The 72,089-nt window shown below is 42.7% G+C and overlaps 1 protein-coding gene and 1 long non-coding RNA gene across 4 annotated transcripts; one reads left to right on the top strand and one right to left on the bottom strand.

Annotated features, from left to right (window-relative positions):
* Positions 1-19,505: 19,505 nt before the first annotated feature.
* Positions 19,506-48,599, bottom strand: RAD23B (RAD23 nucleotide excision repair protein B). Of its 3 annotated transcripts, XM_083185047.1 has the most exons (11): positions 48,223-48,599; positions 36,487-36,568; positions 35,944-36,023; positions 34,070-34,341; positions 33,366-33,421; positions 27,773-27,832; positions 26,879-27,000; positions 24,464-24,602; positions 23,539-23,666; positions 21,368-21,562; positions 19,506-20,933 (listed from the first exon to the last, which is right to left on the bottom strand). In XM_083185047.1, the coding sequence occupies exons 1-11, from the start codon at positions 48,286-48,288 to the stop codon at positions 20,820-20,822; spliced, it is 1,314 nt and encodes a 437-aa protein (XP_083041173.1). In that variant the 5' UTR covers positions 48,289-48,599; the 3' UTR covers positions 19,506-20,819. The 3 variants fall into 3 exon arrangements, with proteins under 3 accessions (XP_083041173.1, XP_083041189.1, XP_083041180.1); XM_083185063.1 differs by lacking the exon at positions 27,773-27,832 and having other exon boundaries at positions 48,223-48,598; XM_083185054.1 differs by lacking the exon at positions 27,773-27,832 and having other exon boundaries at positions 26,879-27,006; positions 48,223-48,597.
* Positions 48,137-62,354, top strand: LOC146075644 (uncharacterized). The gene is made up of 4 exons (XR_014473607.1): positions 48,137-48,172; positions 50,990-51,074; positions 58,788-58,937; positions 62,181-62,354. It is a non-coding gene; the product is annotated as an uncharacterized LOC146075644 (long non-coding RNA).
* Positions 62,355-72,089: the final 9,735 nt, after the last annotated feature.

Raw genomic sequence — 72,089 nt, 5'->3', positions numbered from 1 at the left:
CAGTATCATCCCATCTTTTCCTATAATAATCAGGAGAGCACTTAGCATATATATCACACAGGCTATATAGTAGAAGCAGAGCAATATTCCCACCCCAGAGCACAACAGGATAGATACGGTATTGTCTGACCTCCACATATAATTGGTAGAGAGATTCAATGTCAGGCAGGAGAGATCCGTGCAGCTGCAGAGAGGAAAGATGAAGGAAGTTTTCATTGGATTGCAGAGGCATCCAAGCATATAGGTATATGGTTCCCCGGACACTCAAAGTCAGTTAAATCCATCGGTGAAAGCTCATCCAGGAATTTAGCATCCATAAGCGTCCCAGAGGTCAAAAGATTATTGTATAGAGGCGTAATCATCTCCTGTCCAGGAGTATATTTATCAGGAGCATAAGACGTGGGGCAAATATACCCCTTCACATCATCAGCAATGGTGATTTTTTCAAATGCAGTAAGGATCCGCTGTATGGAAGCAGTAATCGCTTCAAGTATTATAAAAAAAGAGTCCGGCATCTTTAAGTATGTCTAGTACACACTCCAGAAGAGCAACAAGAGCAAGTTAGTGATGGCTAGCACACCACAATCAGCTATAATGTACAAGACTGAATGCAGACCAGTGTCTTAAGTGTCCCAAAATATATTATTGAAATACTGAACTATATAAACTACTGCAGCAATTATCAATTAAAGTGTTAATAGTTTCCAGATACTGGGTGCTCAAATTAGTCAGGTAACTGCCTAGAGTCCCCTGAGATTAGATAGGCACAGCACAGACAGAGCAGGGTCTTTATAATGGCGGCCAGGCGTCCACCCGGATAACTCGGGAAAGGCGCCGCAGCCCGTGTCAGGCACCGCCGCTCACACGGAACTCAGGCAGAAGGATGTTAGCCTCAGCAGCAGGGGAGCACCCAGAAATGAACCCCGCTCAAGGCTCAGTCGGTCGGCAGGCAATAGTTCCACCGGGTTAGTCAGCCCTCTATATGGTGTGCCACAGGGACCGCTCACCAAGATGGCGCCCACGCGCAGTTAGAATGGAGCCACGGAGGGGAGCCAAGCGGCACGGAGCGTGACTAACTAGATGTCCCAGGAGGGTCACTCAGTGGGGGGGATGTCTGCCTCAGCAGCGCGTCCAGCCACAGGTGCCGCCGGCGGTCAGGACTACTCACGGAGCCGCCGGAGGTGAAGAAGGCAAGATGGCGCCCGGCATCACAAGGATGAAAGGGCCCAAGCAGCAGCAGAAGGTCACTTGGATCACGCAGAAGAACCACGGAGGGCACAAAAGAAGCAGGGAAGGCTCCGGAGGGTAAGTGGAAGGGAATGGGAGATCCACCACCCCTAAAGCAGGATAATTACCAGGATATTAGCGGAGCACTTGGTCAAGTCACGCCCCCCATCTTCACAAGTTTTTTTATTATAAAACTATACACTGATTAAAATTAAAACATCTGTTGTGCATGTGCAATATACAGTATTTTGATTTTAATCAGTGTACAGTTTTATAGTAAAAACTTTTTTGAAGATACAGTAATTCAATCCATTTAATGGTTTTTAGCACTGCTCTCCACTTCTTGTTGCTTTCACAGTATCAGCTTGAAACATTGCTGCAGAAGCTGAGGGAGGCTGGCTGAGACACCTAGGTTCATTCACGAGGCTGAAGTTGGCTTCTTATTCGGCCAGCTTCTTATTTGTGATCCAGTTTCTTATTCAGAAAATGTTAACATGAAAACAATTGAATTAAGCAGGATCATTAAATTATAATTGTACAAACAAAAAAATATCCATGACCAAATCTAAATTGCATTTTGCCTGTGACAATGCGATTTTAGTCAAGAAAAAGGCTGGCAGAGGGGCATAAGATCTGTCGCAGCAATGCGTTGCAATCACATGAAAACAAGCCATATCGCTCTAGTGGATGTGGACCTTTAGATTTGGCCGGGGTGTGTTCAAACTGAAACCTAAATTGCAGTGTAAAAATAAAGCAGACAGTATTTACCCTGCACTGAAACAAAATAGCTCACCCAAATCTAACTCTCTCTGCACATGTAGCACCCCACCACTGCAGTGCACATGGTTTTGCCCATCAGAGAAGGATTTTGCTTTGAGATCCATACTGTATAACCTCCATAATTTTTAGAGTCCAATGGGGCTGGGCAGTGGCGTAACTACTATAAGGTAGCCCCAGCTGCCGCTTGGGGGAGTAAGCGGCAGCGGGGTCTGTGTGGGTGCTGGCACCCGCTCGATGCACTGACATGTTGCTGCCCACTGGCTGAGAACCGGAGGTGAGTCAGCCGCAGCACAGGTGCACCCATGGCAGAGATGACAACTCCCCCCACTGATTCAATTGACTGTACACAGAGCCGGCTATTGGCTACTGTGTACAGGATTGGCTGGCGGATGGGCGTGCTAGGGCAGCTTGAAGGGAAGCAGCAGTGTCTGCTGGTCTCTCTTCCTCTTTCCTGCTTCAGCTTCTCCGTTATGCGTGTGACATCTTAACGTCACACGCTGGGGAAACACGCTGAAGAGGAGCCCAGGGAGGGCTCCTTTTTGGCAGGGGGGAGCAAAATTTTTAGTTACGCCACTGGGCCTGGGAGTGATGTGAGTACACACAAGCACAAATTTACTGTTCCTACACAGATAGGTGAGCTCATATCTTGATAACAATTCTGTCCTGAAGATAAAAGGTTATTAGACAGGAATTTAGACAAAGTAACCAGTAAGCATATCCAATAATGCCACAAACATTCCCTGACCTTTAAAAAGGGTTAGGCTTTTAAGCTACAAACTTGCTAACACCTCAAGATAAAGGTAAACAGTATTTAACTTGTGGCAAACACACGCATACACACACACACACACACACACACACACCTCAGCGAAACATCTGTCTCATAATAGCTGATCTACAAGATGCTTCCAATGTAAGGGAACATGAATGGTAACATTTGATATTTTCTGCATTTTGAACATTTTTCATAAAACAACGAAGTAATTTAACTAATATTGATTATAACCTTTTGATGCACAGTTCAAAGTCTTTATTATTCCTTTTGTGGTGCTAGAAAGAAAATGCTTTGCAGAAGTGTGAAGCTAAGCTCTATGTAGATAAATCGAAAGATAGATATTTAAGAAACACACTGACATAAGTAGGAATATTTGCACTAGGAAGCTTCTGGTTCCGGCTGCAATGTCAGCGGCCGCGCCTGAGCACCCAAACACTTTACTAAGCTTTTAGCCTCCATATCGACTTCCTGCTGTTCTCCTGTCTACACATGGTGTCCTCCATTATATGGACCATATTCTGTCCCCAATGCTTTCTCAGAGCCAGTGTCAGAAGCAGGAGAGGAGAAGCGGCGCACAGAATGCAAAATGGCGCTGGACGCTGGAGCTCCAGACAGCCCCACACGTGCCCTCCAAGGTCAGCATCTCAGAGTGGGTGAGTAATTCCCTGTGCCCCATGGATGATGACCAAACTCAGCAGGTACTGTTTACAACAGACTCTCCTTTCATTTATAGGGGTGTGGTTAACGCAATACACAAGGCCATGGGCCCATTACTAGCAGTCAAACTGTGGATAATAACAAATGGATCGAACGAGTCACGAGCAAGATGCTTACTTACAAGAAGCTGCTGAGGAAGTTTTGGAGGTTGGGGACTTATTTATATCACTGTGATCCTGAAATCACTGTCATTGTAGGGTTGACAGCCTGTCAGTGCAGCACCATCCTGGACTCGGCACTCCCGAGAGACCACGCTGGTGTATTCTCCCCCCAAGCCGCAGCACGTCTGTGGGCCCATTGGTTTTTTTTTTTTTTTTATTCAATCTTTATTTATTCATTTTTCATAAAAGATAAATACAAAAAAGTATTGCACATATAAATATTTCTGTTACTTTTAAGAACACAGATTTGCCATTTTATGTCATCATTTCTTTCAGTTTATAGTTATCCTTAAGGATTTAGATGCTGCGAGGTTCAATCCTCCGGCCATATTTATTTATTTTTACCCTTTTTTATAGTGGGAGAACTTTAAAACTATGAGTTAGATAGAGTGAAATAAGTGTTTTACATTTAATTATTGTTTTAAATATATTTGGCTAGATTTTAACCATTTTTTTTGTATTATTTTGTGACTAATCTTCATAATGTGTTTAAATGGTGTGCTCTTAATAAATTTTAATAAGGCGGATAGTGAAACTGTCCGCTTAATTCCAGTTGTGACGCCTTTTACTGTGTTATAAGTGATTAACAATTTTAATATGGGCGTATAAAGAAATACTGCATTTTTAAATTTTATCAATTTAATATCTCCTTCTAAACCATATGGCTGAGGAAGAGTTTCCCTCCGCAGCATCGTTCCTCCATATTCCAGCAAGATGCTTACTTACAAGAAGCTGCTGAGGAAGTTTTGGAGGTTGGGGACTTATTTATATCACTGTGATCCTGAAATCACTGTCATTGTAGGGTTGACAGCCTGTCAGTGCAGCACCATCCTGGACTCGGCACTCCCGAGAGACCACGCTGGTGTATTCTCCCCCCAAGCCGCAGCACGTCTGTGGGCCCATTGGTTTTTTTTTTTTTTTTATTCAATCTTTATTTATTCATTTTTCATAAAAGATAAATACAAAAAAGTATTGCACATATAAATATTTCTGTTACTTTTAAGAACACAGATTTGCCATTTTATGTCATCATTTCTTTCAGTTTATAGTTATCCTTAAGGATTTAGATGCTGCGAGGTTCAATCCTCCGGCCATATTTATTTATTTTTACCCTTTTTTATAGTGGGAGAACTTTAAAACTATGAGTTAGATAGAGTGAAATAAGTGTTTTACATTTAATTATTGTTTTAAATATATTTGGCTAGATTTTAACCATTTTTTTTTTTTTGTATTATTTTGTGACTAATCTTCATAATGTGTTTAAATGGTGTGCTCTTAATAAATTTTAATAAGGCGGATAGTGAAACTGTCCGCTTAATTCCAGTTGTGACGCCTTTTACTGTGTTATAAGTGATTAACAATTTTAATATGGGCGTATAAAGAAATACTGCATTTTTAAATTTTATCAATTTAATATCTCCTTCTAAACCATATGGCTGAGGAAGAGTTTCCCTCCGCAGCATCGTTCCTCCATATAAAAAAAAAAAAAAAAAAAAACAGAAAAAAAAATGTAAGTCTTCTAGCATATCTGTGTCCTACCCCCTCCCCCCCCCCCTCCCCCTCCCTAGGTTAACATTTATTCTATTGTTTTTAACTATTGGGGGGTTAATCCCCATAGAGTTAGTAGCTCCATTTATCCCATATGAGATGATATTTTTTCTCTGTTCCCCTGGTAATATGCAAATGTCTTTCGTGTGACATAGTATCCCTAACCATTGCCTTCCATGTGGCTATATCTGGGCTTTCTTTTGCCATCCATTTCCGGGCAATGCCCACCTTTGCCAGCGTACATAGATTAATAAAAAATTGCTTCAGGGGTTTGCCGAGTTGTCCCTCTTCCATTATGGCCAGGGTACATGCTCTAGGTGTACAGCTTTCACGAGGTATTCCCATTGTCACCAGAGTGTTTATAACCCCCACCCAGAACCCATTGACACCGGGACAGGCCCATAACAAATGCCAGAAAGTCCCCAGCGGGTCCTGGCATTTAGGGCATTTGGTATTAGTTCTGCCTCCGAATTTGTACATACGTTCCGGCGTCAAATAGGTCCTGTGTAGCAGAAATAGTTGGACCTGTTGGAACCGTATTTGGTTGGTAGCAAATTTAGCGTTGGTCAGTGCTTCCCCCCATTCTTCCTCTGTTATAGGGCCCAAGTCCCTTTCCCATTTGATTTTTATATTTCCTAGTCCCTCTTTCTGTTTAGCATTTACCAGTGCTTTATAACTGAATGCGATCTCATGTCTCGCGGGGATTCTTTTTATAAGTTTTTTAACTCGGGATTCGCATAGGTCTGGCTTACTTTGCTGGAATTGTTTCTCCAGGCCATGTCGCAGTTGAATATATCGGAAGAAGTGGGAGTTGGGTAGCGAAAATTCCAGTTTCAATGTTTGGAATGGTCGCAACCCTTCCTCGCTATATATCTGCCCTATCTCCTTTATACCCCATTTCCCCCAGGTACTTTGTAGTTCCTTTAATTCTCTAAATGTGTGGGCGTCGAATAGGGGTGTTTCTGGGTCCATTCCTCGTTTCTCAAGTAGTGTTTCTACCTGCCTCCATATCCTAACTCCCTGCTTAATTATTGGGGGCCATTTAGATTTTAAATTACCACTTAACAAGAGTTGTAAAGGGGTGTGGCCCGGAGAAATTAGGCCCACTAGTTTGTATATCAGTTCATGCTCACCCCCTTTCTGAACCCATTTTTTAAGATAGGTTAAATGGGCCGAGAGATAACATATCCAGAAGTCTGGCAAAGCCAGACCCCTGTCTCCCTTTGGCCTGGTGAGAACATCTTTTCTAAGTCAGGCTCTTTTACTGCCCCAGACTAGGGAAGATATTAATCCGTCCAATAATTGGAATGTGCTCCGAGGAAGATATTGTGGAGAGTGTGCTAGGACATATGAAATCTTAGGCTGGATAATCATCTTAACTAAGTTTACCCTTCCAGTCATGGTCAAAGGTAATTTATTCCATGTCTTGACCCTAGTTTTTATATATTCAATTTGTGGGTTTAAGTTAAGTGGCACATATCTTTCTATCTTCCTCGAAACCCAAATCCCCAAGTATTGGAATTCGTCTACCCATTTCAAAGGGAAGTTTGCTATGTGGCCTGGGTGGGAGTTATCCCCTCGGGTAAGTGCGCAAGATTTTGCCCAGTTAATCTTAAGTCCCGCATAGTCTCCGAATTTATCAATCATATCTAAAATTATTGGCAGCACCCTGTGACCCCTGTGGGCCCATTGTTACACCACTCTTCTGGACAACAAACTTGTGGGGTCCTCTATCAATAGAGAGATGCATAGTCATCATATCAGTCAGTGACAGAACAGTAGCACTTATTTACATGATAAAGTAGTCAAGTGCTGCATGTGTAAGCCTTGGCCGTCACCCATGCAGTTCCCCATAAGCCCGGAGCCAGCCGCACACTCACAGTGCTGCAGGAGTGCAGGAACTTGGAAACACAAGTGTGCATTGATCAATACATGAACTAAATCTCCACTGTTTATTATTATAATTATTATTAGTTTAGTGAGTGCAGAGCCCCTGCAATTTATATTTAAAAAATGTGGTCACAAGCCATAGGGCACTCCAAAACTAGGAACGGTGCACCCTGTTTTAACTTATTTTTCATAGCTTATGGTAACTATTTCACTAGATACTTTGCAGCAGGTGTGTTGGTAATTGCTTCACCTTTAAAAGCATAGTCTGATGTGAGCTCTAGACCAGATTGCATTACTGAAGAACAATTAAGGCACATATACCTTACTGTGTTATGCTGGCCACATATCAGACCAACTTTCCTCCAACCTTCCAACTAGTTGGTTGGATGGAAAAAAAACCTGGTACTGGAGAAGAGCAAATGGAATTTGTAACTAAGTCATTTGTTTCCCAAATCTGAAAATGGACAACAACTGTCACTCAGACAATGTATCTGTTTGATTTAAACAATTTCACTGAATGTTTTGGTCCATTCTCCTGAGTTTGTGAGCAAATTGCTTATTGGCACTTGCCCCCATACAGTACCAGATTTTAAGTCCAACCAACCAACTAGTTGGATGGTTGGAGGAAAGTTGGTCTGATGTGTGGCCATCATTAGACATTACTCACAGTAGATGATGATACATAGAGATGAGAACATTTCCAAAGATTCACAGCAGAATGATATGATTGTCTTTGTCCTGGTTTTTGTATAAATATTTGAGGTGTGTTTGGGTGAAAGTTCACCGCAACGTTAGGTACTGTCCTCTTACAAATGTTGCTGAAATTCTTAGCACTTTTTATCTGATATACATGACAGATATGAGATGGGCATCAGGGATGGAAGCATTGTAAGGTTTGGAAAAAAATGGAAGCACAGCTACTGCTGTAGTATTTATTGTAATAAAAAATGAGGTAATTATAGAACAGACAACAATTGGTGCAGTTACAATAGCGTGCATTAAGTAATTTGAACACCTTTTGCAGTATTTATTTATTTAAGCAAAAAAAGTGTAAGATAAGCCGTTTTCTGGTTGTGAGTGGCACATAAGAGTTTTTATTTTAGATTCTTAAATGGTTTGCCTTAAGGGGCCCATACATCTGTATATGATTGCTGCAATTCACCAATCTATTAGAATTCCCCACATTAGTAATTCCAGCCAAAAAGTAATTGGGATTGGCAAATCAAGGGTTTTTAACATGCAGAATATGCCCCATTCCCCTACAGATTGCTATCATTAATGCTTGAGCTTTGTGACGGATTGGGGAATCAGGGACTTGTACTGTTGATGTATCGCCGATGCTGATTTTTCGTTTTCTTGTTTTGCTATCATTAATCCAGTTGGTGAAAGTAACACCTCATTTGAAAAAAAATCTGTTTAATTGAAATCTATTTGCATTGTGATTTCTTGCCATCCCTTGCACAGTTATTGAATATGACTTCATCTTCCGAGGTATTGTCCTCATCATCTGCAAGAATAGAATGCGTGTCTGTTTGAAACTGAGGCATGTTCTCCCTCTGTACTGGTTTATTGAATTGTGATGTAGATGACTCATACGTTTTACATTATTATCGTTTGAATTCACATTTGTCCCAAATATGGTTTCTGTTTTGGGGAAATTAATTTTGTGATGCTGGGAAATGTAAGCATGGTTTCCTTATGTAACTTATGTTCATTTTTTTGTCCTCGTCTCCCTGCAGTTGGGTATCGCATGACAGTAAACTTTCATTTTCTTTACATAAATGATAATGTGTAACACATTATCGTAATATCTCATGAGCCTCACCTGCCAGCTGTTGCAAATTTGTATGCTTAAATGAAACTAAATGAAAAGCATAGCTAAATAAAGTGTTATGTTAAAGGTGAGGATAAACATTTGGTTGCTGCATTTTCACCAGAACGGCCTGGATGAGCTCGCTAGTTCAAGATTTCACGTTGCATTCATATCTATGAAAGACCAGAAAGAAACTTGCCTATGTATTTTGTTTGTTGAATTTTATTTTGTTATTGCCGCTTGTTGGCATTCCAGTTCAGACATATTGCTGTCACAGGCAGTATACACCTATTCGGGTAACTATTTTAGCGAAATCAGAAGTTTCCAATACATTTTTCAACCTCCATAACAGTAGTGATAGACATGCAATCCTCAGAAGCGGAGGCCTAATAAGAATGTGAGGGGCCTGTGAAGAGATCTGAGTAGCAAGTGAGAAGTTTTGAGTAGTATGTGAGGTGGTGTCAGAAGTATTCTGACTAATGGAATAGTCTCAGGAATCGGGCAGTTGACTTGACCCAAGACAGAGGCAAGTCAACAAATCAGGGGGTGTTCACCATGGAATAATGCAAGGGAATATGGGTAGGTCTTTCATTTCAGCGGTATGCAGTGATTATCACCGATATCTGCTACAGACTACTTTGATACATATTGCGGTTTGCAGTTTTCTGAAGGTTATAATAGTTTTTGTTATTGATCCACAGTGTGGACTGGCCTTTGCATGGCAAAGCAATAGATAAGGCATGTCCAAACTATGGTTCTCCAGCTGTTGTGAAACTGCAAGTGCCATCATGCCTTGCCACAGTTTTGCTATTAGGGGATGCTAAAACTATGGCAAGGCATGCTGGGATGTGTAGTTTCACAACATATGGAGGGCCACAGTTTGGCCATGCCAGCAACAGATATTGTGACTAGAACTACACCTTCTTCAAAATGACCCGTACCACTGAAAGACTAATCAATCTCCTCTGTTATGAAACAAACTGTTCCAATGGATCAGGTTTTATAAAATACACCTATTGATCATAAATGTTACTCACTTTGTAAAATCCTTTTTTATTATGCACATAGTGCATAGTATGCATTCTAATGGGTTTGTATGTATATGGTTAACATCTGTTTGCAAATCCCATAACTAAAAATCACCTGAGTTAATTTGAAATTGGCTAAATTTCGCTATTGTCCTTTATCAGAAGTTTGTGGTATGTTAATAAAACACATCCACTTGTACTTCACTGTCATATATCAGCAGGAACCTCTCAGGCCATGCTGTAAACTATGTTTGGAAACAAAATCCTATTGTTTATTGCTCCACATACATTATCCTTTATCTTCTCCATGTGGTTTTACTTATAGCTATCCCATGTGTAATTCTGTATGCGCAGTGTGCCAAAGTAAATATAGTACTGCATTACTTTACACATTTGCACATTTTCCTACTTCTATAAAGAAAAGTAAAGGAACAAAAAAACAAGGCATCCCCTTTTCCTTTATTTCCTAACAATTGGAACTAATGTAGCCATCATTTATAAAGTGGCTGCTCTGAATATTCATATTACAATTTGCGCAATAAAACAATATATGCATTAATCATGATAACACATCTTGCTGAATTGATATTGTCGGAAATGGTTTCCATGGAGAATCACATTACAAACATGCACCAACATATGTTATGTATTTATAAAAAAATTAAAAGATAAGTAAGAGCCAACACAAATGTTTTAGTTTATTGATAAGTGTTATCTTATGCTGGGCTGGAGTTTTTAATATGATAGCAATAAAGACGTCAACTATGGTGGACAGGAGATAATGGGACAGTTCAAAATCAACTCTTTCACATATGGAAGAAATAGCATAGCGACCGCCCATTCTTTAATTACAATCATGCACTGAAAAAGGGTTAAAGAACTGAAGTAGATAGAAAAAAAAAAAAATCACTTTTTATGTTTGGAAATGTCCAACATTTATAGCATTATTTGATATGTTGGCTTCGGATATGTCCTGTCACATTTCATCATTCAGAACTTAAATACTGCTTGCCTGTTTTATGACCTAGAGAAAAAGGCTAATAGTTTTCTGGATCGCAGTTTAAAAGTTTTGGCTTCATTTTTGGATGGAAAATCATAAGACCTGCACCTACTCATTCCTTTACAAGCAACAATCATTATTTCAAAGCTGTCAGATGGTGGGTATTGTATAACTAAACAAACCTGTTAGTTGTATGACATTAAAGGGCCTATTTAACAAAAAGTGTTAGATACAGTTTCAGCGATAAAAAGTTATTTTAGGTGTGTACAGTATTTAACAATATTCTCTTGCTGGAACTGGAACTCCGATAGAGCTTCTCACGGCAAAGAGACTTGCAGTAAAGTGATAACTATTGCTTTTCAGAGCTATGTACAGTACATTAGCCAAGTCGGGGCAAACGCAGGATTTTCAAAAGGCGGTTTCCAGAGGGGCGGAGCAAAGCACAGAGATGGACACTTAGGTGACCCAGTATATACGGGGCAGTTAAAGTATTATAGATAGACCAAATGTATATAAATATAATAAAATATATATATATATATATATATATATATACATACCTCCAATCCCTTAGCAGGGAAAAACAGCATTCACAAGACGTGTTTAACTGATATACAGCATAAGTTTATCTTTGGTGGGAGAACGTTTCAGGGTATGAGCCCCGTCCTCAGCTCCAAACCTACAGCAATATACATACAGGTAGGGTTGGGGGAAGCTTTGATGTCCCGCAGGTGGTAGGGGGTATTATATCAACCGCTCAGCATGTAGGGTCTGGATCAGCAATTTCCACTAATTACCCCTTTACTGCACAGATGGTGGGAGATGAGGTGGGAGTAGGGGGCATTGGACTGAATGAAGGGGTCCTGATACATAACGTCCAGGGTAGTAGAGGATGTTTAATATGCAGAGGAGGGGTGTATAGTGGAGTGGGCTTATTATTCATAATTTTCTGGTGGGAGGACAGCTTGATTGACTGCAGATATATCCAGTTCCCGAAAATAGATTTCTTAGATTTTAATGGAATTAAGAACTAGAGGATCCCACCTACCAAAATGTATTGGGGACTAGGGGATCAGAGTTCAGGAGGCAGAGCAATCTGCCAACAAGCATATAAAACTACATACCAGGTTTATGGAGCTGGAGCAGTAACCAGCTGCTGGAAGGCTAATATCTCTGGTTCTGGGAACAGTAGAGACACGCTACTAGTGTCCATCAAAGGGGGAGCGTCCCAGCTTTTGGAATATACCCTCAGAAAAACTCTACGTCTGACAGAACCTGAAATATCTGACTGGGAAAGCAATTAACAGGCTTGGATGGGGACCACTGCTTTGAAGTCAGATATCTCCGGTTCACAAGGGCCGATTTTAAAAATTCTTGTACCCATGGAAAGAGGGAACCCTCAGCTTTCAGCCTAGGACCCTTAGACTTATTTTTTTATTCTAAGTGGCAGCATCAATTTGCAACAATTGAGATTGTTTCTAGTCTGATATCAAGGGGAGAACTACATTTTTAGCAGAGGCTCCAGCCAGCAGATGGTGACCAAGGAATCTACTCAATTGTTGCTTCTGTCAGGCGCAACCAGCTGCCGGCACCAGCAGAGCTTGCACCGCCCAGTGTTGGTGAGCTGAAATGGGACTTTTTGCACCATTCCCATTAGTTTATTGGTGTTTAGCTGCATTACACGGCTAAACCCAACCACAATGAGCATGATCAGAAGCATCACTTGAACCCCGCAATCTCTTGTCACTTTAAACGGAAGATCAGGACATGATAAACAATTGAATCCCCCCCCCCCCCCCAAGAATGTATTCAGCCATATGGGTATATTCAATGCTCTGACGGCGAGCAGTGCAGATAGCTCACCCTCAGTATTCGACTGCCCCCTTCACTCCGTTTTCACCTCGCTGGTTCTTTTCAGCGAGGTGGAAACAGCAGAGCTTTCCACAAAATGCATTGGGCTCACTGCATTTGCAGCGTACCATTTTAGGCAATCCTCACCATCCTCTGACGGCATGGATTTGACCGGAACATTGAATACGACGAGGGGTTTGGACAGCAAAAGCCATCCTCCCTGTACAAACCCCCTTGCCCCCACGTCTCCGCATTGAATATACCCCATTGGTTTTATTCATTTTAATAATAATGCAAACTGCATTCTCAAATTTAATGTTTGAATGCCACAAAAAACTATTATTGAGAGATGAAGGCTCTGTTGGAGATGAAGGCTATAGTTTTAGAAAATGTTACAGTAGGATGGTAGAACTTTGGTCAATTTCCTCCAAAGCTGGTGATTTCAAATATGTTTTTATTCTTACTAGTACCTTAGCTGTATTAATTCAATAATATTAATAAATAATAATAAAGCTACAGTACCACAAGTGTTCAGTCTCTGTCAAATGAAATCACATTCCTATTGTAACAATTTCAGTATGCATTAATTAACTCTCAATGCTCTGATGAAATGAGTAGTTAATTGCATTAACTTCAAGTGAAGCATTAAAACTATGGCACTGAGCTAGTTTTACAGCTTTAACTCCACAGCAATAACCTGGCTTATTGCCAGTACAACCTGGGTGGCAACTCTTTGTAAAAGGGTCCCCAGAAAAATAACACCCCAGTGACTGTTAGGGGCAAATTCAGAAGCATATCACCTTGTCAGAAAATAATTTAAATGATATGGATTTAATGTTCAAAAATATCCATGGCTGAACACAGATGGGTATTTAACAAAATGATTTGGGTTCAGATTTTAATCAAAAACCAACTTCACACAATTTGAAATGGGTATGACATATCATGTTACCCGTACAATTCCAGAGGTTGGTGGTGCTCCCAGAGTCAGAAAGAAAAATATATGCAAGTAGAACCCCCCCCCCCCCCCCCCCCAGTACCTGTCATTTGTATTATACAGGTGCCGGGACCATGATTCCCTTCTATGGGCTGTTGCCAAGGTAGCCCATAGAAGCTGGCCACATGCGCAGTACAGAGGTTTGCAAGACTCTACAGAGGCATTCCCAACCACAGCACAGTCCTCAAGGCACACCAACAGTGCATGTTTTAGTGATATCCAGGCTTCAGCACAGATGGTTTAATCAGAATCACTCAGGTACTAATTAAGTCACCTGTGCTGAAGCCTGGATATCACTAAAACCTGCACTGTTGGTGTGCCTTGAGGACCGTGGTTGGGAATGCCTGTTCTACAGGGACTGGGAGGAGTCGGCGATAGGGGTGGGGGTATGTGCCTGCATCACGGTACCCCCATGGCAGCTGCGGCCAGAGGCAACCCCCTCCTCTCAAAAGGTACAAGCCGCCACTGGTTGTGATGGTACCCCAATATACCCTAGGGTCAACTTATGAGTGCACCACCCAAAAAAAAAAGAGTCTTCTGTTCTACTTGCATATACACTATATAACATTGTCACCAGGTGCTCACCCCACCCTCCTACCTCAGTTCCCTGAGGACTGGAGTTAGGAAATGCTTAACTAATGGGAGAAGCAACTTTTCTTTTCCTTCTTCTGCTTTGTTCAAATTTCTTAAACTGAACTCTAATACCCCTTTCAGACAGAAAAAAAGACCCGGGAATTTCCCTGCTCTTGCTGTGTCGACCCGGGTTTTTCTTCTGTCTGAAAGGGTCAACACGGGTCTAAAGATCCGGGACTTCGGCCAAGGTATTTACCTGGGTTTTTCCCGTTTCAGACACGTGTTTGCGGCTGTGTGAAAGGGTCCGACCCATGTTTTTCTCCCGACTATTAAAAAAATCATGCTGATTGGCTGTGCAGCATGGCGCTGCGCGATTGGCTGATCTTTTCAGCTTCCCTGATTGGCTGAGCAGGCGTGGCAGTGGCGTGCAGCGCAACACTGGACAAAATCAGGGCTCTCCTCCAGTGCAAATACCTGCGTCGAGTGGAAGCCCTCTTCAACAAAAATTGTGCCTTCCTCCTTCATAACACTGTGCCATGTAGCACAGTGTAAGAATCTGCATAATGCTCTGATTTGCTGTAAGCAGCAAAACACACAGAGCACTCATGACCTCCAGGTTCTGCAACTTGTCAGCCATGTTTAATGCAATGCAGTGAGCAGACACCTCCCACTTTTCATGATCTCATCTCTGTGTGCCTTTAAAACTGTCCTTTTCTTATGACACACAGAGTTTTGCAGGAAAAATCTGGCTTCTGTGTGAAAGGGGTCGACACGGGAAATACCCGAGTTTTTGCTCCTGTGTGAAAGGGGGTCTTGCTGCCTAGTTGTACCCGGGTTTTTGTATCCGGGAAATACCTGGGTTTTGGGGATTTTTTCTGTCTGAAAGGGGTATTAATTTGGCACTTCATTATTACATTGTTTTTATAAGGGGCATGAAATAGGTGACCTTCCCAACAATATATCTATTGTTCCCCCTGCAAGGGTGAGCTTCCACATTTATCGCTTTCTTTTAGGAATGTTGCGGAAATCCTTGTCCTATACTGTAGGTCTGGGGTAGCCAACTCCAGTCCTCGAGCGCTACCAACAGCTAATGTTTTCCAGATCTCCTCACAGAACAAGTGAAGTAATTAGCTCCACCTGTGGATCTTTTAATATGTGTTAGTCAGTAATGAGTGCACCTTTGCAGCAGCTAGGTTGTTTGGAAAATGTGAACTATTGGTAGCTCTCGAGGACTGGAGTTGGCTACCACTGCTGTAGGTCATACTGGGACGACTATGTTAGATAGGCCCTTAATAGATTACCTTTATGCTAAATAGCCATATTTTAAAACATTGACATTGTATTTCATTTATCACATTGTCACACTAGGACTTCTCTGCATGGATCTACCATGGGCAATTTGATAGCCTCTTGTATAAACTAACATACCTGAATATCTCACATATGATGTACCTTTGAGAATCAAAACAGCAGTATCATACCTCCCAACATGACCCACTCCAGGAGGGACACAATGCTGTGTTCCTGGACTTTCCCCGTAATGTATGATTACCTTCATCTGTGTTGAACAGGTAAATTGCTAAAAAAGGTGATTTAACACAGGTGATGGCAATTATAAATTAAGAGGGATGTGCAGGAGCAGAGCAATGTGTCCCTCCTGGAGGTCATGTTGGGAGGCATGCAATGTCCAATATTCAATTAGCTGCAGTAAATAAATGCAGCTAATGGAATCACCTGGCACTAGCCAATTAACCCCATTAATCCACCACTTATTGTGACCTAAGAACACATTGGTCCTGGAAGTTATCCTGGCTACCATGTGTTATTGTCCAAACACAGGACTATTTTCATCTGGAAAAAAGGGTTCTACTTGGAGAGCCCAATAATGACCATTGGTGTCACACCCTTAAAACAAAGAGGGGGAAATTTACTAAGATGTGAGATGTATTTCACATGGGATGTTGGTATGGGTAACCAATTAGAAACTACTTAGCCCATAGCAACATCCCATGTGAAATACAACTCACATCTTCGCAAATTTCCCAGAGTGTGCTTTCCTAAGTTTCTTGGGCTAGACTTTGATGCGAGGCCTACATGTTCTGCAAGAACAGTTTTAATATGAAAGACAAATAAGGGCCACTTTCATGCTGTGAAATATTTAAACTCTTTATTATAAAGCTTAAGAAAGCATGCCAGAAGTAGCATAGAACCATAGTAGACACACATTGTATTGCAGCCTTGTATTATGCACTGTAGCCACTGTCATATTGAGCCTTTGGTGTCAATGTGTTATAACTTTTAAGACCCCCATACATTAGTCCAGCTTGTCCTAAGGACAAGTTGGACCAATATGCTATGATTTGGCACTTAAAGTGCCTTTAAAAAAAAAAACTCCCGGACAGAAGGCAGCACCAGCTAGGAAGCTAGAAGGGGCAATTGCTGGGCGATAAGCACCTGTTGAATTTGAAACATTTTTAAAAGACTGCCAGTCGACCATTGGCAGAGAGATTTCTCTCAACCAATCAGTCTGCATCCAATCTTTTCAAAACCGGTTTTTAAATTTACTAGCCACTTCCCGCTGGCAAATGCTGCTACTAGCTCCCAGTCACCGCACCAACCCTGCTGCCCGCCGTTGCACATAGGTGTGCCAGCTGTGCTTCACCTGTGATGTGCCACTGATTAGTCTAATCTGATCAATTTAATGTGCAGCCCCTCTGACCTACCCACTTAGATCCGATGTGCATGGGACCGCACATCGGGTCGGAGGGGATGTCAAACATCCAATTTGGGCCGATTTCTTGGAATGGGGCGAAATCAGCTCAAATCGAATACGTTTATGGGCATTTCAAAGTAATGGTGAGGGCTATTCTAACAAAATTTGAAAGCGTGACTACAGGGGGTTATGTAAGTGAATATTGGGTACTTGTTTCCTAGCACGGCCACAACGATTTAGATCGTTGTGGTCGTAAGATAAAAAATCGGATCGATCGCATCGCATGCGATTTGGTCGCATACGATGCGACCGATCCGACCGACCGATTTTTCACCCGATTTTTTTATTTTTTTCACCAGATTATTTTTAATTGCCCCCCCAAATGTTACTAAGTGGGCTAGACCCCACGATAGACGTCAACCCGAAGCGTGGCGAGCGCAGCGAGCCCGCGAGGGGCGGCGGTGCGCGTCCTCCGACCTTTTCATTCCCCTACTATCCACTAGGGCGTGGAGTGAGAATAGAATAGTGTGGCGAGCGCAGCGAGCCCGAAGCGTGGCGAGCGCAGCGAGCCCCGCGAGGGGACGCGTATAACTTCACCGGTATACGCGTCCCCTCGCGGGGCTCGCTGCGCTCGCCACGCTTCGGGCTCGGTGGCTCGCTGCGCTCGCCACACTATTCTATTCTCACTCCACGCCCTAGTGGATAGTAGGGGAATGAAAAGGTCGTAGGACGCGCACCGCCGCCCCTCGCGGGCTCGCTGCGCTCGCCACGCTTCGGGTTGACGTCTATCGTGGGGTCATGGCGGGCACATAAAAAATGTAAAATGGGTCATATTGGCCCATTTCACCTTTTTTATCATTTTTCCCTATGTGAGATGGACTTAATCAAGTCCATCTCATCTTGTGCCATTATAATGGCACAAGACCGACAAGATCCTCCCGATTTCAATGTTAAAAGATTTTTTAACATTGAAGTCTATGGAAAAATCGGGTCAATCGGTCGGTCGCATCGCGGCCGATTTTAATTGGTCGCGACCGACCGATTGACCCGATTTCTGTCAATCAAAGTCAAAAAAGTGTAAAAAATCGGCCACATCGTGAGGATCGTGTCCCTTAATTAAGAGCCACGATCACTCACGATTGTGGCCGTTCTAGGAAACAAGTACCGAATATTGTAATGTATTGTTCAAGACTGTAAACAATTTAACTTAAAATGAATGTATGAATGGTACTAAACATTTTTATACATTTAAAATCTGTTTATTTAAGCATAACCTGCATATAATAGGCTGATAGATGGGAAAATGTTCTTTTGAACATTATCGTTTAAGCCATTGTCAAGAGACTTAAAAGTGTGACCTTGCATATTTGTTAATCCCTGCAGCACTATTATAAACCTAGGAATATTACATAACCCAAAACATTGAGAGATGAAAACACTAACCAAACAACTTCGCATTTAACAAGCGATTTGAATAATGACAGGAGCTGATTGGTTAGTAAATTTGGTTAGTAAATTTTGCTGCAACACTCCAATGGCGTCTACACAGAGCGATTTAAGGGCATTTTCTAAGCGATCTCACTAGATCGCTTAGAAAATTTCCCTACAACACTCCTCATGTAGGGGCCATAGCGATGCGCAGAACCACAATTAAGATCCAGCATGCTGGATAAATCTAGTTAAATCGGTATTCAGGGCCAGCGTTTTCGCCAGAGAACACTGGCCCTCACAGACCACATCGCTGTGCGCCGAGTGATCCGGTTGAGCAATCCTGAGTAATCTACATTGCTCATCAACAACTCCCCGAGTGTAGGCCCCTTTAGCTAGTTGCTCACAACCTCAACCCTCAAGTTTATCCATTCTGTAAAAGCAGATGGCATGATTACAGACCCAACAAAATACATCAACTCACCTGTGCATGAATGCAGAAAACATGAACTAATGGCAACACTTGAGGATTGAAGTTGAGAACCTGTTAGAAAATACCTTTCCAGAGTGATTCATGTAATGAAACAGGTTGTACTCATGGCCTTGAACAAATACTGCTTTTTGATGCACATTTCTCATGTTCATTGCTTGCACCCAGCTCCTGCTATGCTATACCAGTTTATGAAACATTTGGACTTTAAAACTTTGTTAAATAAACTTTTCACAATATGGAAGCATCCATTTTCTGTGTATGTATATGTGTTTATTATATACATGCCCCAGATGGTTAAAATGTAGCCTAGTATTAAATCAAAATCATTAATTTACAAAGTTGTAATGTGTTGAGATCCTCAACATCAAAATGGCGTAGTATGGTAGTAGAGGCAAAGGATGCTTTAACGTATCAGTCCGGACTGCCAGATATTATTCCACTCATCATACAAAACACACAACAACCACCACAGATCATTATATCTACAGCAAATAAATGTAAACAAACACTATACAAGGAGAACTTTTAATGTTGTGTATAACTTGTTGGGTTTTTTTTTTCTCTGATTGTTCAACTGTCCAATTAACCGATGTATAAGTAGTACATACACAAATAGTTCTTACAATTCATTTATATGTCATGCCCTCTCTGAAAATAACAGAGGATGTGATGACCTTTCAAGCCCTGTCATGCCAGCTTCAGAGCAGAAAGACTTACTAAATATTTTTTTATGGGGACGGGATGTTGAAATAAAGTTTATACAGTACAAATAAAAAAACCTCTTTTAATTTATCTTTCAATATGTCACTTGCATTGATACTGGACTGGTTTACATAGATGTGATTTAGGAAAAGCATGGATTAAATAGGTTGGACAGGTTGAAGAGGTTGCACATTCTCGGCTGACATGGAAAAGTAGTAATCACCGAAAAAGGTTACTTAACACACCAAGTGGATTTCATCAAAACCAAAATCATGCAACAACTGTTTTAAAAACCTTTTACTGCAATGTAAAAATTGAAGTAATTGAGCAATTAGAAAGCTATGGATTTCAATTCTCTAAACGGCAAGGAAAAAACAAACAAAATCAAACTTGTGAATACTGTTTTCTAAGTCAGAACAGAAGGTGGCCACTTCACACGCAATAAGGGTTTATTTAAATATCAGTAAAGATTATTTATTTATTGGAAAGAAAGATCTTCCGAATTTACTTTCACAGCATTTACCATGTAAAAAAAAAAAAAAAAGGTTTCTGTGCACTAATTTCAGACTTTAATTATTTGTTGAAGCAGCAAATAATCACCTATCTTTATTTTGGCATTTGCGTCTTATAAGCTTCCTCAAAGCCCTAGAGTTCACACGGCCATAACAGTGTTACCAGGAAAAAAAACAGACCCTCTCTGGTACCACAGGCTATATTCAATACCAAATGTTTATGTCAGAAAGAAAACAGGAAGCAGGGCATTACACTAAATTTCTGGATCTAAGTATACTAGTGAAAAGGTAAAGTGATAACTAGAGAAGTTAGCAGATGGTATCTCAGAAGGGAATAAATGCCTGCTGAAGCTGTATTTTGGTTGCAAATATATATTTTTCTTTTTTTTTTTTGCTCTTTTCCATAATACACGCTGATCGCTGTAACTGCTCAATAAATTGCAGATGTATGCATTGTCCTAGCTTTTCCAATAATTCCCTAACCCACCCACCCTTGACTACCGTACACCAAATATTGTGGATATGAGCCCAAATCATCCCAGTAAATCCAGTGAGCAAAGTTAGTGTAATGCACTGGTGTGAAGTAAGATAAAAAATACAGTCTCTTCTTTTCAATCATCATCAAAGTTTTGCTGTAGGAGAAAATTGGCAGCCAAATTTTCATTCTTCTCGCATGCAAAATAAGCTTGAATCACGAGTCCTTCAGGGAATCCTAGTGCTTTTAGCTGTAGAAATAAATATATATACGTCAATAGCATGTAGTCTAATAGGATAAAAAAAAAAAAAAAAAAAAACTTTTTATCCGAAGCCGTCCTCAAAGCCGCTCATCTGCTGGTATTACCATCAGTTGCAGGAGCGTGCAGTAGCGCTCATCGCTGGGGCATACACACTGGGTGGCTTTGAGCTGAAAGCCACTCAAACATGCTGTTTTGAGCGTCTTTCAGCTCAAAGTCGCCAAGTGTGTATGGGCCTTAAGTTACAGAAAATTTCAACCAGTGGAGCAACAACCAATTTTTGGATTGTGTTGTAACTATTTTTGCAATGCATCCCATAAGAACTTCTCCCTACCATCTTTGCAGTCTCCCATAACAGAAAATTGAGATCTTGGATAGTGCATATTTATTAAACAAAGCAGTATAGCAGGTGGCAAATTACTTACCCTTTCTATAGCTTCTTTTTCCTGAGGTGTAACTTGAATGTAGTTCATATGACCACTTCCAGCCTCCGCAGCTACTCCACCTCCTCTACCTCCACCTCCACCTCCACCTCCTCCTCCTCCACCACCCTGACCACCAGATTCAGAGACTGGATCATTTAACATCTGAATAAACTGTTCCTGGTGTTGACTAATTTGCTGTTACAACAAAAGCAACAAAACAATTGTGTCATTATTTAAGATAACTATGGAAAAAAAACTGGGGAAATTAAAATCTTAAGATATCTAATACCATGCACCTATAACAATTTACAGAAGTTCAGAGACAACAGCACAGGTGTTATGTCTCGCCATTCCTCATTAAGCACAGTGACCAACTGTGATACTGAAGGAGGTCAAGTTGGTCTAGAACACACCCATCACTGCAGAGGTTCTCAATGGGGTTACGATATGGACGGAGCTCCCTAGTCCTTATGGGTTACCAAACTTTCTGTAAAATTAGCTGATACAGCCCCACAGAATAACGCAGCCCAGAATAATGCAGCCAACACCACAGCATAATGCAGCCAACACCTACAATATACTCTGGCATCAGATGTTCTCCTTGTCAATTGGCAAACCCAAACATGTCCATCTGATCTGAAAAGTTGTATTCCTTCACTAAACACATCTTCCGCAGAACCCCATTTCGCTCACTTTTGTCAACATAGGGTAAGGTGAACTGAAAAGACTTATGCATTAACATTTATACTAAAATAATGTGAAAGGGTGTTTTCCCACCCGTTTTGCATTATTTGAGTTAACCTGAATGCATTAAACACATGTGGGAGCAGTTTACGTGAAAAACTGCTCTAATGCAGGGTACACACCTGAACGACAAGGGCCCAATCCCATCAATCTAGATCCAATCCCGACCAATTGGATGTAGATTGTAGGTAGATTGGGCCCTATTTTGCCTGTTCTGATCCGATCCTGATCCAGGGCCCCGCGGGTCAGTCGTTATTCAGATCCTACCTGCAGCAGGTAGGATCTGAAAATGACCATACACCCGGGTGCGGGTCGCGATCGGATCCGAACCCGCTCACTTGTGCATCGTGAGCGTGTTTCAATCCGATCGCGACCGGGTGTATGGTCGTTTTCAGATACTACCTGCTGCAGGTAGGATCTGAATAACGACCGACCCGCGGGGCCCTGGCTCCGCGGGATTGTGAGCGGGTCGCCCTGGTGTGTACCGGGCATAACCCCTTTAATTCACAATTTTCAAGTAACCGGATTGCATTTCCCATTGTTCATATGAGAAATGTGATCTGGACAAATTTACTTAAAACAAATTGTGGAAAAAACATAAGCCCCAGCTTTAACTGGAAAATTCACTGGTCTATAAAACCTGGCTTCTGCACAGAAATTTCTGCCACTAGTAATTAGAAGATGCAGGGACCAAGCCAGCTTGATCAGATAAGTGTCTGGCGCAATGAAGGGGTCGTCTCGATGGGGAGGGAGGTGACAGGTGATGTTACCCGTGTTTGCGCAGCATTTAACTGGGGTATATTTTATGGGGAAAAAAAATGCTACAGAGTGGCATCATAAGGACAGAGCACTCGCAAGGTCTGTCCCTTCATCCATGCAATCAATTATCACATTGCGGATTGGGAAGATATTTACATCTGAGGATGCGGATAGTGATAAATTGGCACATAGATGGATAGGAGGAAGCGAGAGAAAATAAGATTGAAAAAAAGGTGTTAAGTTTAATGCAAGGATAGTGGGAGAAAGTCAGATTTGCAAGGGATGTGTTTCCAGTGGATGGGAAGGCATGGTCCTAAAGATTACATTTTTTAATCCCATCTAGTGGGAATGTAGACTCACTAATTAAACTATGTTGACGGGTGAATAAATAACTCAATCATTTTCATACATACTTTGTATGTCTATATTTGCAGAGTTTAACTTAACCCTTTGAGTGCCTGTCTTCCAAGTTTGTCACCTCAACTTGATCTCTACCGTACCTGCCCCCACCCCAACCGAAATAAAATAAATTATTATTAATAGTCGAGACTTACAATTGAAAAGGAATGCTTATCCATTAAACTTTTAAAAATTAAACCTCCCCCCAAAAGAATCTCTACCTGAATATTTAGACAGATTGTGAATTACTATCATATGAAGGAAATTACCTGCAATAATGAGGGATTTTCCCGTCCTATCTGCTGCAGAAGTGCGGGCAACAAAGAAGGATTTTGTTGTATAATTTGCCTCATCTGTTCAAACTGAGGCTGATTCTGCAAGAAATCAAGGGGATTTCCTAGAAATAAAATAAATGAATAATGTACATTTATCGCACACAAAAATAAAACGCAATTGCATAATCAAGAATTAAAAGTGTGTTGCTGTATTAATCCAAAGTTTTTGCAATCAATTTTGTCCCCGATTAACTCACTAATTTGTCATGATGGCAGAAAACATGCTGCACTTTACTGTGTGTGTGTGTGTGTGTGTGTGTGTGTGTGTGTGTGTGTGATATATATACACACACACATATCTATATACATATACACACACACATATAGAGAGATATAGATAGAGAGAGATATAGAGAATATATATATATATATATATATATATATATATATATATATATATATATATATATATATATATATATAGAGAGAGAGAGATAGAGAGAGATAGAGATATAGGTAGGGAGAGAGATATAGGTAGAGAGAGATATAGGTAGAGAGAGAGATATAGGTAGAGAGAGAGATATAGGTAGAGAGAGAGATATAGGTAGAGAGAGAGATATAGGTAGAGAGAGAGATATAGGTAGAGAGAGAGATATAGGTAGATACACACTGAGGGATTTATTAAGCTTGGAGAAGAGATAAACTGGAGATAAAGCGGAGAAAAAGGTATAAGGAGATAAAGCACCAGCCAATCAGCTGTGTTTGAAAGAGACAGTTGGGAGTTGATTGGCTGGTGCTTTATCTCCTTATACCTTTTTCTCCGCTTTATCTCCAGTTTATCTCTTCTCCAAGCTTAATAAATCTGCCTGACAGTATCTATGAGCCCAAAATGATAAAACCACATATAGCACAATCTTACCTCCTGTTGATGGGGTAGTAGGTGTAGTAGTTGTTGCGACAGCTCCAGCTGCCATTGGCAGAGGCTGTACTGTAGGAGCTGTACTAACTGCCTGGGGAGGCTCAGCAACTGCCTGACCCTCTCGATCCCCTGGGATTCCCTGAAATCAAAAGATAGATCCCAGTAAATCTCAGACTACTGAAAAAGAAGAATGAAGTGTCCCTGGCTTACTCACATATGGATGGGTGATCTCAATGACTGCTCCACTTCCGATGCCTAACGCATTTATACTAGCTCATGATCACCACAGTTAAAAATCTGTATGTTATAGAACCCACAATCTTACATTGTATTTTACACTAAAGAATGTTACATAGTTACATAGTAGGTAAGGCTGAAAAAAGACTTGCGTCCATCTAGTTCAACCTGGTATAGATATCCATTGCTGATTTGGTAGGTTCTGGTATTTTACAGACAAATTATATTTCTTATTTGTACCCATGGATGTTTTTCTCCAGTAAATGTTTGTCCAACTTTGCCTTGAACGCATTTAATGAGCCAGCCGTTACCACCTCTCTGGGAATAGAGTTCCAGAGTTTGACTGTTCTGACCGTAAAGAAATTCTTTCAACTAGCTGAATGAAATCTTTTTTCTTCTAATCTATACTCATGCCCTCGTGTCCTAGATTCCTTTCTAGTAGAAAAGAGGGTGTGTGACAGTTCCTTATATTGGCCCTTGATATACTTGTACATGTTGAGCATGTTCATGGATAATGAATTTGCTTTTTTTTTCTATCATAAATAAATATTGTTAGATTGATGTAGTGGCTTCTCTGTCAATGAAGATATATCATTGACCAATAAACAGTTAATTAAGTCTTTATAATGTTACTGTTAACTAGACATAGCTTTTAAGCTGAATGTAAAACGGATTTTGGTACTTATGTTAGTTGGGCGTCCACTATAGTTAGTACGCTCATACCCCCACTATCCATGTCAGCATGGAGCTGATCTTGTATAGTGTGGCGAGCGCAGCGAGCCACCGAACCGTGGGATGCGGAAAACTAAGCAAATGGCTTAGTGGGCGCCCAACTAACATATAAGTACCCTTATTCCTAACTGAGATCCACTCTAGGTTTTCAACACCCATAAAGACAAAAAGTAAAAAAAAAAAAAGTGCATATAGTCAGCTGCAGTAAAACTTACGGCAAATAATTCAGACTGGTCTATTCAGCATATATCAAAGATAACATTCTGGATGATGGTCTCCTCTCTCCCCTTTAACACTGTGCAATGTGAACACTTTCACTACACTATCAACTAGTGGCCTCCTAATTCATTAGGTTGCTTTCGCAAACATGATAGTTTTGTGGTGGTGTAAATGAGACTGGCGGACCCAAAGTACCATCAGGTCAGTGGAAACAGGATCTCGGTTACTAGGTGCCTTGAGTTGTTTTCCACTAACAAGCACACTTTGCAGCCTGAAGGTGACCTAAAACCACCATGCATAGAGCTGGATTCAGGTTAGATTTCTGATAAATATCCACTTGCAATTTTGCCTGATGCAAGTTCAATAAATCACAGCCATTCCCCTTCTTTGGAACCGGTCTATCAGTCATAGCAGTAAAGATACAGTAACATCCCTTTCACTATAGGTTTTAATTGTTTGTAAGGCAGGGGATACACATTGTTCCCAATTATGCCTGTGGCCCAAGAGTTCAGCTGTCATAATTCCATGGGAGCCTGTTGGATTCCATCAAATATAAACTGCCCATAACAGTAACTGAGTTGGCGCACCCTCCCTGATCAGTACAGGAGGACTGTGCTCCACCTAGTTGCTCTAACATACTAAATCATTGCTACACAGAAGTTAAAAATGGGTGAGCTGCTGGTGTGGTGCTACAGAGGGGAGGATCTTCTGATGTTGTGTAGCCAACTCCTAAGGAGATTGTAGCTGATCATTAATTTAAACCACAGATAGCCCATATACTGACTAAACATATAGAACAAAAAGGTTAAACATGAAACTTACTAATCACTAACCAGTGATAATAAAAAACGAATGTACCTAATGTAAACATTTGAAGCATTAATAAAAAAAATAAAAAAAGTGATAAAAAAATATTTGGGTGGTCGGATATGAGTTTCGGGGAAGTAAGGTAAGACAGCCAAAAGAGGAGGGGGAGGGTTAGACTGCAGAGTATGAAAATTAGGCATCAACAGGGAAGGATGGATGGTAGAGGGGGAGAGGAGTATATTTACTGGACCGTCAGGTTTCCCTCTATTGGGATGCTGGCGTCTGTATTCTGACCACCATCGTCCTATACAACGGTCACCCATATGTATCCCATGTATACATATTGATTTACATTACAAATAAAACAAGTTTTATTTTTCTAAAGGGACAAAAATAGCTTGTGGGAAGAGTATTGCTTACCATAAGGAGGTACTCCACAGCCCTATCTGGGTTGTTGAAACTGGCTCGAAGGGCTGCAATAACTTGCTCTCGCTCATAACCCATAGACATGATCTCTGTTACCATATTCTCATAAGATTGACCTGTTACTTAGGAAACACAGCAAATATAAATGGAGTTTAACATCTAGTATAAGCATCTATAATAGTATATTCAATAAATTCGCTTAAGCTGGAATCTAAATTTTGTTGAATAATAAATCTCAGCTAAAACTATTAAAAAACCCTTTTGTGACAAACAGGTTTAAATCGGTAAGACATAACACTCAGGGATCCTCATGTTTGGGTTTATGATTGTACATTGACAATAATACACAAATATGGAACTTCATTTGTACAGGATGCAGTGCAATACAATATTTTTCTCCTCAGCTGGAGACCAGACATGTTTGGTATGTGCTACTATCATAAAACAGAACACACACACACACACACCAGGGAATGGAATCATTGGATAGACAAGCATTAGGTCAACACAGGGTTTTTCCCGTTTTTTTTTGTCCCGAACGTCGACATGGACACTAAAAAAAAAGTGCACCTCTACGCTCGCCATGCTTTCGCTACACTCGGCACACTATTTTATTCTCCCTCCATGCCCTAGTGGATGGTATGGCATGAAATACCGCCTGTTGGCACATGTCGGCTCAGAAAAAAAAAAAGTGAAAACCCCATGTCGACCTTGTGGTGTCGACCTAATGCTTTCCTATCTAGTGACCGTATCCCACAACAGAAATATGAATTGCTCATCTTCAAGTCAGACTATGTACCAACTAGAATATGGAGTTTAGTAAAAACAAGACAAAAAAATGACAACCTATCAAAAAAGACATTTTGGAGAACCAGGACAGGTACTAACCTCCGGAAACGTGTTGATGCAGCACATTTGAGAGGTAATCCAACCCGCCTACTGTACATTCTATCAGACACAGACATATCAAAATTTTATGATAACCTCTACTCTTCAAAAGCATAGCCTGTAAGTACCATCGCCTAGGTATATTGTTTTCCCTAATTTATCACTTCTAAACAGAATCTATAATATTATAAACCTACGAAATATAATGCATTCACTACTTTAAAATGGCAGAACATGCAAAGTAACACTCATAAGACAATACATTATATTGCAGCTTGCATTGGTGCTCCTGAGGACAACTGCTTACATAGACTGCAAGAGGAATGGTAGCAGCCCCAGGAACATGCCTTGGGTATGTATGTATTTTTATAAGTAATTGGTTTAATTTTAGATGTTTACACCTTGTTTTAGTAATACTGTTCTCACTTAAAAAAAAAATTTATGTAACAAATTAACACCGTAATAGAATACACACTAAACTGTTGCAAAGTACAGTAATAGTGTGTACACACGGGGCGATATGGCTTCCGATGCTGCCGATATAGTGAAGATCGGAAGCCATATCGGCAGTGAAATAGAGAGGGCAGCCAAGACTATACAGTGCAGATCTGCACTATAGTCTAAATTGTCCCTCTGCATGCATGCCGTGAGATGCGAGTCCCGATACGATCTGATCGTATCGGGACTTGCATCTCACAGTATATCCTGCCATGTGTACACACCTTAAGGCTCTGAATTTCACTCAGTTGTTTGTACATGTCTTGTCCAGGTCTTCTATAGAAATGGCTCTGTAGAATGCAACCAGCTTAGCGGCTTTTTCATTTGGCAACATGTTGCGTGTTTTGGATTGTACAAAATCATACATTGAAAAAAATCCTTTCAATTCCTGCACTTGATGAAACTGCAGTGAACATCTGTTTCAGACGACTTACTAAGTGTCTAACTGAAGTGGAACTGCGTTGGGCATCCACCAGACTAGAGTAGATAGTTGGCGTAAAGTGTCTACTTCAAACATGTATGGTGCAAATGGTTTCATTGATACACAAAAGTTGATGGCTCACATAATTTGATGATTGGCGTGAACAAACCATATAGCAGTCTCAATTTCAGCAGGACTAAGCCCCCCCCAGATCAAGTAGATCAGCTAGCAGGGGGGCATCTGAGTGCAATTTTAGATATTGCCTTTGCCACTTACTACACTGCTGTGATGACCAATCTCTTCAAGATCATCTTCTTTCACACTTGTATGACCTAACTGATATCGTACCTATACGTCTGTCGCTTTCTAAAGCAAACGTTGTAGTTAATCATTTGATGTAAAATGGTGCGATTTTCATCATGCAACCCTACAACTGGGTGGTCCAGCAGCATCTAGCAGCTGCCAGTTGTTGAAGGGTGTGTACCTTCAAATCTACAAGACTGATTAGCACATATTTTCACATCCTAACAGTGCAGTAATCTTACCTCAAAGACAAGTATGGACCTTTAACAAATGTATGGAAATAGCTTCTGCGGTACATGGGAGACAGACAGTAATGGTAAAACCACTACTTGAGCAGGGGACAGAATTGAAGAGAAGAGATTCTCTGGATAGATAGAGAGATATAGAGAGAGAGATATAGAGAGAGAGAGATAAAGAGAGAGAGAGAGAGAGAGAGAGAGAGAGAGAGAGAGAGAGAGAGAGAGAGAGAGAGAGAGAGAGAGAGAGAGAGAGAGAGAGAGAGAGAGAGAGAGAGAGAGAGAGAGAGATTTTTTTTCTTCATTTATTTTAAAACCAACTTCCTGCCACTGACAATCTATTTTTTTAGATTAAAATGTTATGTAACCTCACTCGGACCACCTTAAACCTTTTATTTTCGGCATAGAAAACCTAGGTACAGAAAAAGGTCTTAATTATTTTATATATTATTTTCTAGTGCCATGGTTTGGCAAATACATTTAGCACTGGGGTAGCCAAATCCAGTCCTCGAGAGCTACCAACAGTTAATGTTTTCCAGATCTCCTCACAGAATCACAAGTTAAGTAATTAGCTCCACCTCTGGATCTTTTAAAATGTGTTCGCGAGTATTGAGTGCACCTGTGCAGCAGCTAGGTTGTCTGGAAAATGGACTGTTGGTAGCTCTCAAGGACTGGAGATGGCTACCCCTGATTTAGCACATTCAATTAACTTAATTTTTTTCACAAACTAAATGACCAGTACAATGAAGATATAACGTTGCTTTACATATTTAATAAGAAATCAGAATAACCGGATTTGGATCCTCATGACGCTACTGACCATGGAACAGCCATGTTTTCAAGCAGCAATTTATGTTAAAAATGGTTGGTAATATTTCCCTTAGCAGTTCTGCTGCAGTAATACGAAGGAAATACAACATTTTCTACTTTTTTGCATACTAAATACAAAGCTGTGGTTTTTTTTTTTTAAATACAATGTATCCAGAGAGCAACAGCCATGCAATCTTCATTATGTGCACAACAAAGATTCTTATGCCATATATACTCTGTTTATCTAGCTTTCCAAGATAAAGGGAAGAAAGAAAGCAATACCAACTTTACTTTTTACATAAATCCTTTTAAATCACATTTATTGAAACACTGGGGGAATTTTCTTCCTAACTGGGTATAATAGCATTGTGACCAAAAGTTTGACTATGTTTCTTACATATGCACAACATTCCTTAATGTTCTATAGCAAATACAAATGCAAAGCCTATTACTAGGTTTATGGCAGGTCCCCAACCACTGTGTTTGAGTGGTTTGCAGAATTTCGACACAGGAGATGAGAAGTACTGTGGCTAACAAAGTCAAAAGGAGGTGACTTGGTGACACCCCGTGCTGGCCAGGTCTGATGGTCAAAAACCGTCTGGGAGATTATCAGTGGTGAGGAATCATGTATCTAGTTTCGACCAGTGATCAAACCATCAGCCCAGTTGACCCCAGATGTAGGTGCGCCACCACAGACATCCTGACATGAGCACAGCGTGACCAAGCAGATGTCTGTTTTTGTGGCCAAGACTAGTCTTTTAGCGACTGTTGCACTCATGCAAAAGTGCATTATCACTGCTAATGCCTGCTTAAAATGCTGGAAGCTATTTCCATGTGCCATTTAAGAACTCATGCTCTGTGCCCTTCTCCATCACAATGCACCTGTCAAAAAGTCCAGGAAAGTGGTTGATTTTCTGGCCCATGAATGCATCCAGGAGCTTAGTCATCCTCCCTACAGTCCTGACCTGGAACCCTGCGATGACTTCTTGTTCTAATAAATCAAGATGTCTGGAACTGGTAGTTGCAGTAGATAGCCTTCATTCAGCAAGCCTTCATTCAGCATATAAAAATATATACATATGCTTCAGACTGGTCTAGCTGCTTTACCAAGTTGTTTGAACTTTGTACAGACTCAAAAATGTTAAAAAAGTTTAATGCTTACGATTTTTGAATAGTTACATTTCTGGATGCACAAAAAGTATTGTGTGCTATGCCATTTTGAATAAATGATAACACTTTCGGTACTGACAGTACATGTAGTCTCCTACCTTACCTCAACATATGTAAGCATTGCAACAAATGAGAAGCAAATGCATTAAATAATGCAAAAAAAGTTTGGTACTTGTTACCTAGCACGGCGCCCCCCGATTTTGATCGTAGTACATCTTATACAATCGCATGCAATGCGATTTTTAATTGTACAAGCACCCTGGATGGGTGCTTACAATGTTAAATGCATATCAACACCAACCCGAAGCGTGGCGAGTGCAGCGAGCCCGCAAGGGGCAGCGGTACGTGGCCTCCGACCTTTTCATACCCCCACTATCCACATCGGCGTGGAGTTTATTTTAGATAGTGTGGCGAGCGCAGCAAGCCCGAAGCATGATGAGCGCATCGAGGGGACACTGATTACTTTACATTTACATTATATTCTGTGCGCGCCACGCTTCGGGCTCGTATTCCGCGTGCACTCGCCACGCTTCCAGCTCGGTGGCTCGCCACGCTATCTAAAGTCAACTCCACACCAACGTGGATAGTGGGGGTATGAAAAGGTCGGAGGACGCATACCGCTGCCCCTCGCGGGCTCACTGCGCTCGCCAGACTTTGGATTGGCGTTGACAATGGGGGTGCATTTAACACTGTAAGAACCCATCAGGGTGCTTGTACAATTAAAAATCGCATTGCATGCCATTTGCTGGCACTCAATGCTATGCGATATTTCATTGTACAAGCACTCCTGTTAATTTAACGGGAATATCGCATCGCACACCACTAAGTACGGTATGCGATGGGCGCCATGCTAGGAAACAAGTACCAGCAAAAGCATAAATAAGTAAACATTCCTGACATGAATGGCTTGTGGCGACATTTATAGTACATATTCATGCAAGTGTTTAAGATGTAAAACAATTAGCATGCAAAGAAAACAAATTACAAGCAAATGTCATTGTCATGTACAAATCATGCTAATGTATTACTACATTAAATACTGATGCCTTGAGTTTCTAAAAAGTAAGGTTTAGAGCAGCTTCCTTAAAATCATCCCAAACTTATCAGAAGCCCTTTGCAGATGGAATACACTTATAAAGGAAATGTCAGTTACCAAGACATATGTACAGCTTTAAGTCTAAACGCAAAGTTTAGCTGGTTTATTGTCAGATCTCCTCTAAAGAGGCTGCCATGCTCTATGCGGCAGTACGGATGTTGTAATGGTTAGCATTACTGCCTCACAGCACTGAGGTCATGGATTCTATTCCCACCATGGCTCTAACTGTGCAGAGTTTGTATATTCTCCCCGTACTTGCGTGGGGGTACTCCGGTTTCCTCCCACAATCCAAAAATATACTGGTAGGCTAATTAACCCTAGAATGTCTGTGTGCGTGTACATGTGGAATGGAATATAGATTGTAAGCTCCACTGGGGCAGGGACTGATGTGAATGTTCAAATATACTCTGTAAAGCAATGCGGAATATGCGCTATATAAGAAACTGTTAATAATAATAATATGCCAAACATAAAACAAATGTTGAGTAAAGATGGCATAACGGAATTGTGAGTGCAGCAAGGTAACATTTATTAATAAATGTTAAAAACCCACTAGGGCAGTGGTTCTCAAACTGTAGGTCCTGACCACAAAGTGGTTACCGACCTTCTCAGCATGGGGTCGCGACTCCATGTTGCTGACCATCAGACTGATGACTTTTCTACTCTGTCAGTGATTAGAGGAGTATGAAAAATCTTTTTGAATTGTCTGTTATTTTAGACTCCTCCCATCATTTTCTACCTCCACAATGCTGCCATGTATGTGCTGTCTGCTTCCTACACATGTGATGTGATGACTTTCTGCAGTAACTTGCTGGGGTCCTGTAAATATTTTTTATTATCTGATGGGGTCCCGAAGCAAAATAGTTTAAAGGACCCCTGCACTAGGGCATGGTCAGAATTTTGAGCGGTAATTCATCAAGCTACAGATTACAGTGCACCTAAATGAATCCGAAAGTCTCATTCAAGTTCTCATCTCTTTTGCATACATATATATTTGTGATAACTAAAGAACAATACATCCAAACTGTGTTCATAGCACGTTGCCCATGTGAAACTTACCAAGAGCGCTTGTGGCATCCTCGAAAAGTGATGGTCTAGAAGAATCACTGGGTATGCTATAGTAATGAAATAATGTATGATTTAATTTGTGTTACTGTTCTAGTATTAGGAAAACATGAACTGTACACAAACAAATTCCCCATCCCCAAATCCAATATGAAAAGAAAATTGTTAAAAAAAAAAAAAATTAATGGAATTGCCCTTCAGCTGGAATACCTAAAGCATAGCACTATTCCTTCACCTGGCCATCCCCCCCAGAGATAAGAGAAAAGGCACCTAACAAGTTTAATGCAGCACCCCATAAAGAGAGGGGGGGCAATGTGGGGACTGTAATTAAACAATTCAACTACCTTCAGCATCAGTGTGTGGCCGATTATGTAAAATTACAGTAAAGCCACATTAATCCTTTAACTTTATGAAGTAGAGAGGTAAAAGGGAACACTGATGTAGCTGTCTATGCTTTTAGCTGACTTTCCCCCTAGTAGTCTTTAAAGACCTAGCAAACATGGCTAATAAAAGGAAAGTAAGACACCAGATATAGTTTAGTCCTACCCACCTACAACTGAATAACTTTGTGAAACAAGAAGTTGAAATCTGATAATTAACTGCTTTGTTCCAATCCGTTTTGGGGAAATTCACTAACAAAAATGACAGAAAAGTAGACTTCAAAAGTTCCTGAAAGGCTGTGCAGAGGACACACGTACCTTAACTCAGTAGAAGTAGGGCTCACTGTTTCCTCAGGACTGTCAGTCTTTTCTTCAGCCTTCTCTTCAGTAGGAGCAGGGGTTGGGGTGTTTACTGTTACAAATGGACTAGGTATAGGAATGTTAGGCAGTGGGTAAGGGAGGGATAGTGGGGCATTGGTACGGGCAAGTGGTGTATATGTCAGGGGGGGTGATGAAGGGGCAGCAGTTGCAGTGCTGGAAGGCTGGCTTGGTGCTGCAGTTGGTGCTGAAGGACAAGATGCTGCTTTTGGCTAGAGAGAGATAACAGTGTCTGGTTTGAGATCAAACTTCTTTCAGCTTCGAGTCAAGTGGTTTTGTGATTACTACAGTCCATATGTTAATAAAAATGCCTACTACGAGACTAGGTCAGTGATGGCTAAGCTTGAAACTCCAGCTGTTGCTGAACTACACATCCCAGCATGCCCTGCATCAGTTTTACTATTTGGCCATGCTAAAACTGATGCAGGGCATGCTGGGATGTGTAGTTCAGCAACAGCTGGAGTGTCAATGTTAGCCATCACTGGACTAGGTAAATCAAGGCTGCATACTGCATATATCCCAGCTCTGCCCGTAGATCCAATTTTCCCTCCGTGCCCTCTGATATACTACTTAATCGTTGGTAGCCCAAACTTCACATTGCGAATGAGGCATTACTAAGCATTGTTACACTGCAGACATTGTTATGCAGGGTTATGCCCGGTACACACCAGGACGATGGTGCTCGTGAGCGGGTCTTCACAGGAACGTATGACCCGCTCATGAGCTGACGGGGCCGCCGAAACGCCGCAAAAATGTGATCGTGACCCACCCACTGCAATGGTCGGTTCTGAGATCCTACCTGCAGCAGGTAGGATCTCAGAAAAGACTGACCCACGGGGCCGTGCATCGGATCGGGATCGCATCAAAAGTACATTGAAATGGCCCAAAACATGGCCAATTTACATACAATCGGTCGAGATTGTATCTAAATTGACTAGTTTTGGGCCATATCATCCTGGTGTGTACCCCAAGCTAAATAAACACATACGAGTATAGAGTGCGCTATGTGATATCCACCACCCTTTTGTATGTAATACTATACTCTCCTCTGTCCTCCAATAACAGGGAGGACAAATAGAGAGCTGCTGCTATTCCTAGCAGGCGAAAGTCAAATTTTGTGTGTGTGAATATATATATATATATATATATAGGAAGAAAGGGCACTCAGGGTCTTTTGCAGGGTGAAAAAACAGGGACTGTTTATTCAGTCATAGGAACGTCCGGACGTTCCTACGACTGAATAAACAGTCCCTGTTTTTTCACCCTGCAAAAGACCCTGAGTGCCCTTTCTTCCTAACAGTATCTACAAGGGGCTGAAAGGTCCCTATTGTTGGCACCGGGGCACATCAACAACTCTTTGGCTACTTTTAAGCCCTGTTGTGCCGGATCCATCCTCTGTGTATGTATGTATGTATGTATGTATGTATGTATGTATGTATGTATGTATGTATGTATGTATGTATGTATGTATGTATGTATGTATGTATGTATATATATATATATATATATATATATATATATATATATATATATCTATATATCTATATATCTATAGATAGAGAAAGAGAGAGAGACAGACACACACCAAGTGCTGAAGAACATTTAAATAGACCTAATGCATACAATTTGATAACAATTCTGATCATGTTCACAATATGCCCTAGCAGTTGCAAGAAATGACGCATTCTGCCCTCCAAATAAAGATTTGTGCAATAAAGTTTTGTTTCTTTAAAAAATGTTAAACCAAAATACATTTTCTTAAACAATATTTAAAGTTAGAGCAGCATTAAGGTCAGTTTCAAAACATTACTTACTTTTGTCACCATAACCACTACAAAATTCTTCTCGTCAATTTTATATTCTTTAAGTGCTGTTTCATCATTAAGGATTTTACCTAAATAAGAAAAAGGGGGATAAGATTAAACATCTGTTAACTATATGTATTATATAATATTACAGTCTGTCAGTCTAGCAGCCTTGTTGGGACAGTTCAGCGTCCCATAATGCTGGGTACATGCACAAAGAATTATCTGTCCAATCTGGTTACAACAAAAATCTGGCAATATATAGGAGCAAATAACAATCAACCATTTGCTCCCAAATGCTGGAAATTTTTAGGATAAATTAAACAGCTTTTACCAATTAGTCTGAATGAACATTGTCTGTTTTCCAGTTTTTGGGAACAAATGTTTATTTATCATATGCTTCAGATTTTTGGTTCCACCAGATAGATTGTACAGATAAATCTTTAAATGTTTACCCAGCTTTGGAGCCTTGAGCGGCTGTTGAGTTTCCAAAATCGATGGGCTAATTATCATGTTCCAATTACTAACAATCCATTTATGGGCTATATTTACCTGCATAAATTAATTTTTGGCCAGCAACAGGAAATGCATCCTTCCCCTTTTCAAGTTCAATTTTCTCCTTCAAAGCTTTCACCTATTAAAAAACATAATGCAGAGAATTTAGTGTTTAATAAACTAATTTCATCATGTCACATACAAGAAAAAAGTAACATTTACTCCCCAAAAAAAGTAATTGGATTTCTCAGTTATAAAGTGCAACATAGTACAGTTCTAAAAATTATCACAAAGCAAATTCAGGTACTTTTTCAATATGTGGTAACCTGTAAATACCATGAAGCTGCAGAGTGTCTAAAATGCCTGTGAAAGCATATTAAGATACCATTCCAAAAGGTGCCAAGCAAATATATTAAATTTAAGGCCCATACAAACTATCTGATAAATAAACGTACTACTACTACTACCTGATGTAACCGCGGGGACCCAGCAGGGAGGCAAGCATCAGCACACTTGCCGATGCCTGCTCCAAGGTGAGAGATGGCAGGGGCGGCAGCATGTCCGTCGTTAACAATGACTTCCCTTGTCCGGACATGCTTGGACAAGGGAGGTGGTCATTAACGGCACGCGGGAGTGTGCATCGTTCACAGAGAGTGTACACTAGGTCATTTCTGAGCGATAGTGTGACCAATTCTGAGACTATGGAATATGGGGCTTTAGAGTTCTCTGTGTTAATAAAATAAGACAACTGATGAGAATCAATAAAATTACAGTTCTTTAATAAGAAATTCAATTTTAATAACCAAGATTCTCTAATGTATCACTTGAATAATCTAAAACAAGACATGAATAGTGTTTACTATAGGATTTTTTAGGGAAGAGTACTGACCATCAGGCAGGGTGCTTTTTTTTTTTTTTTTTTTTAATCGGGAGGGCACAAGTTAAATAAAAAAATTGTATATAATATAGGGGGGGACCACCGACGTTCACTGACTCCCTCGCAGTCGGACTCCCTCCCCGCCCGAACCCCCCCCCCCCCCTTAATCCTGCCCATCTCCCTGAAGCGGAGACGTGCAGGGTGCCGCTGCCACGCCGTTCTCGTCAGCGAGGCTGCTCTGGCGAGAGCCGGACAGTATTGAGAGGGGCTCCATCTGTATTCTGTCATAATGACAATTAAACATTATGGCACACACTATAATGCCTCTTACACATTATACCACACACCACAACCCCCGTTACACATGATGGCACACCGAAAGTTCTCAGAATCATGTCAGTGCAGTGGGGTGCAGCGTAAGGGCATACAATGCCACAAAAAAAAAGGCAAAGTGCATTTTGAGGTTTTAAAAATGGGTAAGGTGCGGCACCCTGCAAAAGAAGCAACATTACATGAACAATATCTATGAGAGATGGATCAGTAAACAAAATGTCCTCCCAAAAAAAGTAAGAAAGAAAGATTCAAATGAATAAAAATAGGAAGCTTCCACATGAGATTGTAATTTGTGCAATGTACATAATTCCCCATATAGGATCTAATGGAACTGGGATCAAGTTATTTGTATCCACTGTAAGCCCAGCCTGTAGCCTGATCTCCACTGCAGGAGACGTGGTCTGCAGCTATTTACCTAACTGAAACAGTAGCGTGTGAGTCGCTGCTGTCGGGCAATCCTCAGCATAAGAGTGAAGCAGCTTGTCAGCTGCTGACCTTTGCTCACAGTCAATAGTAATGAAAGTAATACACAGGTCTTGGGCTCCGAGCAAACAGATCCACAGGACCTTCCATTTGCAGCTGCAGCTTAAACAGTAAAGACCCACTAAATCCCTGCTTGTGACCAGTGTAAAAATCTCAGGTAGGTGCGCGTTCATGTGAAAAACCTGGGATTTTCATGTCAGTGGAAGAGAGTAAAAATCTCAGGTAGGTGCGCGTTCATGTGAAAAACCTGGGATTTTCATGTCAGTGGAAGAGAGGTATGAGTCATGCAGCCTACGTAAATGGAGTAAAAGCAGTTAATTTGCTATTTTGAATCATTGTGTGCACCACACTAATCACAAACTGGACAAAGCAAAGGTGCGAGTCATCTGAGGAATTCAGGAAATATAAACAAGCAAGTTCAAGGTACAGATGCTTTAAGACCATATCCAGGCAAATTGATGCTCCTGTCACTACAGTTGCGCAAATTAAGAGGTTTGAAGTCCACAGACTATACACAACCTTCCTGGACTAAGCTGCAAAAGGAAAGTCTACCCCATATAGTGGGAATTAGGAGAAAAAAAGAGCCAAGGAAAACTGTCAAAGTGATACATGCTAAACTCCAAACTCAAAGAACGTCATTGTCTGATCAGATGATCTATCACAGCAGGCTCAATGGAATAGGACCCCAGAGGACTTCACTTTTTGAAAAAACCAGACTGGAATTTAATGAAATGCATATTGATCAGCTACAATGCTTCTGGGAACATGCCCTATGGGCAGACAAGTCAAAACTGGAGCTTTTTGGCAAGTCACATCACTTCCTGCTCACAAACGAAAGAAAATAAGGGTTCAAAGAATAGAACACCATACCTACTATGAATCGCAAAAAAAAAAAAAAAAAATCTATAGCAAAACACATAAGTGTCAGTTCAGGTCAAAGGTCCTCCAACAGGATAATGACTCCAACACACACAGCTAAAAGCACCAAAGAATGGATAAGAACAAAGTTATGATCAGATCTTCGAGTTATGATCTGATTCCTATCACAATGTAGGTCTCTGATAGTGTTCCCTCTAAGATCATTTGTAGGGTGCCGCATCCTGCCCACTTTTAAAACCTCAAAATACACCCTGTGCCTTTATGCTGTCCCCCACCGTGCTGAAATGCTGCTGAGAACTATCGGTGTGTGCCATTATATGTAATGGGCATTATGGTGTGTGGTATAATGTGCAAGAGGCATTACAGTGTGCGCCAGAATGTCTAATACCCCTTTTACGCCAAAATCCCTGGTCGGACCCTGGTCTTTGAATACTGGAGTTTCCAGGGTTGGACCCAGCTTCATACCCCATTTACACAGCACTGTGACCCAGGTCGGACCCAGGTCTGCGCCATTTACACTGAACCTGGGTCAGCACTGCTTTTCCCTATGGGTGACATTAAAAATGTCCATTTTAGGACTGATAAACTGCCATCCAACCTTCCCTCAATGATTTAAAATAAAAATTAAAAGACATGGCTAGTTAGCATTGAAAAATGTTGGTTTGTTTATTTTGTAAAATATTTTTCAAAAAGTTTTATTCAGTGCCCAAGCCTACATAGCGGTATAAAAGTGCAGCATCACCCATGTGCTCTCCCCAGCCCCTTCCCCTACAGCAGCAGACCGAATCTCCCATGTGCTCCCGCCAGTCTCCCCCCCCCCCCCCAAAAAAAAAATATATAAATGATACTGCATCCAATTATGATTTCTGTGTGCACTGCCCGTATCCTTCCTGGCTGCTGTCTTTTGCCACTGCTGCGCACTGTGGAAAGGCGTCCAGCACTTCTGGTATCCTTTCAGCACTACCCGGATGTCCCAACCTGGGTTGGAACCATTTACACCGCCCATGACCCAGGTCCAACCAGTGTTCAACCCTGGTCAGGACCTGGGTAGGAGACCAGTGTTACTGGACCTGGGTTGACCCCTTTACACCAACATTGACCTGGGTCCAACCTGGGTTATTCCTTGGTGTAAAAGGGGTATAATTGTCATTAAGACAGAATATGTAATGGGCTCAGCAGAGTATGACTGTTTAATAGGCACAATCCTAGTACAGTGTGTAATTCTTTTATATATGCCCGGTGGTCAGCACCCTGACCTAAAAAAAAAAAAATCCTAAAGTAAACACTATCTGATATCTGCAAGGTCAGATAAAAAGTATCTGCCGGTCCAACAGGCATCTTACATTATCATGCATTAGGGAGAAACGGCTCTACTACATATCGACAGGGGCATAAATCTCAAGGAAAGCTCCAATTTGATTGCGATGATCTCTTCTAAAGATTGTGCATAGGTTAGGATAAGGGTAGCATTACTTTGTCAATGCCCATTTCATTTGTTTTAGTTCAAAATTTGCTGCAATGTTTTTATTTAAAAAAGGCAAATGTAATAAACAATGATGTATGGCAATTATGTCAGTTTCAAGTTATTTTAGAGAAAAATACGGATCAGTGATCGTAGTGTTATTTCTAGCGCCTTTCAAAATCCATGCAGTTCCTCTTACTTGCCTGGGGTCTGTATATAGACCTGTGCTGAAAACACCACAGCAGACATTGACACCCCAGGCAGAAAATAGGAACTGCACAGGTTTTAAAAGGTGTAGGGTGCTAGAATGAACACTAAATCAGTGAAAACAGTTTCTCCTGGTAATGGGAACCCCTCACTTTATAAATTTGGGGTCCTACTCCCAGAGGACTCCCAGAGGACTGGAAAACAGCGAATGTAGTCCCACTGCACAAAAGTGGAAGCAAAGAAGAGGTAAGCAACTATCGACCAGTGAGCCTTACATCAGTAGTAGGGAAATTGATGGAAACACTCTTAAAAGAAAGAGTTGTAGAATATCTCAAAACCAGCAATTTACAGGATCCAAAACAGCATGGGTTTACTGGGGGAAGATCATGTCAAACAAATCTTATTGACTTTTTTAACTGGGTGACTAAAGTAATAGATCAAGGTGGGGCTGTAGATGTAGCTTATCTAGACTTTAGTAAGGCTTTTGACACTGTCCCACATCGCAGACTGTTAAATAAACTTGAAAGCTTGGGATTGGATTCTAAGATAGTTGAATGGATAAGAGCATGGTTGCAGGACAGAAAACAGAGAGTTGTAGTAAACGGAGTACAGTCAAAGGAGGGAAAGGTTACAAGTGGAGTACCCCAGGGATCTGTACTTGGACCAGTGCTTTTTAATATATCTTTATTGGTGATATTGCAAATGGAATTGAGGGTAAAATGTGCCTTTTTGCAGATGACACAAAGGTATGCAAAAGGGTAGACACACCAGGAGGGGTAAAACAAATGATTGATGATCTAGGTAGATTAGAGGAATGGTCAAGAGCATGGCAACTACAGTTTAATGCCAAAAAATGCAAAATCATGCACTTGGGTTGCAAAAATCCAAAGACTAAATATAGTATAAATGGCACTATAATGGAAACTACTGAGGAAGAGAGGGATCTAGGTGTCACTATTTCAGGGGACTTAAAGGCAGGTAGGCAATGTAACAAAGCAATGAAGAAGGCAAGTCAGATGCTTGGTTGCATAGGGAGAGGTATCAGCAGTAGAAAGAAAGAAGTAATAATGCCACTGTATAGGTCATTGGTACGACCTCATCTAGAGTATTGTGTTCAGTTCTGGAGGCCATATCTCCAGAAGGATATAAATACACTAGAGACTGTACAAAGAAGGGCAACTAAAAGGTGCATGGCCTACATCACAAAACGTACCAGGAAAGACTAAAAGATCTTAATATGTATACTTTAGAGCAGAGAAGGGAAAGGGGGGACATGATAGAAACTTTCAAATATATCAAGGGCTTTAACAAGGTACAGGTGGGAGACATTCTTCACAGGAAGAGGAGCAGCAGAACACGAGGACATGCACTGAAACTAGAGGGAGGAAGATTCAGGGGAAATTTGAGGAAGAATTACTTCACAGAAAGAGTAGTAGATAAGTGGAATAGCCTCCCATCAGAGGTGGTAGAGGCAAATACAGTAGTACAATTTAAACATGCTTGGGATAGGCATATTGATATCCTTACAAAAAAATAAGGATCCAATATGGTTTGAGGTAACATGTTTAAAAAAGGGGCAGACTAGATGGACCAAGTGGTTCTTATCTGCCGTCAAATTCTATGTTTCTATGTTACTCTACTGCTCCTGGGTCCCCTAACATATTATGCTTTTCAGCTACCCCATCTACTGTCACTACAATGCTCCTCTTAGGGAAAGTGAGTGGTATGAAAGCCAAAAAGGTTTCCGGGTTAAGAGCGAAAAATAGGAGGTGAGAAAGAGGGGTGGTCAGGGTAAAGGAGCCCATACACGGTCCGTTGTGGTCCGGCTCAGTTCTGTACTATGCGATGCGCGCTCCTGCGCATCACATAGTACGGTACAAAAAGTATGTGCTGCACATGCGATGTGTAGCTAGTACAAAAAGTATCGGATCGCATTGCATGCACACTGCATGCGATGCGTGCTATTTAAGAGCTTTATGAAAAAAGAGGGAATGAGAGAAATATGACAATCAAAAACTTCCAGGAAAACAGAAAATATATAGTGGAGTGGGAGTGTCCGTGAGAGATGGGAGGATGCGGAGTGGAAAAAAAAAAAAAAGGAGAGTGTTGGTGAGAGAAAAAGGGGACTGGGAGCATTGTGATTGGCTCCTGCGAGGCCGCTGCTATGTAGGTGTCGGCATGTGTATATAGGTATGGGCAAAGAGGTTGTCATGTGTATATCTGTGTGCAGGGGCCGGCATGTGTAGGGGGTGCTGTGGGATATGAGTAACAAGTGTATTATACACAACAGCCCAAACAGGAAACTATTACAGTGAGCCTCAGAGACCCCCTCAGTTGCACAGTAATGAGCACAGCATTCTGATACACACGACACACATATACCGTATATACTCGAGTAGAAGTCGACCCGAATATAAGCCGAGACACCTAATTTTACAACAAAAAAACTGGGAAAACGTATTGACTCAAGTGGGACCTCACTCGAGTATAAGCCGAGGGGGGCTTTTTCAGCATAAAAAATGTTCTGAAAAACTAGGCTTATACTCCAGTATATATGGTAAATACTACATGCCTGAGGCACACACAGGAGACAAACCCAGGCTGGTAATGAGGCCCAGCTGGCCCACAGGCAGTGCCTCATGGGACCTCTACAGTTGTTGACAGTGAGGTAGTAGGCAGTGACCACCACCAGCTTGGCCAGCCTGGACCAAGCCTATAGGAAGCGGGGCCTATTATTCTGCAGCAGCTCCACTGTCTACATGGGTCTGAGGCTGGCAAGGGAGAGTGCAGGGTGGCTGTGGGGCTGCAGGTGTAGGGAGAACACCCCCTGCCCCACCATTACAACAGAGCACATCCTCTAGCAGCCGCCATTGAGTCTGGCTCCGGGGTAGCCGCTGCAGTCATTTGCTCCCAGGTGCCCGATGCTCTGTGTCTGAGTCTCCCGGGGACCCGCTCAAATTGTGAAACAGAGGATAAAATATGCACTATATCGCGTATTTCCGATTACGGATTTATTCTTTTATGGTAGAAAGGTACCAACAAATTTGTCCACATCTGAATGTGTGTATATGTCCCCTCATTTACAGCAGATCTGATCTGAACCACAAAGCCTAGACATGTATTCATTCAGATTTTGGGCTGAATTGTGCCAACTACAGTTTGCCTAAATCAGGGAAATATATACAGTATTTTAGTGTTCCTTCTAGGAACTAGGGCGGGGGGGGGGGTCGGACCGGGCACGCTGACGGCACTATTTTGGGCGTGCCCGGGCCGCCAACGTCACAAAAGAGGCGTGCCCGGGCCGCGCCGTGACGAAAAGGGGGCGTGCCTGGCCGGCGGAATCATGCAGAGGAGTGGGCACAGCCGGCGGCGTCACGCAAAGGGGTGGGCGCGGCCGGCGGGGTCATGCACAGGGGGCGGACCCGGCCACCCGGAAGGCTGTACACTGCCGGGGAAGTGCTGGGCATCGCTATGTACAGCGGAGCCGGGCTTCCCCGGTCAAAACAGCGGGGACAAAGGCAGTCTGGTTTAGCGGGGCGCTGCCAGAGGGGCAGGGCGCATTTTTCACTTTAAAAAAACCGAGCAGGGCGCAGCGCCCCGCTAAAACAGCCTAGCGGGAACACTAGTATTTGGGTGTTGCCTCACCCTCAGGAGAAACCATGAAGCAGAGACTGGTTTCTGCCCAAGGAGCCCTATTCTACATGCTGCATTGGAAGCCATGCATTCCTCTTCCTGGGCAATCCCCACACACCAGGGTTACACATTAGTCCAGTACCTCAATAAATCCTTGGTACCAGGCAACAAAAATTTTAGCCAGGTAGTAATAAAGCGTTTTGTAAAAGAATGAAAAAACATCACTCCTTGGAAGGTGGTTAGAACATGGAGTGAGCACAACGTTGACTACCTGTCACACAAGGACAGAGGAGTGCGTTCCTGCAACATTCAGTGAGAATCAACCTGCTTTGTTGCTACACACACAAGTTTTGTAGTACCTGGCTGCATCATTCTGTTCTTGGGTGGGGATGCTAAACTGTGCAGCTTAATGCGAAGTGGCTCCTATTATGCAGTCTCATGTGAATTAGGGGTAAGGAGCCCATACATGCTCCGTTCTAGGCATCCGTTCTGTACTTTTAAAGTACACATCGTATCGCATGCCTTGTGCTAGTACAAAAAGTATGTGCAGCACATACTTTTTGTACTGTACTATGAGATGCCGCGGGAGCGCGCATCTCATAGTACAGAACGGACGGAGCAGGAACGGAGAGTGTATGGGCTCCTGTAGGCATATGGAGGAATCTGATGATCATTGAAGAGGAATGTTTGGTGTTCTGATGGCATATGGGGAGGTTAAAAGGGGCATGTGTGGTAGACTACACAAGTTTTCATTTTTTTGTCATGAACAAGGGTCTGGCTCAAACTTTTATGACCGCTCCTACATTTGTCAGGCACTGGCTTAATTTCTAGTCAACTGAGACATGCTATAACTCATCTGCCAGTACCCCAATACTAGAAACTGTGCTCCGCTGAAGGAAACCAGGATGCTGCCTAACTACTAAATGGAGGAGTACCAAACACCACCATTTAACTGCAAGGCACTCAAGCTATAAAAAGCTGGTTGTACCCATATGCCAGGTGGACAGATTCAGTGCCCAGTCAGAAAGACACTTAAAAACCCTGTAACAAGACACTGACCCCAGCACAAACCATGGCTCTCTCCCATTAAATATCCGACTGTACAATCCTCTCAGAAACTCAACAATTCTTTAATTGGATTCTGCTGCATGTATCTGAATATTTTTCAAGCGACCTTACTAGATCGCTAAGAAAATTGGGTACTTGTGTAGTTTCACAGTGCCACTATTGACATCCGATATCGCATGCGATTTACTATCCATTTCATTACCCCACTATCCAAGTGGGCATAGAGTTGATTTTATATAGCATGGCGAGCGGACACGGAATGTATTTGATGGAATTGCATGCAAATTGCATGCGATATCGTCAGTTGCTTTGAAACATCCGTGTCCCCTCGCCACGCTTCGGGTTCGGTGGCGCTTCCTACCCTGCCGCACGGCAAATACCGCTACAAGCTTCTAGCCACCGCTGCCTGGACCCCGATTTATTGCATGTAAAAATGGCACATCAAGTGCCAAATCGTAAGCGAGCCTCCCGAGGAGCTCTCAAGGGCAAACTGGTCTGACTTGTCCAAATTGTACTAGTGTATGGAGACCTTTAGATTTAACAAATGTATTCAAAAAATCTTTTTTTCTCCTTCATTTTCCATGGTTTGGAAGTGATTGGTCGATTGTCAGTTGCCTCCATACATATCCTTACAAAAAACTAAAGGTGGCCATACACACACAGATTTATCTGCAGATCTGTCTGGTTGGAACAAAAACATGGTTATGGATGAGAGCAAATGACAGTTGACCATTTGCTTGGAAATGCTGGAAAACTGACAAACTGTCACTCATCCATACCCATGTTTTTGTTCCAACCAGCCAGATCTGAAGATAAATCTTACTAGTGTATGGGCACCTTAAGGATCAAATATGGTTTGAGGTAACATGTTTAAAAAAGGGGCAGACTAGATGGGCCAAGTGGTTCTTATCTGCCGTCACATTCTATGTTTCTATGTTACATTGCCAGATTTTTATTGCCACCAGACAGATTGGACAGAAACCTGTAGGTGTGTACCCAGCTTTAGAGACGTTTAGCATTAGGAATGAATCTAGCAGCACTATGCACCAAACTGCTCTTGTGTTTTAAACAAGTAGCTCACAGAGCTACCAACGTTGGGTTAAATCAGATTGATGCTGGCTTCATGAAGAGGCTCCAAATAATCTACAGATGTTTGCCCTGAAAAGATGATGTGATAGTATTACTGCCTAAATAATAAAAATAAAGGATCCCTATAAAGCATAACTAAATGATAAAAGAATAATCTACATACTGGTTTGCATAAGTTAAAAAGTTCAGCTGACAGAGCTGCACTCCCACTAGTTAATTATACACGTACAACTGTCATTCTATCAAGTAGCACAGTGATCTATTGCTAAACCAATTCCCATTTTATTTCTTCTAAAGGGCCCACCACTACCGCAAAGTAATTAAAAGAAAAGCTGCGTTATCTGATTAAGCATTTGTGGAGGAGCCATTATGGGACCACTGTGATATCTGAAAAGATTCAAGGTGCACTTGTAAGAGTAAATATCATTAACAATAAGGAAATATTTAAATGGTACTTTATATAAAGTGCTTCTACTAATTTGAGGATGTGTTACAATAATAATTCTAATACCAGGCAAGACTCAGATGCATAGCTGGTAGTACAAGTAGGGCTTCCTTATAAAACTAAGCTCACAGTTCTGCAGCGCTTGCTATATTTACCATACGAAGAGTAATGCCAGGTCAGCAATGTACAAGGTGACATAAGATAGTGTTCCCTCTAAGCTTCTTTTGCAGGGTGCCGCACCGTGCCCATTTTCTAAAACCTCAAAATTCACCCTGCCCTTTTTGTGCGCACTTACGCTGCCCACAACCGCGCTGACATGCCGCTGAGAACTTTCAGTGTGTGCCATCATGTGTAATGGGCATTATGGTGTGTGGTATAATCATACTTGCCTACCTGACCCTTTCCATGAGGGAGAAAATGCTCTGTCTCTGGACTTACCTGGTAATGTATGATTGCCATCACCTGTGAGGAGCTAGGTAATTGATAAGAAAGGTGTTTCACCACAGGTGATGGCAATCCTACATTACCAGGGAAGTCCAGGAACAGAGCATTTTCTCCCTGAAGGAGAGGGTAAGGTAGGCAACCATGGGTGTAATGTGTAAGAGGCATTACAATGTGTGCCACAATGTCTAATTGTCATTACAACAGAATATGTAATTGGAATAGCAGAGTATGACAATGTTTAATGGGCATAATCCTAATGAAGACATTCTCTACCACTGGGTATTTGCAATATGCTGCAGGTAGGAGGAATATATCCATCTGCACAGTGAAGTAATTACATCTACACTATTCAGTCACCCGTGCACAAGAGGAGCTAATAATTGTGCTTATACTCCCCCATGTGTATGTATACCTCAAACAACCCGAATAGTTAGTAGCCCAGAAAGCTGTTCCAATGCAGCTGAGAGACCAGGAGCAGGGGTCAGGTTCTCCCCTCCTGGACTGGGGCATGTTGGGAGGTGTGCACGCTCGGTTCTATGCGCTGACCGGTTGCTAGGCCCCACCGGGGACAGCAGTTGCGGACACGCATGCTGGGACTTTTGGTGCCAAGGGGACAGGACAGAGCCACATCACACGAAGCAGTCAGTGACCACGTGGTCTGCGCCTCCGCCCCGACAGTCACGTGCCCCCCTACGAGCGGCAGGGGCACGAGAGCGCGCACTCCCCACCGCCCCATTAACCCTATAACCGCTGCGATACTGACAACAAGCCAAGGTACAAGGCCACAGGGGGGGAGCGCCACGCCAGGACTTAAAGGGCAGGGGTAAGCGTGCGGCGTCCCCCTCCCCCAGCAGCCGGGCCCCGCCGTCTCACCGTCTCCTTGCCGTCGATCTCTATCTTGAAAGTCTGCTGCTGCAGCGTTTTCATGGTGATCTGCATGGTGGCTGCGTTCTGTCACCCTCCCGGTGCCGCTTTCTCCTGGCTGGCGTTGCGGGGCCCGTGTTGCGGCCTAGCGGAGCTCAGCGCTCGCTGTCTGATCCTCCTCTCTCGGCTTGCGACCTGCAGCTGGCGGCGAGGGTGACCCCGCGGCGGTGCTGTCTGTGTGTCTTGCGCTGTGCGGGTGCCCGGGCGTGTGCTCCTCTGGCTGTCGCTTATTTCGCTGTCTCATCAGCACGGCCTGTCCGCCGCCGCCATCATGACTCCGCTCACTGCCAGGCGCGCGGGCTGCACTGCGCATGCGCACGCTCTACACAGGGGAATGAGGGGTGGAGAGGCGACCGGTCCCAAGCGTGTGGGCGGGGCCAAGCGAGTGACGTACCGGGGCGGGGCCCGGTCAGCGAGTTTTTCAGGGTACTGGGCAGTGGTAGCGCGTCATCATTATCACACACTACTACAAGCCGTCTGCAGCGCTAGAACTTAAAGCGCACGCCGGCCGTGATCATCATGGGATCCTGACTTCTGCACCTCACGCCCTCTTCCCCTGTCCGCGTATGCTGCCCTCACAGGGAAAGGCCACGCATATAGGAGGAGGAGGAATTAAATTGACCGTCGATCACTTACCTATCCTGTTTGAATATGGTGAAAATGGGTGGCCTGTGATGTGTTAACCAGCGAAAAGTGCAGCAGGAAATGCAAAGACTAGTCTGTAACCCCCGAAAATGGCAAAATAACAGTATAGAACAGGGGTTCCCAAACTTTTTTTTGAATCACGGCACCCTAGAGCAGCAAAATGTTTTCAAGGCACCCCTGGGCCAAATGTTTCTTATTGAGAAACTTAGAAAAAAAGGTACTTATGTATTATCTGGGCTCCCATGTTAAATGCACCCCATTATTTCATACCTCTACTATCCAACTATGCATGGAGTTGATTTTATATAGTGTGGCGAGCGCAGCGAGCCACCGTGCCCGAAGCGTGGCGAGCGGACGCGGTCTCACAAGAAAAACGGGAGCCCAGATATTACATAAGTACCGAAAAAATATATTAAATTAAGTACATTGTGTGTGTATGTCACAGTTATGTGGTGAGGGACAGGATTTGCTCCGGTTTGTCCACATATATTATGATTGGCAGCCACCAACACTAGTTTTGCCTGTTACATTGACCATTAATAAAATGAATTGATCCTGGTCCACCAACCCAAGGCACACACACCGGGCGACTATGCCCCAGTGTGTATGGACAGCGATGATCGCTATAATTGCTGGAGGGAAAGCCTCTCAAACCTGCTGTTTAGATTGGCTTTCAGCTCAAAGTCTCCCAATGTTTATGGGACTTTATAGAGCTGCAATATTCGCTTTTGAAACACACTGGGGGGAGGAAAAGAAAAGAAACAAGCTTTTTATGTAAAATAAATGCATTCTTAAAATTTGGGGTACATGGAAATGGGTATAAGTACTGTATAATATTTGGGTCAATTAAAGGTACTTTCAAAAAAGCTTCCAAAAACACTTGATTACTCTAATGTTATATAGGGCATGTACACTGAACAATATCATTCATGTTCAAAAGTCCTAATTCCACAATCCCCACTGAGATCGGGGAATTCTGAGTTTTACACATGTATAATAATAACCCCAATCCCTCAACAAATTGCCCCAACAGATCCCTGGTGTATGGGCACCATTAATCAAAGGCAAGCTCTCAAATGCAGGGATATACCAATGCCGAAACTGATGTTCTCACACTTAAGGTGCCCATACACGTACCAATTACCCGGTACATTTTGTGCTAAAATAGCATCGTTGTGCATGGGATGCGATGCTATTTTAGCACAAAAAGTACCGGGTAATTGGTACGTGTATGGGCACCTTTACTAATGCACACTTACTAATGCACACCTGCATTGCAGCGCTAAGTGAGTGAAAGCACACACATGGAAAGTCAGTGACTGACATTGAGAATGTAGAATTCTAACAAATATCGATTACTGTTATGGTCACAAAATGACATAAAATATATTGTCATTGGTATTTAATACGCAACATCTCATCTCTATGGCCCTTATTCTGATCGGTGCGGATTTTTCCGCATGCGGTCGTACCGCCGATGGTTTTCGACTGCGCATGTGCAGAGGTCACTCTGCGCATGTGCAAGCGGTTTCGCCGTACGTATTCTTTAGATGCCGCACAGGGGGCGGAGAGGGGCGTGAAGGGCTACTTAGCCTCATTACCCTATGCATACGCCCCGCGTTTCATGGGCGTTCCCATGCAAACGCAGGGCGTATGCATGGTAATGAAGCCGTGACGCATGTGTAGGGGGCGGGCATCTGACATCGCCGGATGTCAGCTGCCTGCCCCCATACATGATTTCATACGGACAAGTGTCCGTGTGGTCTAGGGTGGCGGGCGCTGGTGGAGCGTGCGGCCCTGCATTCGATGTTCGGCGACCATCGAATGCAGGGGCTGCTCCCAAGATGGAGGAGGCGTATCCCCGTCCACTTTCATGCGGACCGCCACATATCCGCGTACGGACGGAGGTGGCGATCCGTATGGAAGGCGGGGATTCGCCTGCACGGTCCTGGCCGCATATTTATGATCTGGCCGCACCGATCAGAATAAGGGCCAATCTGAGGATTTGCTGGCTTAAGTCACTGTATAAAATTGTCTCCATTATGTACTGAAGTACAATATTTTCTTTCAGATGTTACAAAATCAGAATCAGCTTTATTGGCCAGGTATACTTGCGTATACTAGGAATTTGTTTTCGGTTTGCTGTGAGCAGCCAGGTGGGTAACAAGTAAACAGCATACAGTATAAACAAACAATATAAACAGGTGGGGGAACATGTACAGTCATATAGAAAGTTATTCCGAGGGGACACCGTGTTAGATTATTTGCAAAGGGTTAAGGCGCGACTAGACAGTGAGGTGTTCACGCTGGGACCTTCTCCTTCGGTATCAGATGCATGCTAGCTGGGCTGCACAGATCTGTCACACAGCCACGCCCAGACGTGTGTTTTCACTCTGACTTCAGCAGTGGGCTGGCCTTTGTGACGCTGAGAGAATACTTCATAGGATATGCCACCAATCAATGTACAGCAGTGTGCATGTTAATGAATCTGCTCTGAAGCAGCGTTAGCTACTCCCTTCATATGATCTTGAAGGGATTTTTTAACACATATTGACAGCAACTTTCCTCGTGTGTCAACACCAGGGGCGGAATGGGCCGCCGAAAAACCAGGCCATTTCCTGGTGGGCCGGCCCAAAACTCATTAAAAACGGGCAGCACTTTGCCGAAATCCACGGGAGGGCTGCTGCGTATGCGCGCACAGCACCTCCCAGCTCCCGTTCACCCTCCGCCTGGCCAGCAGAAAGAAGCAGCAGCAGGTGAGCCCCCCCGCACGCGCATTACATACCGCCTCCGCCACCCCCGCACATTACTTACAACGCCGCCAAGCACCCCCCCCCCGCACATTACTTACAACACCGCCACCACCACTCCCCCTTCACACATTACTTTCCATTCTTGACAAGTAGAGAGAGGAACATTTATATATGTGTACAAGCTTATACATTTTCAAGGAAAAATAAAATTTCTCTCTCTCTCTCTCTCTCTCTCTCTCTCTCTCTCTCTCTCTCTCTCTCTCTCTCTCTCTCTCTCTCTCTCTCTCTCTCTCTCTCTCTCTCTCTCTCTCTCTCTCTCTATATATATATATATATATATATATATATATATATACTGGATGGCGATCCGGCACTCCCTGCTGAGGGGTTAATTGCCCCGGTGCCTTTGCAGAAATCAATAATAGAAGTAGGTAGGTGTTATCCTGTTCAGAGAACACACAGCACGGCACTCGAGGACTGTGAGAAAAGTGGTTTTAATCCAGCAACAGTTTCGGAGCCCTAAGCTCCTTTGTCAGGCTAACCGCAAGCAATACAATGAAAAGTGCACAAGGTTCCTACCTTATAGTGTATGAAAGGCCGCCCATTATTGTGATCATCCGCAGAGCTTCAGGTGCTGAGACAGAAGCGGCCGGAAGCCGTGCTGAGCACGGAGACGCACTTCCGGTATCCAGCATGCCCTCTGTTCAGTATAGTCATTACGCGTCCCCGTTGCCAGGCAAACAGGGGCGTGTGTACCAACGACACCTAGGTTAGCCTAGCTCGAGATTACACGGCTGGCGGCTGTAAGAAAATAAGATACAGTGATAAGTGCTGTGTGCATGAAACAAATGAAAAATACATACACTATATTAAAAACACTGAGCAGCATAACTGGTAATTGAGCCTCTATGTAATAGATATAAGCAATAAAGATAGCTGGAGTGATTCACGCTGCAAAGGAATTCTGGCATTGCTACAAGACAGGATAGATTGTTAATCATGTCCACATTTTGATGTGTGTCGACCAGTCTATTTTAGCGGCAGGTTAAATGGAAATCTGGGATAATTCATGTGAGTATATTCCACATGATCCTCTAGTTCAGTCCACGAGGTAATACCGTGTCTAGACGTTATATCCATCTGGCCTCTAGACGTAAAGTTTTTTGTCTGTCCCCCCCTCTGGGCATAGGTGGAACGTGATCAATGATCACATATTTTAAGGATGACACAGGATGACCCTTGCGTTTAAAGTGTGCCGCCACTGGCTGCTCCATGGGTTTGTTTTCTAAAGCGGCTTTGATGGCGGACCGATGTTGAGCCATTCGTTCTTTGAATTCTCGGGTGGACATCCCTACGTAATATAATCCACATGGGCAGATTATTACGTAAACCGTGAATTTCGTGCTGCATGTTAGAACATGTCGAATAGGATAAATGGTCTCATTATGAGGATGTTTAAAGGAGACACATTGTACCAACAGCTGAAACGTAGTGCACTTAATGCATCTATAGCAGCCATTGGCTTTGACAGAACGGGTACCTGCTCTGCTATTATCAAACCCGGTTATGTCCACTTGAACCAGCATGTCACGTAGATTCCTTCCTCTTTTGTAGCATGTCATAGGACGGATGTTAGAAAAACAGGGAAGGCTTTTGTCCGTGGCTAGGATGGGCCATAAGGCTTTGCTGGCTATTGGAATTAAGCTGCTATTCGTGTCGAATGTGGTTGTCCTCGGGAATACACCGCTGTTGCTCTTATCAACCTGTATGGGACTTAGTAGATTTTCCCTATTTAATCATAGCACTCTGTTCTTGGTGCTTCTAAGGTCACGAAGATGGTACCCTCGTTGATGAAACTTGTGCACGATTATATCCAGTTCTGCGGGTAATTTTGGCACATCACTGCAGATGCGGGCAGCTCGTAGCATTTGCGAATATGCCAGGCCTTTTTTAAGAGGTGGTGGATGGTGAGCGCTGGCTAAAAGAAGAGTATTTCTGTCCGTGCTCTTATAATGGATGGTGGTACTTATAACGCCGTTGTTGAGCAGTACTGACACGTCCAGAAAGTTAATCTGTTCATGATGCCACTCGTATGTCAATTTGATTGTTGATATCAGTAACTAGTTTGACGAGGTCTTCAGATGTGCCCCTCCAGATCATAAATAAGTCGTCTATGTAGCGACATAATAAGACAATATTATTTTTTATAACTTGATCGTGAAAGAATAGACGTTCCTGCTGTACCATGTAGGTGTTGGCATACGATGGTGCCACCGCCGATCCCATGGCACAGCCTTCTAGTTGAAGGTATATCTGGCCATCAAAGCGAAAGAAATTTCTGGTTAAAACCAAGGTTAATAGTTGGAGAAAGAGTGTTTTGTCAAAGGTGAATGCTTCACCTAATGAATCCAGAAATTGTCGCATGGCTAGTAACCCCTCGTTATGGGAGATAGACGTGTATAGCAAGGATACGTCCATTGTGCACATGATGGTGGAGGTTGGCAACATGGGTAGAGCTCGCAACCTTTTAAGGAATTTAGTGGTATCTTTCAGGTGGGTTTCTTGTTGGACCACGAATGGTTGTATCAAAGTGTCTAATAGTTGTGACACCGGTTGGAACAGACTGCCTCTGGCCGAGATGACGGGGCGGCCGGATGGGGAGGTGGCATGTTTATGTATTTTAGGGACACTATATAGTACAGGTAGGACTGGATGAGTGGTGGTCAGAGCTTCCATCAGTTTTTTTCTCAATTTTATTTTCAGTAACTGCCGTTTGCAGTAGAGACATCAGTTCATTTTTGTATTTTTCCGTGGGATCTACATGCAGCTTTTTGTAGACTTTGGTGTCGGCAAGTTGTCGATTTAATTCAGCTCTGTAGGCGCTTAAATCTTGGATAACTATAGCCTGCCTTTGTCAAGTATAGTGATGCTTTTATCCTCCTGTAATGTTTTGAGTGCCTTCTTTTCATTACTGGTTAGATTAGGGTGGAAAGGAGTTTCTGCCGCTTTAAATCGATCCATTGAGGCATTCATGAGCCGTGTATAGGTCTTGATAGATGGGTTGTGGGAGATGGGATCGAAGGTTAAGTGGCTGTGGGTTTTAATGAAATTGGGCATGGGTGAGGGATTCACTTTGGGGCTAGCGTGTTGGAAATGTTCCCTGAGCCGCAATTTGCGACTCATTTTGTGCATGTCCATCTGCCAGTTGAAAGGGTCATGACGATTAGAAGGTACAAATGAGAGCCCTTTGTCAAGGACTTTTTCTTTGTCAATAGTCAGCATTCTGTTAGAACGATTAAACACTGCCTTAGTTACCGGCCTCTGGGCTTTGAAGATCCTTTCGCCTTCCGCCTCAGCACCTGAAGCTCTGCGGATGATCACGATAATTGGCGGCCTTTCATACACTATAAGCTAGGAACCTTGTGCACTTTTCATTGTATTGCTTTCTGTTAGCCTGACGAAGGAGCTTAGCACTGTATATACATATACAGTGTTTGAAGTGGAAATTTTAAAGAGGGGGTATGGAAAAATAAAGGTTGTGGTTATGTGCACGCTGAAGGCGGGCGCACTCCAAAAAAGGGGGCGTGGCTACTAGAAAGGGGCATGTAAGTCACTGGAGACAGCAGCGCCAACGATCGGTAACAGAGTTCCGATCCGTGGCTGTTGGAGGGGGGTCCTGGCTGCACTAGGGGTTCACTGGCTGCACTGGAGCAGCAGCCCACTTATTTATAGCCAGGCCCAGCAGCTCTTTTTAATGGCCGGGTGTATGAGCAGGGATTGAGAGGAGGCGAAAGGGGGATGACGGGAGCGATGTAGGAAGTTCCCATGGTCGGAGACGGACCGCTCCAAGGGCCTGTGAAGCAGTGCATAGAATAACTGAGCCGCGGCGCTGAGTAGACAGGGGAGCCAAAACAAAAAAGTCAGTGCTCGAAGAAAGTGCCGGTATGCCATACCGGCGTATACCAGCCCACTTCGAGCACTGTATATATATATATTTTTTTTAATGTTAAGGTGAGTCAGTTTGTTGTAGTGAGTGCTGGGCCATCTGTGTTTGTGTTTTTATATATATAGATATATATTCAGTAGATACCATAAAGTGGCACTCGGATCTGCCAGAAAAAATACTCCAAACAAGACTTCAATCTATCAACGTTTCATTTCCATATAGAAAATGTCATCAGGATACAAACATTGTGTTGCTAATAGTATTGGTGTAGTGTTTTAGATGTTGCAATGTGTCTATCATAAACAGCGTTTTGGCTAACCACTTCTGTACTGTAATGTGGGTCTGCAGATCCCACACGTTACTGTTAACAGAATTGAATCTAGGGTGCCAAATGAGAGTGGGTCATCTGACCTCTGATAACTCTTAATGCCTCAGACTTGTAAAGGCTCTAAGTGCTGGCCCTGAGGAAGCGAATCTGCGAAGCGCGTGCCGGGTAGCGGTGCGCAGGCAGATTGTTGATCTTTTATTATTTTTCTTACAATTGCATTTTGATTATGTGTACTTCCAGTGCGATGCCTCACATTGATTGTACCCAATTTAGGGTAACGGTGGTGTGGGGTGCGGTGCCCCTGGACTGGTTGGGCTGGGTGGCTTTAGTGCGGCATGCCCTTACATTCTATTAACACTTTTCCCTCACTAACACTATCTCTCTCTTACTTTAATTGCATTCCATTTTTAATTTTCTCTCTCTCTCTCTCTCTCTTTATATATAGCTTCGGCTTCCTATCACTAATTATTAACACTATAGTATCTCACTGGCGTGCCGCACTGGGCTTCCTAGCTTATGATAGTTTTTGGGGTGCCGCACCCTGCACCTAGATATAGCGCTAGGGACCCCCAATATACAGAGAAGCCTTGACCTGGCTTGGGGGCATATCATACACCTGCACCAGTATATGCAACCAATATCGCTGAATTCTATTATCATGTTGTGTTCTAGATTGGTTACTAATACCACTCAGTGTGCTGGGGGAACCAATGTCTTGTTACTTACTCAGTATTAACCCTTCCTTTGCATGCACCTGCAGGGGCGGATTGGGAATTAAAAGCAGCCCGGGAAAGGTTATCGAAGCAGCCCTGGGGGGGGTCGGACCTGCTGCACGCCGCAGGTGCGCCCATTTTCGCCACTGTGGGGGCAAGGCTAGTGGCACTCTGAACTGCTGGCTATGTCCCCAGCCCATCAGGCTGCAGAATAGCCGCATGGGAGGGGGGACGCAGGGTAGCCTAGGATGTAGGGTGACAGAGGGGAGACGCAGCGTGGCATATGATGTGGGGTGGCGGAGGATTCAGGTAGGGATGGGGGAAGCAGGGTGGCGGAGGAAGCAGGGTGGGAGGGGGTATGTATGCAGGGTGGCATATATATATATATATATCTCAAACAGATGTAGATGGCACTCTAGAGATTTTTACAATACTGCACGGCGGCGGTCAATGATGCAACAAAAGTCAAAGAACACTGGTCTAGTGTGTCAACGTTTCGGGCATTCACCCTTTATCAAGACATAACAGAATAAACAAAACTTACTTACATATATAGGACTGTGTGGGGGCAGGGGCACCTCGTGCAACCATCACCTGCAAGGCACCCGGCGAACAGCAGATGACGTCATCCCAACTGGAGTATCGGGGAAATTGGGGTTCACCGGGGGGCGTGTCCAATAACCAGTGTGCGTGTAACCAGGGCAACGCAGGACACCATGTAATGCGCTCCTGTCAAAACAGTGTGCACTCTGGCGGCGCGTGATACTGGGATAGGGAACGGAGCCTTAGGGGTGTCCGCCGAGTGACTCACTGATGATGTTTGCAGCGAGGCTGGGGGATGCAAAGAAAAGCATGATTAAGACACAGGCATGACTGACATACAAAATATAGTAGAAAAAGAAGTGGATCTGAAAAGTAGCGCTCAGTGATTGCTAGGTTCAAGAAAAGGTGATTAGCCTTTAATACAAATGAAATGATACAAAACCAAATACTCCGTTATCACACTTGAGTTGGTTTCAGGTGGAAAACCATACACTCGTTTTCACACTAGAGTAGTTTCCTTATTGTAGTGGCTTTTCAACACGATCTCCCCTAATCTACATACAGGGGAGACATAATAGGACAAGACATAGTGCAGACCAATATGATAAAAAGGTTTTTAATCTAAAAGTTGCACTTACAAAGTTTAGAAGGTAAAAAGGGCACAAAACAATGGTTCCCAGGCAATACAGCATGCAGGATGGTACAACGAGTCCTTCTCTGTTCTGGGTCCCTTGGTCCGGTGCCAAGGGGGGCTCAGTCCAGGGTCCTCCTTAACTGCTGCGCTGGAGTCCGGTCACCAAAGTCCAATGTCCAATGTCTCTATACCACGCTTAACGCGTTTCGGAACGCCAGTTCCTTCCTCAGAAGCGTATAGTCCTTGTCCCAAGATGAGGCATATATATACCCCTCTTCCCTAAAGCATAATACAACACATGTGCAGCTAATCTGCGTACAGCATCCGGCTTCCGTGTGGATCCAACATGGCGGTGCGTTCCACTTAGCGGAACTACGTCACCCCATGCGTGCCATTCACCGGAAGTTATCACTGCCGATTGTTAAAGCGCTCCCTGCGTGTCAAAGGAGCAGCGTTTTGCGTTCCACTTTAGTATGTAATCGCCGGGATGGATGGTTTCTCACCCGGAAATCGGATACTGTTTACAGATGATACAATAAAGTGCAATCTGCAAGAAAAAAAGAATAAAAGTATTAATATATATTAAAAAGCAATATTATGCCAGCACCACATATATGAAAGATAAAACACCAAAGTGAAGGAAAGTCAGCCCAAAAAGGGTTTCAATTCAAATTCGCCATTGAGTCCTCTAGGCACTAATGTCCCCAATTTATGTATCCAACGCATCTCCGTTCTGGATAAGCGATTGGCCATATCATTAGTGCGGTTTTTTGGCATGATTTGTTCAATGGCACAGAAATTGATAATCTGACATTCTTTTGCGTTATGTACAACCCTAAAATGTTCTGATACAGTGTGAGTTTGGAGTTTTTTCCTTATATTATATATATGCTCCGCAGTTCTACACCCTCTAGGACCTTTTTACCTTTCAAACCTATCAATGGTTATCTAGGTCGAGGCACTGACAGGGAGCCCAGCTGGGAGCACGCATGGAGGATGATGGGAACCTTACTGGGGATATAGAAGATGAAGTGCAGCTGATGCCCGGCGGCCTGATGGGGACAGGTGACGGGAGCCTGTGCGGAAGTCTGCGCTGCTACCGGTAAGTGGAAGCCGCGTCCTGGTCTGCTGTGTCCTGCCCATCACCCAGCGCACACCTGCCACTCTATATGGTCTGGCTGCCTACTAGCCCCTTTCTTCCCTCCCTGTGCCCGGCCTCCTAACAGCGTCAGCCAGAGGTGTCTGCCGCTGGCATCAGGAGGTACACAGCGCCCACTTGTACTGCTCTCCCTTCTCCGCTCCTCCTCCTCCATACCTCCTCCCCTACCTTCCCCCTACCTCCTCTCTCCCTTCTCCACTTCCACTACTCCTCTCCTCTGTTTAACCTCTTTCTCACCCATCACAGTGTGTGGCAAATGTATATTGGACATCACGGTGTGTAGCAAATGTATATTGGGCATCACGGTGTGTAGCAAATGTATATTGGGCATCACGGTGTGTAGCAAATGTATATTGGGCATCACGGTGTGTAGCAAATGTATATTGGGCATCACTGTGTGTAGCAAATGTATATTGGGCATCACGGTGTGTAGAAAATGTATATTGGGCATCACGGTGTGTAGCAAATGTATATTGGGCATCACGGTGTGTGGAAAATGTATATTGTGCATCATGGTGTGTGGCAAATCTATAATGAGCATATGCCAAACACAGTAATGCTCATTATACATTTGCCACACACCGTGATGCCCAATATACATATGTGGCTGTCCCTGTCACTTTCTCTCTGTGTTCCCGCTGTCAGTCTCTCTCTTCTGTCACTCTGTCCGTTTGTCCTTGCTGTCCTTGAATTTTGGCTCATACAGTGTGGCACAATGTGCAAGGGGCACTAGTACTAGATAGTATAAGGGGTCCTACTAGTGTGGTATATAAGGGGTATGTGGTATGGTACGCTACACTTAAAGACACGCCCCCTTTTCAGTGACCACGCCCCCTTTTTCAGAGCGCGCTTTCAAATTTCCACTTCGAGCACTGTATATATATATATATATATATATACACATATATATATATATACATATATATATATATATATGAGAGAGATAGATAGATGCAGCACAGCAGGATATTATATGACTCACACTTCTGTTTTCAGCGCCGCCTGCCGCCGCCCATCGGATTCCCAGTCGTCCCCACTCCTGTGCGCTGCCTGCTGGGGTCAGGGTTCATGTGGCAGCCGGCGTCCTTGCTCTGGGTGCCGCAGGAGCAGCTGTGTGCGGCCGCGCATGCGCACCAGCCCTCCCGCGGCCATTTTAACTTTGGGCAAGCTGGAGCTGGCCGGGGACGGCCGCAGCCATCTTTAATATGGGCATAGTGCTGCGGCCGCTAACCACGTAGATGGCGGTGCGCGGCCCAGCAAGGGAGGGTGGCGGCCGCAAATTAACTTAAATGAGCCGGCCCACCGGGAAAATACCCGGTTTCCCGGCAGGCCAATCTGCCTCTGTGCACCTGAATGGTATTACTTAACTAATTTTAGCATCTACCACTATCTGTATGACCACTACACTACTGCAGAAATTAAACAACCTTGGGACATTGCCAAATTATATGTAGATGATTACGGCTGATGTCTCAGGCCTATATACCATTATACCACATAGTGACGGGCTTGCTGCGGTACAGCGACTTCTAACTACCTCTGGAGAATACGATCTGGACTCTACCTCCATTATTGTACAGTTGTTGGAACTTATTTTGACAAAAAAATGTTTTTTGAAAATGAGTTCCTCCAGACCCTAGGATGTGTCATGGGATCCTCAGTGGCACCAACATACGCAAATATTTTTATGTTCGAAGTAGAGGATGAACTCTTTTTTGCTGACAAGAATGCTTCCGATAAGATTATATTTTTAACTAGATATATCGATGACTTGCTGATTTTTTGGCAGGGTACATGTGAGGAATTTGAAGACATTATGATTTCTCAGAACAATAGTACTAGCACCGTCAAGTTTACGTTTAAGATGCATCAAGCATACATTGATTTTCTCGATGTAAGAATTTCAATTGAGTCAGGAAGTTTTGTTACGACGGTGTTCTCCAAGGACACCGATCGCAACACCTTTCTACATAATCAAAGTTTTCACCCTACCAAATTCAAACTGAGTTTACCATACTCGCAGATGTTGAGAATTCTGCGCATCAATAGCAATGTACAGACAGCTACATTGCAAATTGATGATTTAATTTCCCGATTTGTAAATAGGTGTTACCATTTACAGGACCTACTAAACACTAAAAAGCACGAAAGATACCCGAGAACATCTACTATCTAGTAGTAATAAGAAAAACAAAATCATCCATCATTCCATGGGTGTGTCAGCACAATGTTCATTCGTATAAAATTACTAAAATAGCCAAATCTAATTGGCGGATTGTTCAATCTGATCCTGCCCTAGGATTAGAAGAAACCAGAATTATGCCCTGTTTCTCTAGACCCAAAAATCTGAGAGACATTCTTGACAAATCCGATATTGCAGGCAAGGGCCTGCCCCCTTCCAAAGAAATGTTTGCAAAAATGCTGGGGTTGCTGTAAATGTTCATGTACAACTTGTAATACCTCATCTCTGGAGACAAATTTCACCATCCTCATGATGGTAACATTTACCAAATTAGACATCACCTTGCATGTGAGAGTAACTATGTGATATATGAGATCTTATGCCCATATGGTCTTGCCTATATAGGCAAGACCACAAGAAAATTCAAAGAGCGAATGGCAGCACACCGCTCTGCCATTAAAGCTGCCCTCATTTCAGGCAACAGTGAGCAGCCTGTCGCTCATCACTTTGCACAGGCTAGACATAACTAGATGGATACATCGTCTTAACGTTCTGCATCCTAAATTATATGGTTCCGCTATCATGTTTCTTATGAGTCTAGGGACACTTTTAACTTTAGTTGCCGATAAATCTAGATTTGTGTAACCTATATAGCTGTTGAAATGATTACTTTTAGGGATAACATAAGCATACCTTCTCTTTTTAAGTGACAGGTCTCTGATTCTTTTTTATAGGTGATTTCCGTTACCCATACGCTAACTCTATTTGAGTATTACAATATGTATATGGTATTTTTGGGGATTATACTATTTTTTTTTAAATACAGTACTGAGATCTACCATTTATATATAAGATGTGACAGTTGGCTGCGTTCATTTATTATGCTGATTATAGTATGCTGATTATAGTATGCATTTAATCTCATGTCATAGTTATGATTATTGCTGATGTACTTGTATTATATTTTCTGTATGTTGTTTATATTTGTTGTATTGTTTCCATAGTGATAGAAGATGCCTCCTCATGTGATACGTTATGTGAAGACGGCCTAGCGTGATGCATGCGCAGTGACGCGGTGGTCCAGCAATGCTGTTTGAACGATGGCCCACGCGACGCAGGTGGATAATGCCATCTCTTCACTATTCGTGGGGTATAAGGTGAGCTAACTGTTACACAATGTTTGTATCCTGATTACATTTTCTATATGGAAATGTAAGGTTGATAGATTGAAGTCTTGTTTGGAGTATTTTTTTTCTGGAGGACCCGAGTGCCACTGTATGGTAACTGTATTGTGTCTGAACCTTGGCCATTTGTGGGCACCCGGGACGAGCTATTACGATTGGAATAGTGCTGACTCTACACACTTTGTGTGTGTGTGTATATATATATATATATATATATATATATATATAGATAGATATATATATATATATATCTATCTATCTATATTTATATCTATATATATATATATATATATCCATTATCCAAAATACACAGATGGCACTCGGAGGCTTGTAGTCAGGTGGTAAAAAATAAAGTGCTTTTTAATCCTGCATTCGGCTACGTTTCGTGGACTGTGTCCCCTTCATCAGGATATATATATATATATATATATATATAGATAGATAGATAGATAGATAGATAGATATATATATATAGGTGTTGGTCATACATAGTTCCAGGAAGTTGATAATTACAGGTATAAAAATTAGTTTTTTTTATAGGTAGCTATGTCATCGCACATGCTATAGCTTGTCACAGTGAAGTACCTTAATTATATTTTTTTCAACCTAAGACATACCCATACCCTCCAATATGTTACATTCTATTTGGTACAAAATGCTCTGTTCCTGGACTTCCCTCTTACTGTATGATTGGCATCACCTGTGTTGAACACCCTTCAAATAAACTAGTTCAACACAGGTAATGGCAATCATACAGTAAGTGGGAAATCCAGGACTAGAGCATTTTGTACCTAATGGAATGGGTCATGTTAGAAGGTATGGCATGATCACTATTCCTGCCCCTTGCCAGGACTTTTCGGTGGTCAGAAATAGCAAGATAGCCAGTAGAATATATTTTTGACAATATTACTTTTAATACCCAACTAAATGTGTTTTTCTAATTACTAACTTTCCTGATTGGCTTTAGAGGCTTGTGTGTCAGTGCCAACTTGTCCTGCTGTGGTGCCATCTGTTTCTCCTTGTAAGCTATAGTACTGGCTATTGTCCAGTATTGCCAAGGTCATGGCTTTGTTTACAGTGTAAAAAAAACAAGGATAAAGGATAAACCGCTGCTAGATACAACCAAATACAACCAAATGTTGGGCCTTTAAAGTCTATATTTAAGAGTTAAAAGCATCCAATTTTTATAACAAACACATTTTGAAATTAAATATGCTCCAGTCATAAATATTGGGACATCGACACAATTCTCAAATTTTGGGCTCTATACACCACCATGTATGGCTGCCAATGGAACTGGTTCCCTTGTATTTATTGATAATGTGACTGACAAAAGCAGTAATATGAATCCTGAAGTGTTTTGGGCAATATTGTCTGCTCATATTCAGCCAAATGCTTCAGAACTCATTGGTGGAGTAATATGACTAAAGGCAGAGAGTGAAAGTCTTCTTGAGGTGGACAATAGCAGATCATATTAATAATTATCTCAGTATTCACTACTGAAAGAGTGGGGAAGGGGCCACAGTTAAGTTGCAAGTATAGTCAGAAAAATGAGGGAGAAACAAGTACATTTAAAGAGGAGAAAGTCCTAACAGAACTTTCAAAAACTGAAAGTGGATAAATCATTGGGGCCAGATGGGATACATCCAAGGATACTAAAAGAGCTTAAAGTGGAGCTGGAAAAACCATTAACAGAACTATTCAACCAGTCACTAGATACTGAAGTAATCCCAGAGGACTGGAAACCAGCAAATGTAGTCCCACTGCACAAACGGTGAAACAAGGAAGAGGTAATCAACTATCGACCAGTGAGACTTACATCAGTAGTAGGGAAATTGATGGAAACACTCTAAAAAAAAAAAAGTTGTAGAATATCTCAAAAACAGCTACTTACAGGATCCGAAACAGCATGGGTTTACTGGGGAAGATCATGTCAAACACATCTTATTGATTTTTTTTGACTAGGTGACTAAAGTAATAGATCAAGGTGGGGCTGTAGATATATCTTCTCTGGACTTAGTAAGGCTTTTGACACTGTCCCACATCGCAGACTGTTAAATAAAATTGAAAGATTGGGATTGGATTCTAAGATGGTTGAATGGATAAGATCTTGGTTGCACGACAGAAAACAGAGAGTTGTAGTAAACGGAGTACAGTCAAAGGAGGGAAAGGTTACAAGTGGAGTACCCCAGGGATCTGTACTTGAACCAGTGCTTTTTAATATCCTTATTGGTGATATTTGAAATGGAATATAGGGTAAAATGTGCCTTTCTGCAGATGACACAAATGTATGCAACAGGGTAGGCATACCAGATGGGTAAAACAAATGATTGATGATCTAGGTTGATTAGAGGAATGGCCAAGAGCATGGCAACTACAGTTTAATGCCAAAAAAATTCATGCACTTGGGCCTCAAAAATCCAAAGACTAAATATAGTATAAATGGCACTAGAATGGAAACTACTGAGGAAGAGAGGGATCCTGGTGTCACTATTTCAGGGGACTTAAAGGCAGGTAGGCAATATAACAAAGCAATGGAGAAGGCAAGTCAGATACTTGGTTGCATAGGGAGAGGTATCAGCAGTAGAAAGAAATAAGTAATAATGCCACTGTATAGGTCATTAGTATGACTTCATCTAGAATAATATGTTCAGTTTTGGAGGCCATATCTCCAGAAGGATATAAATACATTAGAGACTGTACAAAGAAGGGCAACTAACATGGTGCATGGCTTACATTACAAAACGTAACAGAAAAGACTAAAATATCTTACTATGTATAGTTTAGAGCAGAGAAGGGAAAGGGGGGACATGATAGAAACTTTCGAATACATCAAGGGTTTTAGACATTCATCACAAGAAGATGAGCAACAGAACACAAGGACATGTATTGAAACTAGAGGGAGGAAGATTCAGGGGAAATTTGAGGAAGAATTATTTCACAGAAAGAGTAGTGGATAAGTGATATATTGATATCCTTACAAAAAATAAGGATCAAATATGAAGCAAATTTTGGAGTAATGGTATTCTGCACACACTCCTTCAGCCACCTTCCAATTGTCACAGAAAGGTCTCCCCAGACCTTCTAGTGGAAAAGTGGTAATGGGTAGGTGTGACAATATATCAGGTGCCAAAGTAAAATCATGAAAATGTATTAAACAAGTAAAAGGTACAAAACAATGAGGTAGATTCTTACCCCTGCAGGTATTTGGAGCCAGCAAGGTTGGAAAATGGCAGGGAGCAGTCCGGAAGTGCACCCTGCCTGGCTCCAAAAGATTTGTGCATAGGGTAGTCCCAAAGGGTAGATTGTCAGGTCATTTCCAACACGTTTCAAGCATCACAAGTGCTCTTCTTCTTATACTGTTTGCTATAAAAGAGAGCACTGTGAATAGGACAGTCACTTTGCCCAGGAAGAAGAGCACTTGTGATGCTCGAAACGCGTTGGAGGTGACATGACCATCTACCCTTTGGGACTACCCCATGCACAAATCTTTTGGAGCCACTCTGAACTGCTCCCTGACATTTTCTATCCTCCCTGGCTCCAAATACCTAATAGGGTAAGAATCGACCTTATTCTTTTGTTTTGTACCTTTTACTTGTTTAATACATTTTCATGATTTTACTTTGGCGCCTGATATATTGTCACACCGACCCACTACCAAAGATCAAATATGGTTTGAGGTAACATGTTTTAAAAAGGGGTAGACTAGATTGGCCAAGTGTTTGTTATCTGCCGTCAAATTCTATGTTTCCATGACGGCGTATCACAGTGCAGATGGACAATGACCCGAAGCATACTGCAAAAGCAACCAAAGAGTTTTTTAAGGTAAATAAGTGAAATTTTAGTCCATCACCTGACCTGTATCCGATTGAGCATGCATTTTACATGATGAAGAAATGAAGGGAAAATGCCCCAAGAACAAGCAGGAACTGAAGACATTTGCCATAGAGGCCTGGCAGAGCATCTCCAGGGATGAAACCCAGCATCTGGTGATGTCTATGCATTCCAGACTTCAGGCTGTAATTGACTGCAAAGGATTTGCAACAAAGTATTAACAAGTGAAAGTTTGATTCAGGATTGTTTAGTTTGTCCCATTACTTTGGGTCCCTCAAAAAGTGGGAGGCACATATATATGTTGTAATCCCTACACTGTTTACCTGATTTGGATGTAAATACCCTTAAATTAAAGCTGAAAGTCTGCAGTTAAAGAATATCTTGTTTGATTAGTTTAAAATTCATTGTGGTGGTGTATATAGCCCAAAATATGAGAATTGTGTCGATGTCCCAATATTTATGGACCTGACTGTATTTTGAAAATGTATTGCAATATTATTCTTAATAACAAGACCAATGAATATTGATAAATATCTTTCTGTTGGTATTATCACTATTATGACAAATATGTATGACTAGCCTATTTATCTGAATATCCTTTGCCTATTTCTGCCAATGGGCGTAATTCAGCAACAGATGTAGTTTTGCGAGAAATCGCAAAACTACAACTGCTTCCACTAGCATGCAGGGGGCTGTCCAGGACAGGGCAATGCAGCCTGCAATTGCATCGCTAATGTGCAAAGGCTTTGATGGAAAGCAAAGCATTTGCATAACTAGTATAGTCCACTGTCTGCGAAGGGTGTCCACCGGGCAACCATGTTTTAGCTCACAGCGTGAGTGTGATGTCACTCAGCAGCCATGACCTGCCCCACAAATGGTCTGGATACTCCTCTATTGTCCAAGCCCCGCTCCCCCAAAGCCGCATTGCTGTCCTCCCAAAGTTGCGTTGCCTATCTAGTCACCACCCCTGCTGGCACAAATTAGCAATTTTCGTACAATAAATATCCAAGCTGAATCAGGCCCCATATTCAGAACTCAACATGTGCTTTGGCTGGAAACGGTAGCAAATGAATCTTGTTTATGGCAGGAATAAGACGAATAAGTGACGTGCTGTGCTGCAGCATGGCCGTCATTAACGATGATCTCCATCAGCCAGTCATGCTTGGACTGGGAGTGTACATACTAGGTGATATATTGTCCAAAATATCGCTCAGAAAGCTGTCTCTGGGCTATATTGTGAACAATATTGCGTAGTGTGTATGGAGCTTTACTTAATTCTGCCTTAATAGCTGATTTTGCTGGAGTCAATATTGGACAGAATTTAATAAAATAGCAGGTGATGGAATGGTATCCGGCAGTAAATTAGGTCAACAGTCAATAGGTTGAACACTATTGGTCAACGTTCACAAAAGGTCAACACAAGCAAAAGGTCAGCGGTTAATGGTTGACACGTGAAAACCCCCAATAGACTTTCAGTAGCCAAATAATGAAAGAGCTTTAAAAGACTTAGGTGTTGTCTTTCAAATGGTGTGTCCACAGATAATTGTGATCACTAGATTGGAGAACACCCCTGCATATTAGAAACCATTATAAAGTCCAGGAATTGTGAAGTAAATGTAATGTTGTCAGACTGCATGAATGGTTGTGACCGGTACCTTGAATTCCTGATTCTGTAAGGCTGTCGACCTGTCTGCTTCACTCGCCTGAATTCAGAGGGCCAAAGAACCCCGAACAAGCAATACCCCAAACACAATCACGCACAATACTGTCACCACACGTGAGGACGGTGATAGGATATTTTATTTTGCAGCAAGAATTCACGGATCATCACTGAAAAAAATATGGGATTATACCAAAAACATTTGTAATAAATGACGAAAGAATACATTTTTTAAAGAAGGATATTGTGCACGATGGGACCGTGGCAGACCACTGGGCCGCAATTCACATGGTATGCCGCACCAAAAGTGTTATTAAACAATTATGATACAATACAATCAATTTAAACCACAAATCAGAAATACAGGCAGCAAATAATACAGTGTAATACAATTAAGAAAAATCACAAAAATCTGGTATAAATCAGCAATAAGTCCCTGAACTGCGCAGTTCTGCTAGGATATAAGGTACTTGTTTGACCTAGGTGCACCGTGAATTTGAGTAGTTAATAACGGAATATGTAATTCGAAGCAGACAACTTGCCTTTAAAGTACTGTCCTGAGGATGGCACAATACCAATACTTACTGTAACTCACAAAAGACTCCAATAAGTGGCTCAGTAGCCTCTTGCTTCAATAACTTGAGGGTAAATCCCATATTCTGTCCTCACTTAACAGGGCTGAGTAAATGCAAGGCTCATGGGAACCCAAAATTAACTGGCAGGTGTTGGGCCTCAGCAGCCTGCCTAGCTGAGGTGTCCTGTTGCTAAGCTGCAGGTTCACTGGGCAATGTAAGTGCAGCAGTGTAGGGGAGCAGCAATGAGGCACACTTTATGTGTGGTGTCTCGATGGGGCGCACAGGTACGACCTGTCAATCCATGCTCAGTAAGGCAGTTCCTAAGTTAAGTGGCAATAGGGCTTGTGGGCAACTAAATGGATTGGGCCAAAATGGCCTCTCAGCCCTGGTAGCAGTTGGCTGGGTACCAGGAGGGCTGGTCAGTGTGGACGTACCTGCTATTCTCCGCTTCGGTTGCTGGCTCCTGCTGGTCACCGACAGCACTTGTATTCCTCTCTCTAGCTGCCAGATGCAGCTGCAGGGGGCCACGTCCTCTGTGGGATGCGGTGCGCTGGTCTCCATCTACTGCCCGCTGTCAGTCACTGCCACGCTGTGCAATGCGCCGCTGGCTCTCCCAAGGCTGGGCTCTGCCGCTGTCAATTATCACCGGATGCACCACTTCTCACATACCCACCCAAAAGTATTGGGTACGCAGGATGGCCTCTGTCTTCTGCACACCAAAGTGGCCAGATTTGTCATGGTAAGTGGCAAGTAGTAGTGGGGCCTGACTTCTTGGGATGACCACTTGTGTGACGGTATGATGGGTACTGGGATCCACACTGGCACGTACTAGAATGCCTCCTTCTAGGCAGACACAGTCACGGTGTCGCAGCAACTTGGTTTATCTGTGGCTAACAGAGGATCAGAGGTCACCATCTTCTTTCCTCTGTAGGCCTTGAAGAGTGGCATCTCAATGTCCTCATCTGGATCTCGGTCTTCTTCTTGGACATCTTTCAGGGGCAGTCTGGAGAAGGCGTCGGGATTGGAGTTTGCTTTTCCACTGCGATAGGATGTGGTTAATCTGAAATTGGCAAGGTAAGACATCCACCTCTGTTCATGGGCCATACGCTTGGCAAGTGTACTAATGATTTGTTGTCATGACTGTGAATGGGTTAGCGACTAGAATTTTTCAGTGATGGCCCAGATGAGGAAGAGCAGTTCCAATTTGAAGGCACTGTAATTTTTGCAGTTCCGCTCTGTCTTGCGGAGGCCTCTTCTGGTGTAGGCGATTACTCGCTCACATCCGTTCTGGGTTTGGGAGAGCACAGCACCGAGCCTGTGGTGACTGGTAGCCATGTAAAGTTGGAACAGTTTAACATAATCAGTATAGGCTAAAAGCGGGGCTTCTATCAGGGATGTCTTCAGTTGATGGAAGACTCGCTGCTATTCTTCTCCCCAGGAGACTAAGGATGATCCCCTTCATTTATGGCCCGACTGGCCTCTCAGTAACTCATGCAGGGGAGCTGCCATTTTGCAAAGTTTTTGATGAATCACCTGTAATAGCCCGCGAATCCCAAGTAGCTCCAGGCGTCTCTGACGGTCTTAGGGGTTGGCCAATCTGACGGCTTGGATTTTCTCTGGATCAGATGATACTTTCTGGGTTTGAGTTTCAGGCTGCTTTGGATCAATTGCTTGAACACCTCATCCAGATGCCGCACGTGGTCTTTGTAACTTTTTGAAAAGATTATCACATCGTCGAGATAGAGGAGGATCATCTCAAAGTTATAATGCCCGAGACAGTGTTCCATAACACATTGGAAGGTGGCCAGGGCATTGCAGAGCCCGAGCGGCATTCTTTTGAACTCAAATAAGCCCATTGGTGTTGTAAAGGCCGTTTTCTCTCTGTCTTCAGGGCCATCTGGACCTGCCAATACCCGCTGGTCAGGTCAAGGGTAGAAAAATATTCAGCTGTCTTCAAGGTGGTCAGAAACTCTTCAATTTTTGGGAGTGAGTAGGTGTGTAGGTTGCAGCATTCAACTTGCGATAGTCCATGCAGAGGTGCAGGCTACATCTTTCTTTTTCACAATGACGAGGGGGGCTGCCCATGCGCTGTAACTCTCTCAAATAATGCCAACATCCTTCATTTCAGTGATCATGTTCCAAACAGGCTGGTACATGGCCGGAGGGAGTGGCCATTGTCTTTCTTTGATCTGGGGTGTCGATCCAGTGGGGATGTGGTGGTACACTTTGTTGGCCTTGCCAAAGTCGGATGGGTGCTGATTGAACGCACTGACATTTTTCTTAATGACTTGCAACACCCCTTCTCACTTATTGGCCGGGGTGTTCATGTCTCCATTCTGTATCTCTGCATCCCATGGAGAACTTTCGCCAACTGACGCGTGTTCATTAGTTGCTCCTTGCTGGACCACCATCACACTCTGTCCCAGGATGTCTTGGAAATCGATCCAGCTGATTCTGGCCAATAAACAGTACTTGTACAGTCCGATAGCTTCCGGGTGCGGGTTCAGAAGCCTCACGGGTACTCTTCCCTGGACTAACTTTGCCAATACCTAGCCACAGTGAATGGCTGTGGCCCCTCAAGATTGCAAGATTCTATTAGAGCTTCGTAGTCCTTGCCACTTGGGCCCATTCTCCTCTTACACCAGAGGAGAACTTCTTGACTCTCTCTCTCTGGCTCTCACTCAAGGGAGTAACATGTCGTAGTACAAAAATTATGGTTTGTGTACCTCAATGACCCCCAAATATCTCTAATTATCTTTTATATATCTTATGTTTTATTACAGTAAAAAAGACTGATCTAAAATTCTAGATCTTCTTCTTGACCTATTTGATGTCAGCATCGCATTTTCAATGGACCAGTTTTGGGTAATCCCTGCTTTTTATATGCCAGAGGCACTCATTGGCCTGATATATGTCAATGAACGCAGTCCAGAATTATCTGTTCTTATCCTTAGACATTGGGCCAAATGTAACGTGTGGAGAGAAGACCCGGCAGCTACTGTGTGACATCCCAGGGCTATACATGTGCGGGGAGCTGGAGCCTACCACAGCTCAGATCCCATGGTGAGCCCATGTGCCGTGGAGTGTGTGCATACTTGCATGCGGTCATTGTGCATGCTTGCGTGCTGTCAATGTGGATGCTTGCGTGTTGTCAGTGCAGTGGAGATATATAAGGTGGACAGTAATGTAGTGGTGGGTATATGAGGTAGGTGATGTACTGTAGGGTGTAGAGGGGTCAGTAATGTAGTGGCAGCAATAAGGAATAGAGGGGTCAGTAATGTAGTGGCAGGAATAGAGGGGTCAGTAATGTAGTGGAAGGTATAGAGGGGTCAGTAATGTAGTGGTGGGTTTATGAGGTAGGTGATGTACTGTAGAGTGTAGAGGTTTCAGTAATATAGTGGTAGGTATAGAGGAGTCAGTAATGCAGTGGGAGGTATAGAGGGGTCAGTAATGTAGTGGCAGGTATAGAGGGGTCAGTAATGTAGTGGAAGGTATAGAGGGGTCAGTAATGTAGTGGTGGGTATATGAGGTAGGTGATGTACTGTAGGGTGTAGAGGTTTCAGTAATGTAGTGGTAGGTATAAAGGAGTCAGTAATGCAGTGGGAGGTATAGAGGGGTCAGTAATGTAGTGGCAGGTATAGAGGGGTCAGTAATGTAGTG

Source organism: Crinia signifera, chromosome 1 (assembly GCF_055691185.1).
Source record: "Crinia signifera chromosome 1, ASM5569118v1, whole genome shotgun sequence".
Lineage (NCBI taxonomy): Eukaryota > Metazoa > Chordata > Amphibia > Anura > Myobatrachidae > Crinia > Crinia signifera.
The sequence above is the reverse complement of the archived record's forward strand: the minus strand, read 5'-3'. Positions and strand labels throughout refer to the sequence as shown.

Coding starts and splice junctions, on each gene's coding strand:
- RAD23B (XM_083185047.1), bottom strand. CDS start 48,288: ATGCAGATCACCATGAAAACGCTGCAGCAGCAGACTTTCAAGATAGAG. Junction 36,024..36,486: donor CCAAAAATTAATTTATGCAG/GTAAATATAGCC, acceptor TTTCTTATTTAG/GTAAAATCCTTAATGATGAA. Junction 33,422..34,069: donor CCTACTTCTACTGAGTTAAG/GTACGTGTGTCC, acceptor TCATTACTATAG/CATACCCAGTGATTCTTCTA.